At 38.1% G+C, this 61750-nt stretch overlaps 2 protein-coding genes and 1 long non-coding RNA gene across 3 annotated transcripts; 1 reads left to right on the forward strand and 2 right to left on the reverse strand.

Annotated features, from left to right (window-relative positions):
- Positions 1–17990: 17990 nt before the first annotated feature.
- Positions 17991–22447, forward strand: LOC139117831 (uncharacterized). The gene is made up of 3 exons (XM_070681071.1): positions 17991–18190; positions 18339–18464; positions 21884–22447. The coding sequence occupies exons 1-3, from the start codon at positions 18169–18171 to the stop codon at positions 22129–22131; spliced, it is 396 nt and encodes a 131-aa protein (XP_070537172.1). The 5' UTR covers positions 17991–18168; the 3' UTR covers positions 22132–22447.
- Positions 22448–27706: 5259 nt separating this feature from the next.
- LOC139117183 (uncharacterized) lies at positions 27707–36935 on the reverse strand. The gene is made up of 3 exons (XR_011548470.1): positions 36589–36935; positions 30268–30693; positions 27707–29674 (listed from the first exon to the last, which is right to left on the reverse strand). It is a non-coding gene; the product is annotated as an uncharacterized lncRNA (long non-coding RNA).
- Positions 36936–53821: 16886 nt separating this feature from the next.
- Positions 53822–59490, reverse strand: LOC139117832 (uncharacterized). Its single transcript, XM_070681072.1, has 4 exons — positions 59369–59490; positions 58488–58769; positions 54721–54883; positions 53822–54114 (listed from the first exon to the last, which is right to left on the reverse strand). The coding sequence occupies exons 2-4, from the start codon at positions 58694–58696 to the stop codon at positions 54088–54090; spliced, it is 399 nt and encodes a 132-aa protein (XP_070537173.1). The 5' UTR covers positions 58697–58769; positions 59369–59490; the 3' UTR covers positions 53822–54087.
- Between the last annotated feature and the right edge of the window lie 2260 nt (positions 59491–61750).

A 61750-nucleotide genomic window follows, 5' to 3' on the forward strand; every position in this document is an offset into this window, starting at 1 on the left:
TTTTTGAATTATTTACACTTTTTGAGATCGAATTAATAAAAGTAAGACCGGAATGATGAAGTCGGGATAAATTGAGCTTTTTAAGGGACTGGACGTAAATTAGCAGGGGGGAGGGCCGGGGGATTTGGGGGAGGGTCGCAAAATTTTTGAACCTCTGTTTGAGGGAGGGTCACAATTTTTTGAGCTCCTCTGAGGGGGAGTACGGCGCGCCAAATGTTTCAAAAATATTTATCGTCCTAGAGTAAAAATGTCAAATTTTCTTTCTAAAAAAAGTCTTAAACGTGTATGAATAATAAAGGAAAAAGTTCTTTCGTCCATATCATTGCATTTTATTAATGTACCTTTTCATAAAAATAGCATTCATTTGAAAATATGTGTCATTAAATATTTGAATGTGCCTGTAAAGATAAAGATGACGTGCAACCGTCTTTCTTGATTGAAATAAAAATTCGATGGAATTACGGAAGAAAATAAACGAGAAAAGTATTATTGCAAAAAAGGGCAGAATGTTATGTAATGCTTAATTGTAAAATATTCTTTAAACCGTAATGAGAAGATAAACTTTTCAAAAATTTGGAAATACCACACTCCCATACTTATTGACGTACACATACACGTGTATTTGATACAAAGGTGCAATGAATGCTGATTATAAGGGGGAAAAAAAATAAATCAAGCGCACACACAAAAAATATTGAAATGATTAAAAACAAAACCACAAATAGTACTCGCACTACTACCAAAAAACAAAACGAACCACCATTAGGTCTGACTAAAAAAAGAAAGAGAATCACAATTGAAAAGTCGACCGAGATCGCGCCGGCGTTGAGGCTGTAAAGAAACCAAAACGAGGTCAGCTTGGAAAAAAAACCAAAGCGAGGTTACAAAATAAAAAAAAAAGAGGTTACCAAAAAAAAAAAAAAAAAAAAAAAAAAAAAAAAAAAAAAAAAAAAACAGTAGGAAAAAAAGGACGCCCGTTCGAGAAAAGAAAACAGAGAGGGACACCCCGCAGAAAAAGCCCAACATGAAAATTGGATAATTCTCAAAGTCATGATTGTTACAGTTTAATGCCAGAGGGTTTTGGATCATCACACTCGTATGTTGGACAAGATGTTTAGGGTATTTCAGCGATAACTCTCAGCTTCTAGTCATCAATATCATCTCATGGACGTCCAAGTTACCGACACGTCCCATTCTATATTAAACAGTTACCAGTTTTGGTTAAAAGTGGACAAAACACTCGTGGTGGTTCGTCGGCTGCCAGCGGTCCCCTCGCTCCAATGTACACTCGAAGTGGTAAGCCAGCGGCCGGCGGTCCCGTCGGTAGTACAGTAGGCCTACACGCCGGCAACCAGCGATCCCCTCGCTGTAAAGTGTAGGGCCGCATCTCCCAAATCATAGACAGTCTGTGCCCAAACCCCAACAAAACGATAGCTTGCCGCTAGCCCACGGTTACGTGTGGTTCGATACACAGCGGCCGCCGTGTGGGTATGCATAGTAAAATTGCATACCACGCAGCACGCTGCGGCCTAGTTCTGCATGGCAGGGCTGTGTGTTTCCGGCGTGACACGGCCTCCCGTATAACGCCGGTAGGCCTAACATGTACACAGCCCTGCCATGCAAAGCTAGCAGCGGCCGCTATGTATCGAACCACACACGTATCCCGTGGGTTTAGCCTCTAAACGGAGTATGGTAAAGGCAAAAATACTCGGGCTGAAACACTCCGTTTAAATTCGAGGCAACGTTCTCACTAGTACCTGTAGAACGCGAACGCGCCCGACATGACAAACACTGATCAAGCAGCCGCTATTTCTCTGTACACTGTAGCTCAACACAACCAGCAAAGGGAGTGGTAGGGCTACGGAACCGCAGCAAGGCCGGGCTGTGAGTTACCGGATATGGCCAGGTCTTATAACACCGGCGTTATACGGCCAGGCCGGTAACTCACAGCCCTGCCCTGCCACCCAGAGCTATATGTATAGACTACTGCACAAATATCGTAGCTCTATATATTGGACTGTGTGGATATAAAGATTTCTGCAATGGGGATCGACATGTCGTGTATGTGCCGGTCTAGCCCTGCGAGTATAGTGAGAGTGTCTGGCGTTGCGAAGGCCGGACACTCTCGCCATACTCCTACTCGTAGTCGTAAGGCTTGTACAGTTGCGTCGCTCGTCTTGTCGAACACAGAAAACGATGGACGTTCTCTCAACACGCGGCAGATTTCTTCAAGACTATTCATTTTATCATGATTTGGGTGATCTTTGAGGATAGACGAGGAATTAGCAAACAACGAGGTGGTTTATTATCATGGTATTTGAACCCGATGTATCGAACCATACGTATAAAACTGTGTAGAAATCATGTAGGCCAAACAGCGATGACAGTGCGGCTCGGTGGAAGGCCTGCAGTGGGCTCCCTGCCATACCGCGCCTAAGGCATCGATATGTTCGCAGTGTTGCTATGAAGGGTCATGGGTTGTACGTCTCGCTCGTGATCTGACCTGTGGACTGCCTGAAATTGGCTCAGTTAACTTGACTCTCTGGAACTATTCACTGTTAACTTTGACGTTCTTTAGGTGATATTGCCCACTTCATTTCATCAAGTATGGTTTCAAGTAGAGCAGGGCCCAGCCAAACAGAGCTAGGTTTCAAGATGTCACGTTATCACTAAAATGCTCAATTAATATTTCGTCAAACATTTGAGTATGTGGTTATCGGATTCCCCGCTGTTGGGGATTCATCGATCGAAGGAAACGTGAACCATAAGTTTTTTGAATAAAATAATTGTAATTTCGGGCTTGTTGTTTTTTTTCTGTGGCGAGTGCTCGTTTTTTTCTTTTTTTTTTCTTTTTTTCTTTTTTCTTGCTGTGGCGAGTCCTCATTTATTTTTTCTTTCCACAGGCCCACGCGTTTTTTTCGTATCTCTGTTCATGGCATTTTTTATTTTTTTCGTTTTTATTTTATTTTATTTATTTTTTTCGTAGATGAGATCCACTTTTGTCTAGAGCCATCACTGCCGAATTTTTTCACCGATTTTCTCTCTTTACTGTCAAAGCGGCTGGTGATTCATATTATATTTTTGATAATCTATAATACGTTTATTATGAGACGTAGTGCTTTTTAATTTTCTTAAGTACATAAATAATTTTATGTATGCATGGCTTTTTTGTCTGATTCTTTTACAATTATTTTCTGTATGTTGTTCACGTTTTTATTTTTTGTACTATTTTTTCCGAGTGGTAGTAGTGATTTTTAGTGATTTTCTTGTGAATTTTGTGAACGTATCACTGTATAACATATTTTTCTTTTTTCTTTTTGTAAAATCAGCACTCATTGCACCTTTTTCGCGAACTATTATACGTGTATGTATGTCGATAAGTATGGATGTATGACTTTTTCAAATCGTTGAAAATTGTTTATTTTCTAATTACGCTTAAAAGATTTTTTCTCAAGTTAAAATGAAGTATTAAATGACATTTCTGTCTTTTGTTTTTTAATTATACTTTTCTTACTTATTTCTTTCCTAATGACACCGAATTTTTATGTCAATTGAGAAAGACAGTTTATTTTTGCACTGAATCGATAAATATTTTTGAAACATTTGGCGCGCCGTAGGGGGAGGTCACAAATTTTGGGGCATGTTGTCGGTGCACTAAAAGTAGAAAACAAATTGTTTGTAAAGACAATTACTCACATGACATCACTCGCACACTGCCTCTTACTTTCTATTAAATGCTCATTCCCAACTCTCTGTGTATCTCTTCCCCACCATTATCTTAAACAGGATTGTCTCTCTTGTTGCTATTCTTATCGTCATTAAGTTTATAGCCAATCCAATCTATTGTTCCTCAGCTAACCCAACGTATTAAAGGGAATGACTCGTGGCACATTGTACATGTAGTGTGTTTTGTTAGTAAACACTTGAGTGTTGGGAAACATTGGGAACCCTGGTAAAATTTCTGTTGTCCGCTAGTATGTACCAAGGGTAACCCTGGTAAAATGACTGGGGAACCCCGGTAACATTTACATAGGTACCGCCCTTAACAAAAACACTGCTGGATATTACCACAATATCTGATATTGTTCTACTGATGTAGTCAATCATGAACCTAACTATTTGACAATATTTTTCTCATTCCACTTTTTGTTGATCAACAAAATTCCCTCTCTTGCATATATAAGCCACTTCCCTTTCAAGTTTAAGGCCAAGCTCCACCTCGCATCAGTCACTTTTTAAGTACATGAATTATAGTTTTTAGAGATACATGTACTATTGTTTGAAATTAAGAGCAAACTTTGGTGTGATAATTAATAATTTTGATTCCAAAAAGTCATTTTAGTATACTTAAATATTTAGGTACAGTCATTTGATTGGCACGGCTACTTGTGGCATTTAAAGTTAAAATTGGCTCTACCACGTGGGTACTATATTTGGAATGGGTAATGTTCATTTGTGTTGTGATGGCAGGATATATGACAATTATTGAAATTTAATGTGGGTAATTTGTACAGTGAATAAACAAAGATATTGAAAAAAAAATTAAAGTCTTACAAATTATTGTCTTTTTTGGTGTAATCTGTGCATAAACTAGACAAATAAAACCTTTAGGTCAATATATGCATCTGATATCATAATTTCACAACATAAACTTAAAAAAATATGCCACATCCATTCCAAAGATAGTATCCACTCTGAAAAACAAAGTAAAATTGAAAATTCTTGAATTAGCAATGTTGATCTACGGCGCGCCAAATGTTTCAAAAATATTTATCATCATAGAGTAAAAATAAACTGTCAAATTTTCTTTCTAAAAAAAAGTCTTAAACGTGTGTGAATAATAAAAAATAAAGTTCTTTCGTCCATATCATTGCATTTTATTAATGTACATTTTCATAAAAATAGCACTCATTTGAAAATATGTGTCATTAAATATTTGAATGTGTCTGTACAGATGAAGATGACGTGCAACCGTCTTACTCGATTGGAATAAAAATTCGATGGAATTACGGAAGAAAATAAACGAGAAAAGTATTATTGCAAAAAAGGGCAGAATGTTATGTAATGCTTAATTGTAAAATATTCTTTAAACCGTAATGAGAAGATAAACTTTTCAAAAATTTGGAAATACCACACTCCCATACTTATTGACGTACACATACACGTGTATTTGATATAAAGGTGCAATGAATGCTGATTATAAGGGAAAAACGAAAAAAAATTAAGCTCACACACAAAAAATATTGAAATGATTAAAAACAAAACCACAAATAGTACTTGCACTACTACCAAAAAACAAAACGAATCACCATCAGGTCTCACCTAAAAAAAGAAAGAGAATCACATGTGTAATTGAAAAGTCGACCGAGATCGCGCCGGCGTTGAGGCTGTAAAGAAACCAAAACGAGGTCAGCTTAGAAAAAAAACCAAAGCGAGGTTACAAAAAAAAAAAAAAAAAAGAGGTTACCAAAAAAAAAAAAAAAAAAAAAAAAAAAAAAAAAAAAACCTCAGTAGAAAAAGAAGAGGCCCGTTCGAGAAAAGAAAACAGAGTGGGACACCCCGCAGAAAAAGCCCAACATGAAAATTGAAGAATTGTCAACGTCATGATTGTTACAGTTTAATGCCAGAGGGTTTTGGATTATCACACTCGGATGTTGTGGACAAGATATTTGGGGTATTTCAGCAATAACTCTCATCTCCTAGTCTTCAATATCATCTCATGGACGTCCAAGTTACCGACACGTCCCAATGCATTCTATATTAAACAGTTACCAGTTTTGGTTAAAAGTTGACAAAACACTCGTGGTGGTTCGTGGGCTGCCAGCGGTCCCCTCGCTCCAATGTACACTCGAGATGGTAAGCCAGCGGCCGGCGGTCCCGTCACTAGTACAGTAGGCCTACACGCCCGCAACCAGCGATCCCCTCGCTGTAAAGTGTAGGGCCGCCTCTCCCAAACCATAGACAGTCTGTGCCCAAACCCCAACAAAACAATGGTTAGCCGCTAGCCCACAGTTACGTGTGGTTCAACAGTGGCCGCCGTGTGGGTATGCATTGTAAAATTGCATACCAGGCAGGGCGCAGCGGCCTCGTTCTGCATGGCAGGGCTGTGTGTTACCGGCGTGACACGGCCTCCCGTATAAGGGGAGAACCATTTGATTTCTGGGGGGGGGTATGGAGGATTTTGAGAAAAAAAAATTGTCGCCAGGTGAGATAGAAGAAAAAAAAATTGATCCTGTCATGGCCTGAGAAAAAAAAATTGTCATAACAGACAGAAGTGAAAAAAAAAATTGTCACAATGCACCAGAAATTAGCAAAATTTGGAAACCCTATTCTCATGTATTCTTTGCCGGCGCGCCGCCATAGGCGGCGCAAATGTTTTTACCACAAGTAATTCTTATGTTTTTTTCCCAGCACTTATGATATAAGCATGCACTACATAGGTCTACTTTACACCTCAGTACACTCAATGTTTTCCTTCCCTTTTCTGACCCAGAAAATCATATTTCAGGATTTCTGTTGCAATATCTCAATGGCATAGGCACTATCTAAAGGGGACTTTTTGACTTCTGTAAATTGTGAAAATTTTAAAACACAAGACAGGAGTCAATAAACTAGTGTTAAAATCAATATATTATTCTCTCAATATAAATATATTAGGAAGATGTACAAGTTGACAATGAAAAATTGAGGAACAACAAATATAATGAAATACAAGGGAGGGGGTCACTAAAAAAATTGAAAACTTCAGGGGGCGTTACTCAAAATGTGGAGAGGAAGAAGGGGGCGGGGTTACTCAATTTTTTTTTTGGCGAAATAAATTGAAACACATCTCAGATTACACCATTGCACACATCCATTTCTCAAAATTTTCAATGCGAGAGGAGGGCACCCCCTCTCGTGCTCTCCTCCCCCCCCCTTGGGTCTTCTGACAGTTTTACTGGTAAAAGACAAATTTAAAATACCTGTCGGATTGCACTACACACTGCACCGTGGCGCACATCAATTTCTCAAAATTTTCACAGGATCTAGGACAAAACTGAACTGTTGTGAATTCATCCTTTATTATCACAGAAACATGTTCTCATTTACCTCAGTTCAATGACCATTTTGACAGTTAAACATACCATATTCATGTTTTTCATTAGAAGCTGGCAGCTGGAGAAATGACACAAGAAGGTCACAGATTTTCCGTTCCTGTATATTTATTTATCTTCAGTCTCTGGCAAACAGAACTGTTTTTCACAAATTGTATTGTCATTGTTTGGTTGTTGAATATTGTGACACAAACACTGATCATGCAAAAAACGTAAAAAAAATATTGCAGTGTTCAATGTCATTTTCAAACAGTTTTACAGAGTGCAAAATAACCTGAAAGTCCTCTCAGATTGCACCATTAAATTTCCCAAAATTTCCAATACCAGAGGGGGAAACCCCCTCTCGTGCTCTCCCCCTTGGGGTGTTCTAACAGTTTCACTTAGTAAAAAAAATTAAAAAACACCTCTCAGATTGCATCAGACTGCATCATTGCACACATCAATATCTGAAAAATTTCCATGCAAGATAGGGAAAAGCCCCTGCGAGACTTTCCCCCTAAGCCTCTCGCGTGTTCTCCCCCTGTACTTTCAAATTCTGCCCGGTCAGATATCCTAGTGAAAACTCTGTCATTCAAAATTTCTGAGTTTCAGGCCGTAAATAATGACGGCTCCCTTATATACAACGCATCACAAACTTGATGACAAAGAAAAAAAAATTTGCATTGCTACTCCATTTGAAAAAAAAAATTGATCCAGCTCTGACAGTAGAAAAAAAAAATTGCTGTCACTGTGACAGGAAAAAAAAATTTGCTCCCATACCCATTTCCTCCATACCCCCCCCCCAAAAAAAAAATCAAATGGTTCTCCCCTAACGCCGGTAACACACAGCCCTGCCGGCTGCCATGCAGAGCTAGCAGCGGCCGCTATGTATCGAACCACACACGTATCCCGTGGGTTTAGCCTCTAAACGGAGTGTGGCAAAGGCAAAAATACTCGGGCTGAAACACTCCGTTTAAATTTAGCTCTGGGTGGCAGGGCTAGGCTGTGAGTTACCGGCGTTATACGGCCAGGCCGTATAACGCCGGTAACTCACAGCCCTGCCACCCAGAGCTATGTATAGGCTACTGCACAAATATTGTAGCTCCATATATTGGACTGTGTGGATATAAAGATTTCTGCCATTGGGATCGACATGTCGTGTACATGTGCCAGTCTAGCCCTGCGAGTATAGTGAGAGTGTCTGGCGTTGCGAAGGCCGGACACTCGCGCCATACTCGTAGTCGTAAGGCTTGTACAGTTGCGTTGCTCGTCTTGTCGAACACGGAAAACGATGGACGTTCTCTCAACACGCGGCAGATTTCTTCAAAACTATTCATTTTATCATGATTTGGGTGATCTTTGAGGATAGACGAGGAATTACCAAACAACGAGGTGGTTTATTATCATGGTATTTGAACCCGATGTATCGAACCACACGTATAAAACTGTGTAGAAATCATGTGGGCCAAACGGCGATGACAGTGCGGCTCGGTGGAAGGCCTGCAGTGGGCTCCCTGCCATACCGCACCTAAGGCATCGATATGTTCGCAGTGTTGCTATGAAGGGTCATGGATTGTACGTCTCGCTCGTGATCCGACCTGTGGACTGTCTGAAATTGGCTCAGTTAACTTGACTCTCTGGAACTATCACTGTTAACTTGGACGTTCTTTAGGTGATATTGCCCACTTCATTTCATCAAGTATGGTTTCAAGTAGAGCAGGGCCCAGCCAAACAGAGCTAGGTTTCAAGATGTCACGTTATCACTGAAATGCTCAATTAATATTTCGTCAAACATTGGAGTGTGTGGTGATCGGATTCCCCGCTGTTGGGGATTCATCGATGGAAGGAAACGTGAACCATGAGTTTTTTGAATAAAATAATTGTAATTTCGGGCTTGTTTTTTTTTTCTGTGGTGAGTGCTCGTTTTTTTCTTTTTTTTTTTTTTTTTCTTTTTTTTTTTTGCTGTAGCGAGTCCTCATTTGTTTTTAAACTTTCCACAGGCCCACGCATTTTTTTTTGAATCTCTGTTCATGGCGTTTTTATTTTTTTCGATTTTATTTTATTTATTTTTTTGTAGATGAGATCCACTTTTGTCTAGAGCCATCACTGCCGAATTTTTTCTCCGATTTTCTCTCTTTACTGTCAAAGCGGCTGGTGATTCATATTATATTTTGATTATCTATAATACGTTTATTATGAGACGTAGTGCTTTTTAATTTTCTTAAGTACATAAATAATTTTATGTATGCACGACTTTTTTTGTCTGATTCTTTTATAATGATTTTCTGTATGTGGTTCACATTTTTATTTTTTGTACTATTTTTTCCGAGTGGTAGTAGTGATTTTTAGTGATTTTCTTGTGAATTTTGTGGACGTACCACTGTATAACATATTTTTCTTTTTTTTTTGTAAAATCAGCACTCATTGCACCTTTTACGCGAACTATAATACGTGTATATACGTCGATAAGTATGGATGTATAACTTTTTCAAATCGTTAAAAATTGTTTATTTCCTAATTACGCTTTAAAGATTTTTTCTCAAGTTAAAATGAAGTATTAAATGACATTTCTGTCTTTTGTTTTTTAATTATACTTTTCTTACTTATTTCCTTCCTAATGAGACCGAATTTTTATATAAATTGAGAAAGACAGTTTATTTTTGCACTGAATCGATAAATATTTTTGAAACATTTGGCGCGCCGTAGTTGATCACATATCCAGATTGAACTTGATTAAATATGGTGAAATCCCTTTTCTGAGAATCTTGATGTAACAATGTTTACTAAAAAGCAATATATCCTACCCAATGTCATTTCAGAATATGAAGACTTGATTGAAATAGTGTTTGCCACTTCTGCGTCAAATCAGGATCAGTCTATCCCCTATTCAGGGGTGTCCTTTTTATTAAAAGTGCTGAAAAATCTGTGGCATACAATTATCCTGATATTTGTCCACAAGATTAGTTTTACCCATGCTGGTCAAATGTGACTGACACCGAGTCATTGAAAGTATTCTTGGGTAAGGTTGACATCCCTATCGCGACTTGTTCTTGTCACAAGCAGAAGCAAATAAAAAAATTTGCAGGCATCCCTTGCTGGTGTCCATCTATATTACCCTGTGTTGTAAATCCCCACCTCAATTTTTGAACGTTGAAAATTCAATCAATTTGTGATATTTTATTTTTTTGAAACTGGGGGAGGGTCACAAATTTTTCAGCCTTGCTTTGGGGGAGGGTCATAAATTTTTGGACTAAATTTTGGGGGAGGGTCATGATTTTTTGGCCACTCTCTTGCGAAATCCCCCCGGCCCTCCCTCCGCTAATTTACGTCCAGTCCCTAAAGCAGGGATTTATTGAGACAGTCATTCAGCGCTCCCAAAGTGTGCTGGATTTTTGAACTGCATTAGACTCATTTGCACGACGAGCAGGTCACGTGGTCTATGTCGTTTGCGCCCTGAATTATTGTATTGCGTACGACGGTAGTTGCTGAACTAGATATTATTGTTGATAATACACATTGCTTGATCAAAAGCCTAAAATCCAAAGTTGAAAAAAGTGTAGAAGTTTTAGAATCTGAGTCCGAATATTTGTCCCAAAGGCGTATTCTAACTCAAACAGATACACACAGTGATACATCAGTAAAATTTACTATTTTCAACCAAATTTCATACTCATCGTCTGGTTTGCATTCTCTCTTGTTTCAATGGGCCTTAACAGTCCATATTGCAACGTCAACGGAAACATTTAACAGCGTTAAAAATCGACGGAAATTTTGGAATTTATTATTAACCTGTCCACAAACTACATATGCACACTCACTGTTTGGATGTGGTGAAAACCAACTGCCCGGAATAGACCGTTCTACACCGTTCATTGAGATATCTCGCGAGAGTTAGATATCATGTGGAAAAGTTAATCTACCGTCTTGTGAAATAAGACGAGCATATTTAGTCACATATTATGTGGAAAAGTTAATCTACCGTCTTGTGAAATAAGACGAGCATATTTCTAATTTTAAATAGACTACGGCGGTTAGTATTGAAAATCCCTTCATATTATTGTAAAAAAACTAATATCTTCGTGATTCAAGCCACCGTATAGTATGTTGAAATACAAAATGTTAGCATCGTAAACACAATACATTGTTATGGTTGACATCTGAATTCTAGTCGGAACTGAACTTCAGTAAAAGCATCTGAATGAAATTGGAGATTGTACACATCAGACATGGTTTACAAATTTCGACATGCTTTGGAGAAGAACAAGAAACATTCAAATGTGTCTTAAAACACACCAGCAACACTTGACGACGATAATTGGCCGCTTTTGTGTAGTAAGCGACAACAAACACCAGAAATTTGTGTTATGATATGGCATATTTCTCCTTTAAATGCCTGAATGCAATTATCTATATCATGTACGGACGAACCCCTAATGTTTACCGTTCAGGGTGCTTTCATAAAAGCTGGGAGGAGGGGCTTGAGCATTTGCGATGATTTTTTTTCCAGATGCCTCTCAATAACCTTGAGAAAATATTAAACCACCTACCTATATGACCATTTTTTCACTCTCCCAAACTATCATATAGCCAAATATTTAATAGGGATGTACGCGAAAGAAAAACGTAAAATGTATTGTGCTGTTCTGCGCGTAGATGTTCGACACTGCCTTTTTATGACACACGCATAAATATTCTGTTGTGGCTATAGAAATGTTGCCAGCAGTTTGCAAAGCCATATTCCTAAGCACGTTCTTAAATTGATTCCTTTTTAAATGCATCAATGGGTTTTTTCGATTTATTATATTTGACTCGCTTAATCCGAATCTAGTCGAGTCAATGGTACCTGCTGGAGAGCGCCCAAGATGACGATCATGAGAGAGTATGTAAATTGTGAATTCAGGGCTACACTTTGCCAAAATCGTGAAAAACTGAACACGGTGACCTACAGGGCATGATCTGGATACTACTTATGAAAGTTTTTACAAAATTGACAATACTGAGAGATTGAAATGTTCCTTCAAATAACATTTTCAATATCTGAAATTGTGGGTGTATTTACAGCAAATTTGGTAAAAAATAGATAATTCCCTTATTAACGTATATTTCCATTTTAATTAAGAATCTTTACTGTTCATATTTTTACATTTGTGTTATCGTGTGATGAAAATGTGAACACTTCATTCACTGCATGGACTTGAAATTAATTGTTTTATACACTGATTTTAAGTGATTTTAATAAAAAAATCAGTGACTTTTCATTGTCGATTTGTAGAAAATCAAGCGTAAAAATCCCATCGTTTATTTAATTTGCGATTACCGGAATGCAAACATCCCTAATCCAATCTGCATAATTTTATGTACACGTACATAGCTGTCAGTTGCTTTTCAGTCTAGCCATAAATTGAAAGATCAATATACGATAACACTGCTTTTTATCTATACTTAAGCTATGTAAACAAACTAAAAGCACTTCAGCATGGTTTTTCTCTTAATTAACTAAAAAAATGATGTTGACACACAATACAACGTTGGGAAAATAAATTAAGGAAATGCACTTTTTTCTGTACAGTAGTCAGCACTATTTTGTAGACATTGATACATCTACTTTCCATTTTGATCATTGTTTATTGATAACGTTCAAGTCTCCTGGTCTTCCATGTGTTGCTCTCCGGCCTGATCTTGTGTATAAGTATGCTTCAAGTTCATGAGCGTCATATGACCCAAACTCTTTTTCAACTACATCAGAGTCAGAGCTATCTCTGTCACTGTCTCACTGTCACTGTCACTGCCCGTAAGCGGTGATAGTGACACTACCCGCGGACATTAGTAGCAGTAGCTTTATTAACTTTGATAATTTTTACATTGTTTTGTTCTGTTTATCAACTGCATTCTTGTACGACTCCGTACAGCATGTTGAAATATCCAGCATTCAGTTTGCAAACACAGCCTGTGTATGTGTGCTGTGCTTTTGTATTAATTGCTCTAATTCAATCATCAATAATATTTTATGAACACATATGTAGGTTTTTTGACAAACTGAATATCGTGTGTTTTAAGCATGCTGTAGGGAGACAGCAAGAAACTGTACTTGACAGATGGCATAGAAATATTGAAAACAATATATCAACAAATGCAGCTTCACTGTCTCGTTAGAATGTCCACTTATCGTTTTGCTTATGAAAATACAAGGCAATTCATACTATTTTCGATGTTTTCGAAACATAAATCATGAAAGTGACTGTGCTTGACTCTGCAACGTTTTATAACATTCCATACCCACATCTTCATACTGGGGATATTTTAACTGCGTATTTCTTTCGTAGATGTCTTTTGTAACATTTTAATTGTTCAGAATAATGTCTGTTTCTTTTGTCTCATTTAACGTTCCTCGTTTGAGTGCCAGAAGAAGAGACCTAATTCATATACTTCATAAGAGAGGCGATGTTACAACGAGAGGGTTCGAATTCATTGGTCGCACTTCCCACTTATTTAACTCCCTTAATAACAATGATACTGAATCTTTTGTGATTCACTGCAACTTTACAAAACAAACAATTAAACATCTTTGTAATCTTGTCTATGTGATTTTAATATGTTGCGTGTCTCTTGTATGCGGTTTCTCCTTTTTCAATTTTGTCTGTCAATTAGATTTATATCTGATATTTGATATTTTAACTTGTCTGTAGTTGGCTGCCAACTGACGCTGTTGATGAGGATAAATTAAAAAAATGAAATGCGATAAAGTGGTTCCAGATTTTCTTTAATTACTACTGACATCATAATCTTTGATTATATTAAATGTTATCAATCAAACGATGAAATCTGAAAATGTAAAAAAATACAGGGAATGAAAATATTTTAGACACCCTTTATGCCCAGAGCAAAACCTTCAAGTCTCCCCTGAATTCCTCCAACCCCCCCCCCCTATCAGTATTTGTGAATGCATCCTTTTTTTAAATACCATGCTTTCATGTTTCCTGTATACCACTTGTGACGTATTGAACGCACAGATACATATAGCTTCAGTATTAGATTAAAATTATGAAATCATTGTAGAGACCACAGATCCTTTTCACATTGGATTCGCATGGTCATGATCTCTTTTTCGTTCGTCAATCGGCCAAATTATCCGTCCATCCGTCGGCTGGACGTTCATCCATGAATATACCCAGCTTCATATCTTCCTACCAGGCTGTCCGCCTGTCTATCTGCCTTTCTGTCTGTCTGTCTTTCTGTCTGTCTGTCAATCTAACCATCTATCTACAATTGTTTGGATCTCACATAATGATGTGCGTTAATTGTGCCGTAACCTGTGATCGGAAACAGAATGTGCAAAACAAATAGTTTGACACATCATCTAGCACCGGAATTGACGTCTGGACTCTTATGTTTGTCTTGATATGCAGTTAATTTTCATTACATCAAATCAATTCAGTGGTTTCTATGGAAACAAGGCTTACTTTGATATAACCTTCAACATTTTCGGAGATGAGAGCCGTGAAGTGGATTTTGTGCGTTTTAACGACTATTATCATCGAGTGAAGTGATCATGTCCTGTTTAAGGTCAATCGTGTTACGATAATAGACACAAATGGAAAACATTATCTCCAGATATTACCAGGGCACTGTATGTCGATACAAACACTAAACCCCTTATAAAACCGTTAAACATTGGAAGCTTATTCACTTTTTGTTGTATAGCAGTTTCCCCGTCTGTACGACCCTTGTAAGGATGTTAGTGAAGCGCAGTTTTCAGGTGTACGATGGTTGATGTACTACCGTGCAATAGTCTGTTTACCCTTTATCAACGAGAAATTCCTACCGTTTAACAGCGATTGGCAGCCCGAGCGATCAAAATAAACTATTAATTATCAATTTTGGCGGGAAGTATCCGTCTATGACCAATCTAAGACAACAAACTAGGCTGATTATCCTATCCTAAAATTCCTACATTTAGTTTTTGTTTGACGGAGCAGCTGATGAATTGAAATACTCCTGTTTTCTACTGAAGTCGGCAGTGGAATTTTTAGCAACTGGTCGCCTTTTCACTGTTTTTAATTTTCACTTGCAACAAAAACGATTAACTAAAATACCCGGGTGTAACATCAGAATTATACATATTTTTCAAACATTTTAAACAAATTATTTTAATTTAATTATTATTAAAGCAATGCATGATTAATATTGCAAGACTGAATATCAAAATGAAATGCATTTTTACATGCAAGTGACTTTCAATCTTTGCCATGTGACTGTAAGTAGAAATACGGTGGTCCTACAAACATGAGCAGAACATATCCATATTTTTTTTTGGTTTAATTTCCATAGCGACTGAAAGAAAATTTCACGTGACGTCAACACGAGGGCAAACATGTTATTATGGGTTCCTGATCACGCTGTTCGTTGTCAAGGAGGCCAATGATTTAACTTTCAAAAATCCGAGGAATTCCTACCCTTTTGCCTTAAGTTCACAATATCCCGAAACACTCTGACTATCACATTTTTTTCTGTAAGGCGCGAGTTATGTTGTGTACTCTTAGACAATAAAATGCCCATAATTTTACGGCTGACTCGCAGCGTGTTTGCAAGGTTATATCTGATTGGTCGATTGTCACTATTCACAGCAACTTAGGGAGTTTATTTGTATTATTTAATTGTAACGGTAAGATTCTGCCAACCAATTGGATAACAGCTTCGAAATCGCTGCAAGTCGGCCCTAATTTTATGGTGACCTGACATTGAATTCGTTGCTAAATATTTGAAGGGTCCATGTTCGGAATTTTGACACTATCCGGGCCGACTCGCAGCGATTTCGAAGCTGTTATCCAATTGGTTGGCAGAATCGTACCGTTATAATGAAATAATACAAATAAACTCCCTAAGTTGCTGTGAATAGTGACAATCGACCAATCAGATATAACCTTGCAAACACGCTGCGAGTCAGCCGCACTATCCTGATCAATTCGACAAGTTAGGTAGTTTGCGCCTCAAAAATGAAAGACTCAAACTTTTGCTCTAAGTTTGCTTAGGCAGACTTTCAACCATTCTCTTTCAAAGTCAAGTATAAAAATCAGGGGTAAACGTGCAATTTTGACACTAGAGGAGCACATTAACCAACGTTTAACGATATTTAAAAATGGCCTCATCCTTGTGTTAGGGGTAAAATAAAATTCCAGATTTTTACAAAATTAAGTTTATTTACTCCATAAGATTCAAAATGAGCCCCCCCCCCTTAAGTGTCAGGCAAAATGTCTGTCCCTGACTCGCATTCTACCTCAAAAGTGTACGCTAAGTATTGAACATGTCGCAATGAAGAGCCTCTGTTAGAGTCCGGAGCGGTCTTCAACTTCCCCCCTGGAGTAGAGAAAACTAATTAAAACTTTCCAACTTCGGACAGAAGGTAGTCATACATTGGCAGCCATCACGCAGTCGTTGCTTTGCAATGACATATAAAAGGTCACTTCAGCCGCGAGTCTTTCTTCTCTCGCCCCTCCTCCATTTTCGATGGCGATGATGGTCAAGGTCTAGGTCAGTGGTTGAAACTTCAACGACGTCGACGCTGCTGTCTCAAAATTTGCAGGTAATCCACTCACGGTGTCATCGGGCATCTACAAGGACACCTTGTTTATCGTAGCGTGTAGAAGCCAGGCCCGCGAAAGGAACGCATTGCTTTGCAGCTTCACTTAATAATGGCAACGGCCTTTCTTTTGTTCATCTTGCTTGGTTTTCCTTGTTTTCCTTGTTTTTTTTTCTTGCTTTCATACAAATATATATAGAAAATGCAGTGAGGCCTGTCTTAAATCTAGAAAAAATGCAACTGACATGCTTAAGTTTGCAATTAAGGTAGTATACGCCTCGAAAGTGAAAAACTTGAACTTTTGCTCAAACTTTGCTAAAAGAATAGTTCAATCATTCTCTTTCAAAATCAAGAATAAAAATTGGGGGTCACAGTGCAAATATTGGAACTAGAGAAACAAATTACTCAAGATTTACCGATATTTAAAATTCAAAATGGCCGCCGTCCCGGCGCTAACTCTATGGAGAAAAATGAAATTTTCGATTTTCGAAAAACTAAGCCAATGAAAAGTTTTCTTACACCAAGAGCTTTAAAATAACCCCCACAAGTGATAGATCAGAAAAGAATTGAAAAAGTTGGAGTGTCCAAATATCTGTCCGCGTTCTACCTTAAGTAGTTTTCCGTGACGGTACCCAAGAAATTGAGAGATATCTAGAAATACATAATGTGAGAAGATGATCGTCATGTGTTTAGTTGCATATATTGCCACCATCAGTGATTAACAAATTTTCAGAAAACACGATTGGAACTAATTTGGGATAATGGATCTTTACATTTTTCAAATTTCTCAAAAGTGTTAGGCGCCCTATAGCTGAATGCTGTGACATTACAAATTACTCATAAAAACAAGTGTGTAACTTAAAAACAAAAGTAGAGGAGCTTACATGTGCAGATTAAATCGACATTACTTCACCATCAAATTATCCCAAATTAGTTCCAATCGTGTTAGCAATGATCTTTCTGGCGGAAGCTCAATTTCCTCCACAGAGTTTGATATAAAATCGTCCCACGTGACAGGTCAGAAAGAGTTCATTGCAAGTTTGAACGAAATATCTCCGTTACTGGGCCATTAGGGATGCCTTCTTGTTTCGCCAGAGTCGTGACTGAACTAATCGTAAACCCCTCCTGGTAATTGATTGGGCCCAAGGAATGACCCCCCTTTGTTTCGTGGCAACTTGGGCATTTGAAATATTTCATTTCCAAAGGAAGTCGCAGGGACAACCTCAATGCAAAGAATTTACGTCGGTGGCTATCTCACCACAGACTTGGCATCACGACCTGTTGAGGATGACGCATGACGCTAAGCACGATGGGAAGGATGTGTTTGTTCTTCACGCCCAGGGAACCTTAATATGAGCAGCAGTTCGGATTTCGCGACAATCGATATCCAGACCTCCCGTGGATATCTTTCTCCTGCCTGTAGAACTTTGAAACGACTTCGACCGTCTCGCTCCAGATAATTGTCATCCGGCATTTATTTGCTTCAAGAGGCCTACGGGTTTAACATTTACAATTATAATGTTGAACCAAATTTTAACGGGTAAGACATTTCCAGCTTCTTTGCAGCAGACAACACTTTCAGACTGTTAATGATGAGTATTTTTTTTTTTACTTTGAAATGAGGAAGTAGGCGGCATCGTTCCTAACTTTCATGATGTATATACTTTTTCTTCCGTTTCAAATTACAGGTAGCTCGTGTGGGTCATCGATTCGAAAAATGGACCTCAAACTGGTTGTACTAATGATAATTGTAGTTGCGATATTACCGCATGCCATGGCCGATAAGAAAAGGCAAAGCTCACTCAGTCCTCAAGGTAAACACACAAACTTACGTCATTATAACATTTCTTCCCGCCGATCCACAAAACGTCCCTAAAACTGCTCTCAGCAGAACTGTTTCATGCCATATGCAAGACATTGTCTTAGTTGTTGTGCTAGGTATGTAATGAAACTGGTCTTTAGTAAATATCCTATGAATTGAGACGTATAATCTGCAATGGTGTTGTATCTGCGTACATTCGCTATTGCCATCCCCAGGCGATTCAGAACCATAAAAGCCGCCCGGTGCAATTTTCCCGCACATAGTAGTAACTGAAAATGATCCTATAAGTTTCACCAAAACGACTTCTCTATTTGAGTAGTATTGGATATAATAGAGATTTCAAACAATTTTGCTTTGAAAAAATTTTCTATAGAACAACTTACAGGTATTTCAAGGCAACTGACGAGTATTTGTTGGCGGGAAATGTCTCCTTATGGGAACAGCTCGAGTGCACAATGCATTTTAAATAGATCGTTGACAAAGTGCTTTTCAATGACTAATTACTGTAGAAGCTATTAGCAGCGTGCGTTTAATTTTGTAATCTCGGTTCGCCGAACTTACGAAACATATCGCCATTTCGAATAGCATTGTCGACCACTTGCGCGGTAAAAAGTCTGCGTGGTACAACCTGTTGCGTAGCCGACATTCTCGCCACGGATTTTTGTTACAATATATCGCAAATTGACCATATGAAATTAACTCGCGACTAGTGCTCTTTTTCAAATCACGGAAACGCTCCTTGAATTTTGATGAGGCCGAGCAAAATTTAGGTCGTTCAAAGAATGACAATCAGACAGAAAGCGAAATATGTAAGACGACAACTTTTTCCAGAAATTTTGCGCCATTAATGAGATCATGTTTGAAAAGCAACATTGAAGTGAATTCACCGTGCCTATCTCATATGACTGGAATCTCTCAATGGTCTTATATTTGTCGGTGATATAAAAATATTTTCCGAGCCTTTCGATTAGAAGGACGACTAGAAAGTGTACTGTTCTTATTGGCGGGAAATTGATCAACTCTAAGGTAGCACGCCTCCTCACAACAACCTGAGAGAGTTTAACTCTCAATCATCTGCACGTTCCTCAGGGATAATTTTACATTTTCTTTCATGATTGGAATAATAATTAGAGGTCACTGTGAAAAATTGTGGATCAGAGAAAAAAAATCCTGAAGTTCACCAACATTGAAACTCCAAGTGCCTGTTACATGTTCACTCCGAGGGAAAAAGCAAATGTTCGGCCTTCACAAAGACAAGGCGTGACAAAGCGAGCTTAATTTCAGTCCAAGAAAACTGCTCACCAGAAAAGTATTGTAAACAATGCAAGCGATTTGAGTATGCCCGCAACTTTCTGATAATTCAGGGAGGTAGATTTGATATTGTACCACATACAGTTCATTGGTACATACATGTACATGCGTATTTGAGACTCAAAAGTTTTCACCATTGGTGGTTCAAACCAAACTATGGCTTTGAAGACGTTCAATGTAAGGACATCGCAGCAGCAAATGTCAGATGACGAACATTTTTAATAATAATTCACACTTGACATTAAGAGAAACAAGAAATAAAGTGTGTGTAGTAATTCGGAAATTATCTAGGAAGGGTTCATGAGGTAGCAACCTCGCTTACGGGCTCGGCTGGACAATGTATCTTTGTCCATAAGTTCTGCCGTAATGTCTGTCATGTGACGCCATACTCACTGTCACGTGACCCACATGATATTTATGAACATTGGCTTTGGTGATCTCACTCTGATTGATCGTTTACAGTTACAATAAATTCGGATGCGCCCAAGAGATGATGAGATTAAAAGTTGGCGTGGATGAAGTTAAGTCGATGAAAACCTTTGAATACAAAGTTAGGTGTTCTCTATGTACTCCACCCCTCATACAACCCTCGGAGACTCCCTAGATTACTATTGATTAAACCGACATGTTGTCTGTGTCCATTATTCTCCACTATTGCCGTTTTTTTAGATGTGCTAGTCATGATCGCGGTATGCCGAAAATCGAAGACGTTTGCTATGCGAGTCTAAGTTGTTGTTGTCGTTTTGTTTGTTGTTGTTTTTTGACTCGGTGTTATGTCATTGAACCGCGTGTTCCCTACACATGTAATACACCACTGGCAGATGCCATTTCGAAATACTCGAATACTCGGATGACAGGTGTTGGAACTCGGGTAATGGAGAACCGGAGACAACATCTTAATCTTGAAATTCACCATAAATACTCGGTCAAAGACAAACCGTCCGGCTTGCTCGATGGCATTGATGCGGCCGATCATAGCAATCCCCTGTCCACTTGCCCGGCATTGTGTGTTGGCTGCAATCTTGCAGCAGACATACGCAATGAGATGAGATTTGCCATCGAATCGAGATCTAAACCAAACCTTACAATTTCAACATTGTCCCGAGAGACTCCCCCTCATCATCCATATAGTACGCCACTTAGAGATTGCCGCGTTCATTATTTACAGAATATCAATAAAATATGGAGAATAAATCATACTTAGTCTAAACACGGAGAATTTAGGCTTCTATATATATATTTCTGTCGTTTTGAGTGTTGTTATGTTCATTTCCCGAGCGTCTTCCGCTCATGAGTCTTCAGGCCGCACTTATGCTTTCTCATCGTCTTTCGCGACATGTGTTCAGCGGGTACTTTGTAATGTACCTCCATATACACAGACTCATTCATGTGTACGGCTGGAAACTAGCTTACATAACATCTGTACAAGCAATACTCATAATTTGTTCGGCAGCGGATGTGTAGGTGTGTGTTTCTACCGAGCGAGGAAACTTAACAGTAAAACACACAGCAATTCGTTTTTATTACTACATGAGTATTATGCATTTTCGAATCAACTTTTTATTATCATATTTTTATTTCATTTTGAACCCAGGGAAATGTTTCAGTTAATTGTGTGTGCGAATGCAATCAAAATAAACACCTTAGCGAGTCCGATCTTTCCCCAGTCGCTAATGTCTCAACGGAGAATATGACAAGCGATGGGGAACAACAAGAACGCGTTTATACAGTAAGATGCTGCACACTATATGACAATGATATTGCTATTCCTAGCAGCTACCGGGGCGTTAATCGACACTATTTTGACTGCTTTTCAGATCAATGAGTATTTTTAACACGTAGCTCTGCCAACGTTTGGATTTCTGGACTTTTGGTTCGATGAATTTCGAACGCATTCCGTATTACGTTGCAGGCGCGACTTGCACTGAATGCGTATAGGATATAACTGTTGTCCTTTATAAGCCCTAGTGAGCAACCCTATGGAAGCGTAAAGCGGGCTGAAAATACCAAACTGAGGCATGGCACTATGCACTTTAATAAGGCCATTATGCAAGTGAAGATTACACAAAATCATGATATTTCTCTTATTCTACTCCACAGCTAAGGCAGCGGCACAACAAATTCTACGAACGGACATCAACCCATCGTGGCGCTACGGTAAACGGAGTCGTGTTTCCCATGGCACTTACGGAGCATCTGCTTCACGCCAGTCTAGGCCGTTTCAACAGGTCACGTCGAAACTGATCTCGATGCTGCGCAGGCATGCTGGGATGTTTGCAGAACGGCACGCTCATCCTGACGTCATCAAGGGTTCTAGATACTTCTACAATTACAAATTTGATTCGTAAACAAGAGGAGACGTTTGATTTCATTTGTAATAAGCTTAAACGCTTTCGATCAATTTTTTTTCAGTTTTCGCGCAATGTGAATCTTGCATAGGGCGTCCCTTTTCTGTAATAGTTCTTTAGACTGAGTCGTCGGTTTTCAAAAGAAGACAAAAGTCCATGACGGAAAACTTCGTGTTTTGACGCCGAAGAAAATAGTCCAACGTTGACGTTGACACTTGAAACTATTTTTATGTATTCGCTAACAAAATGCAGTCAATTGGTTAAAAAAAGGTATGCATAATTGTAGTAATGGAAATACGCATCATTTGTTTTGAATTTTAATAAAGAAGATAAATAAAAAAGTCATTTCTCCGAGTTGATTTGTTTGACATCCGATCCAATTACCGTTCTATTATAATTATTTCGAAGGATGCAAGTGGCTGATAACAAATTTGTTCAGTTCTTTCATTCATATAATAACAAAATAATTATTCTAGTCGTATTATATGGTTTCATACAAACTGTTGACAGTCACAATTACCGTTTATTTCAGATATCGTCCTCCCCTCAACTAGTGTCCTGTTCATCGCCCTCGTGATCAAATGTAACACTCTGTAGTTTCATCCGGGTCATTTTGTCCGAATAATTACGAGCAGTCTGTAGCTACTTTTGTGAGTGCTCTTCCTAAATCCGGACTTTAAATGAATTTATTTCCGAAACTATCTCTGCAATCAATATAACGAAAATTTGGATTGCGTGGAAAATGCCACGCGCTAGATGAACTTCAAATTCTAATAACTCCTACGTTGAGACGTCGAAATCACAGAAACAACTACTGAACTCTAGGACACTGGCCCGTTATGTAGGACCATTGTCTTTGAAATCCAGCTATACTTAGGTTCAGTTACAGCATAAGTGGTGAATTAACTTGAAAGTTTTGATGTTTTAATGCTCAAATGACGCAAAATTTCCAAACAAGATGAAAGATTAAATTATTCTTTTTCCCGAATCTCGCAAAGTTGGACAGATGTGTACCTTAAGAAGGGATTGCCGAACACTTTAATACCTCAGAAACTGTGCGTGTTTTAATTTACTTTTCGTAGCATTGCCACTTTGTCAACTACTGCTTCAGACTATGTTTAATATTCAAAATATGTCAAAATACTCAGGTATTCAACCTTCACAAACGCGGTATTTTATGTCCTCATGTTATGATTTAAGAGTCACTAGTCAATAATAACAATGACGGCTAAAAATACGCCGAGACACAGATACAGAGATCATCAATGGATATTGGATGTTGTCACGTCATGCTTTTTAGGGTCGACCAAGGAACGAGGGCGATAAAATAGAACGAAAATGCTGATAAACCGGTTACCGGGACATTAATTGTGATCCTTTGAAATTTGTCTGCTACACAAAATGTGCGCATGCGTTAAATAGTGCGCTGGCAGATATTCTGAAGCATCTTTACCAACGTAAAGTCATCGATGAATTATTTAAAAAATAGAACTCCATTAATTTTCTCGCTTGAAAATTGCAACATTTATGTCTTGGTCACATACACTTACAAACAACACACAAATTTAATCATCATGTGATTTGCCTCTGTGAGATCCCTTTCTGATGTACAAGTATCTTGGTCAACAATTGAGTATTTTCAGCAGCAGTACTAGTGGAACGGAATCAGCCTTTTTCATGAAAGCACAAATTATACGCGGGCCTGAGCACCAGCTATACTGTACGAAGCGCCCTCCAACACAATCGAATAGCTTGGGAATCTAGTCACTGATCGCCCATCAACTTTTATGGAAAGCGGCCCACGATGAGCAGAGTAGTATTCGACATATTCCCCTAGTACAGCTGAGGCAAGAATCCCCTTTCTCCGTAATCCATCCAATTCTAACATATATTTACCACTTAAAATGAATGACTGTTTATTTTGTCGCCATACGATGGGAATCTAAGTGTATCACATACGCAAACTTTTGCCTCATCGACAGCTTACCGAGTTTACTTCCTGATAATTCGATGGCAGAACGACATGCTTTGAAGTATGTATCTCTATGCCATGATTTTATGATGCCCAGATAATCTTTGACGAAAAAAAACCGTTATATTCATAACTACTTTGTAAGACCCAGAAACATTCTAAATGGAATCACCAAGTGACATCTTGTGTCATCGTCAAAAAGGGACCGCATTGACTAGTACTTTGTCAAAAGACTTTAGCACTTCGGTGTATATTCATATGTCCAAACACGGCAAAGATGACATAGTTACGGTCATCCTGTACCGCAAATAAGATCAGTCAATTTTGTTCCTTAAATGGAAATATTAATTTAGCGTACATCGAGTCGGCGTATGGATTGATTGCTGCAGTCAATGGCCGTTAGAATTAACACACTTTCCAAGCGAAGCAGAAAATTTCCTGAGCACCTCTTGACGGAACAATGTCTTTGGAGGGTCCCCTCTTGGCTAGAATAAGCGATTAGGTAGATAACTCGTCACGAACCCTAACATCCTGGAAGTAATATCCACGCGGAAGGTTCGACATTTGAAATTCCATTAGCCAGAGGAAGTCAGCGATATCCAATTCAAGTATCTAACCAGGTCAACACGAGACCCCAACTTAAAGGCCCTTTCAAGATTGCCTATTCTGTATTGTACCGTAACACTTAATTTAAGATTGCCACTTGTGTAGCACCAGCATTGTATATTTATCAGAGCTTCTAAAAGTCGCTCGCAGAAATCAGTTTAGTTGCCTAACGCTGTAGTATCCATCTATCTATACCAGCACAAGTTTCGTACGATGATTTCGAAATCATTTCCCTCCCATTTCTGGTTTATCAAATTGAACTACGAGGGATGGTCGAATGACGTTATGCATTCGCTCTTCGCGGAACTTCGACGGTGTAAACAACAATAAAATGCGGTAGTTCTGATATGATAATCATAAATATTTCAGTTATTTACGTCGGAGTTTTGAAACAGGCGTTCCTGGTTATTTTATTTTGCAAAGTGGAATCGTGTAATAACTTTTTTACAATGCCTCCAATCGTACATTATTCACATCTATCAATCAAGAGGCGTACTTTATTAATGAAATGGAATATTATTTTTTTCTCAGGGGCTTTGTTGTCCTACAATCGACAGGCTAATGACAGTGACACGCGTGTAAATAATCCTAGATGAACAAAGGCATGGAATCAAGTTTAGTTACCCAGGATGCACATGTACCTGTCGGGGTAACAAACTACTGGAAAGATGTCTAGTCGCGCGCACTGCTTCTGACACGCGCGTATTTTTTTCGTTACAGTCCCCTGAATCTAACACACAACTCTCTCTCTCTCTCTCTCTCTCTCTCTCCTCTCTCTCTCTCTCTCTCTCTCTCTCTCTCTTATATGTATATACATACAGACTCTCCATACCAACAAAATACTAAAAAGAGACAAGTTAAAAGTATTTTTCTCTGAGAGAAAAAATAACTTAATATGTAATATAATGCCATACCAACCTTGTTAGTAGAAAGGGGAAATAATCAAGTGCACACCACTTTTGCCAAGTGTCAAGGGCAAGAAATTTTCGAAGGACATGAACTTGTGACGTGTAAGTGTGAAATAGTATGACTGTGCTAGTTTGTAAATTGTATTATCTGATTGTCTTCTCATTCCATATATTTTTTCCGTGCCGTCCCTCTCCCACTTTATCGCCTCAGAGTCATTTACTGACATATAACCGCTCACTGTCTCCCTTGGCGGAATGGCTACAGTGAAAGGACGTCATGATATAGAAACAGAGTAGCGGCTCAGCGTCTTCAAAGATAACACTCTTAATTGGATGTTACATATTGCCCAGTGTTGTTCCTTCTGTGCTTGTGTCCGTAAATACATCTCCTATATACAATCTTTACAGTGGTTATTTACATACAACTGAAATGTAAACTCGTCATATCGTCCTCTGTACACGTGGATATCATGCGTCATCAGACCCTCTCACACTGCTGCGTCAATATCATTATCATTTATGATTTTGTTTATGATTCACTTATTTATCACCAGCCGACAAAAGTAGATATTACCTAATACTAGCAAAGTTGACGTCAAAGTGAATGGCCACTGTAATAAATTACGGTTTTTCGTATAATGTTCGACACGTTCCAGTGAGATGAACCGGTACGTATCGATACGCAATCGAAGCGAAGCTGTCAATATTCTACCAGCAGCTAGCATAACTTGCATGACTCGACACAAGGTCCTTATATTTTGAGAAACTTTGTAGCCCTTGATGATAGTAGACAGTTGCCGAATACAAAGCTAATGCATTCAGTCGAAGAGACATTCCGATTAACTGTCACCGGTGCTTTGCCAATGGCAACGAACAGAGATCGCCGACGAGGCAAAGTAAGAAAATTCGGATACGTGTCACTGACTGTCAACAGACGTTTTGAAACGCACCCATTGAGTATACGAGTTCTAAGAATTCTATAGGACGTCCGAGGCCTGGAGGGAACAGCTGCCAAAGTTCTGATAAGCAAATCCACCGGGAACACAGCTCGATGTGGTGATTTCTAGTTCTCGTAGGAAAAGCTGTCAGACATTAGATGGGTAGTCTGCCGGCGGCCGTTGTCCGGTCCTCCATTAAACCCACGTTAACTGTACCTGTGTGCATTTTGATTAACCCCAATACCATGCAGTCTTCAGAGATGTTCTCGGCTCCCTTTATATTACATATTCACATTGCCTTTGAAATTATCACTATTTCAATCCTTTGCGATGTATTCAGTCGATTGTTCAGTTTTTGTGGACTTGAGGCGGTCAGAAAGTCGAAAATTTATTATTAAAATCTAAGTTGTACATTCGTCAACTACGTTTGGAAAACGTTCTGTTGTCACACTTCGGTAAGCATGTTTGCGTAAAATTGGATTTGATTTCAATCCACCTCATCGAGAAAAAATGCAAAAGATACAGCTAATCGGGCTTTGACGTAAGATTCAACACTTTTTGTTCGATTGGTGTTTTGGTTTAAATTTATGGGATTTATTGCGTAGTCATTGCCTGTGAAGAAACAGTGATTACGGTGATCTGTAGAATACAGAGAATATATTGTTTCAATATTTGGTAAAATTCTCCAGATCTTTCAGTGGGATGTTATGCTTTCTATAGGGTCATTCTACCAATGAAGCACTGAAGCCGTGTTGAGGTACTTCGCGCCTCCAAATCAAAGGCTCAAACTTTTGTCCGAATTTTCCTGAAGTAAACTTTCAACCATTCTCTTTCCAGATCAAGAATAAAAACCGGGTGTCACTGTGCAAATTTTAGTCCTAGAGAAACAAATTACCCAATATTTAACGATATTTGAAATTCGAAATGGCCGCCATTCTTGTGTTATCCCTAGTAGGGGAAAACGAATTTCCCGCTTTTCACTGAAACTAAGCCGGAGAAAATTTAATTACCCCATAATCTTCAAAATGAGTACCCACAAGTGGTAGGCCGAAAGAAGATAATCGTAAAATTTTGAGAGTCCGACTATCTGTCCCTGAGGCGCATTCTACCTTAATTCGGGAATGAATAAAAAATACAGACGACACTGATAATACAGTATGTAGATCAGCTTATTTTATTGTCGTTTTGTTTCTTTTCATCATCATAATTATCATCAGTATCATCATCGTCATCATCATCATCATGATCATCGTTGTCGTCATCATCACGTTCAGTGCAACATTACGTAATAAAATTACAAAATAAAACTCGAATGTAAGTAAATCTGTGCATGAGCACAAATAAATGCACAAATACACATACATATTTTTACAAAAACACTGTCATGTCTGTGTGTCTGATAAGAATGGCGACTATACTTGTGCTCCGTCTAGAGTCGAGAACGAGGCTTTGCTTTTGTTGGTAAATGACTTTCATAATCATCGTTTATTTTTACTTAAAACTTTTGAAAATACGTGTACTTAGTGACCCGGGGCTTGGCTTTGGCTTTGCCATTGTAACTGGATGCACAGAAGTTCACTAATACCGCGTAATTTTTTAAATCTCAAATGTGTTTTTTTAGACTATAATATGTAAGTGTATACGGACTTAGCCGTGTTTTTATTGTAAGCCAGTACAATGGTTTTTAATAGAAATTAAAGAGTCATAAGATCTAACTATCTGACTTATTCGGTCTACACCTGAACCAGGTCATAGCTTTCCTTTTTAAGATCTACCTCTGAACAAGAAGATGTAGCTATATTAAATGATGTCCGGGTACATGATTCGTACTTGATGACTGTGTGTAGTAGGCAAAAAAATGGACGCCAATCACCCACGCAATACTTGTCGAAAAAAATCTAACGAAAGACGCAGCTGATGTCTCACTAATAACCACTAAATAGAGTAAAGTGGTCAAGATCAATGTGTTGTTTTCAGGCATTACATCGGTCGCCCCAAGAGGGCGCGCATTTACCTCTCGCATACAACGAATACTCAGATGTTGTTCACATTGGTTCTGTGCAGTACAGAAATCGGTTGCGTGGTGCAATTTCTGGAGAGTCTATGTGCAAGCGAACGCACATTAAGATTGTTATCTTACTTTACGATATTTTGCTGCTTATTTTTCCTGTACATTTTTATTTTCCGTTGACAGTTTGTCAATTATTTTATCTATCATTTATCATACATATCACATTAGGTTTTAATTTTTTAAGCTTTGCCTTGATCCAGCGGGGCGCTTGTTATTTGAAAGGTGGGAGAGTGTGACACTGTTGATTTAGGCTATTTGACCTTCAACCGACAAATTGAGGTTTGAGTCAAAATTTATGGCACGTGGATCGAGCAGTAAAATTTAACTGACTAATGTTTACATAGGAAACTCAAAGCGTCCTTCACGTGGAAAGTACATGAGATACCTCGCGTGGGCTGAACGTACCTCACGTGGAATGAACGCATCCCAGGGATCCGATCCGATCAGCGATTTCTAAAAATATACGAGTCGGTGTAATGAAAAGGTGTCCTTAGAGAAATCCAAGTTATCCGAATTTGCTTTTGTTGCATATGTTGTCAAGTCAGCTATGAAAACTCATGATCATGTTAATTGTGTGTAGGGCGCTCTCACTCCTGCGCGGTCACTTGTTTGCATCAAAAATGAAACTAATCGTGGTAATTGGCCTGATCAAACATTGGTTCGCTTTGGAATGGTAGGTACAAGAAATCAACTTGCGAAACGTTTTCATTCTAATTTATAAAATGAAATATTGCTACGAATTAATTGTATTTAATTAGTAAGTAGTACTAAATAAATTGCAAGGCAGAAGCATCCATTTGCCTGAATTTCAAAATCAGCAATTTCAAACTGGCTAAAGTAGAAGATGCGATTCCGAAGAGTTTAACCATTGTTCCTAGCCTTAGACGAGGTTATCAATAAATGGTTGAGACAGTTCTCGAGGAAAATATAAGGATTTATAAGAATACAAAACATCGCTACTTAAGACGAAAAATAAACAAATTGACTTCTCTCCAGTGGTCGTTTTCATTGATTCCGACTGTCACGTGATCCAAGTTCGTGGTTAAGTCTGAAATTTACAAGAAGAAGGCGCTTATGTCAACTTTAAAAAACAAACATGCTGAATCGTTAGAAAAATTTGATTTTTGTCCTTCAAAAATCACCTCTTAGTCGCAGCAATGATGGAAAATATATTTTTTGTTTGAGTGGATATAATACGTTGGCATATACGGCCAAAGGCAAACAGGCGTCATCCTATACATAAGTCAGCGTAGAAATTACCTACAATGAGCCACTGAGGGCGCTGGCAAGACCAAATTTGCAGAACACATTATGCTCTGTCTAATGTACCGTCGGGTAAATACCAAAACTTTCTCTTGATATAGCAGAAGTTCGGCTTTTGTGGGCTTTCGTTAAGTTTTTCCAAAAACGTTAATACGAAAGCCGAAGACAAATCTTGAACACCGAGTGTGATATTGTATTATTTTCTACGTTTCTCGCTGGAAAACTCAAAAATGTTTGTCGTGTATACCTATAGCCTGTGTTATTAAAAAATTGATGTCGTTGTTCAGTCGTTGCTTAGATGTGCTGAATTTTGAGCGACTTATTTGCAGTTTCTGCAAAGAACAGTCATCATTCCTGGAGAAAATTAACTGAGTGTACCTTAAAATATGCTATATTTATCCATCAGGTCAATCCAATTCTTCTTTCTCTTTCCTGATCCTGCAGCGGCGGCATTGCACGAATCGATGTAGGACTGTGATCTGGCGTTGAAGTCGTCATAACACTCACGCAGTATCTGCTCCACGTTCGGATCATCCCTCATGTTGCCGACGATATACCTCACCATACCCTCCACCTCGGCGTCGGTCCACTCGTCGGCGGGCGGGTAGGGTATCCAACGACCGAGCCGCTCTCTGATGTACGGTTTGAGGTCGGGTATGCGTTCTCGGAAGCTGTCGATTAGCACCGGCCTGCCGTCGGAACAGTTGACCGCCTCAGTTAGTCTTTTCATAGATGATAATAGCAAAGCGAAGAACGCAAAGCAGATGAGGTTTCTTCGAACCATTTTTATAAACTTTGTTTAAGCTGAAAGAGAAAAGAAAAAATAAACGAATACAAACAAACACAAGAAAATAATGATTAAGCCAAGTAATAAAAATATTTGTGTTATTACGGGTAATCCGACCTACCTTAGGAAAACCAGCCGACCGTGGACATTTTCATGCATTTTCAAACAAATTTCGAGTAAAATTCTCAAAATTCTACGTATTTATGGGTGTCAGTCAATAGGAAGAAAAATAATAAAATTTTCTACGGCCTACCTACTCTAATTTTCGGAGACCGTTATGTTACCAAAAACCGTTTTTTCTATTTGGCCTTCAAAAATGTCATACTGTCAAAATTCCTTCTGTGTTTTTTTTGTGAATGTACTTTCATTGTTGTAAGTGTTTGTTAGTGCGATTGGGTATGTTATGTTGAAAAGTGGAAAGATACTTTTATTCTCTGAAGGACTTGCTACAGACTTGCTGTAACTTATCAAGTTGAAGGCTGAGTATAGGGACTGGGTTTTTTCGACGTTCTCTTTCGCATGCAGCGCGTGGCTCTTGTGAGTACGTTTCGCCAAACGCGAATATTAAGAAACATGTTCAACTTGGCCGTCAACTCGTTTTGATCACCAGCTCGGAGTCGGACCGATCGACTGTGTAAAATGTGCAGACCCTCTATGGGCGCCTAGGTTGCATCGCATTCTACGGTAATGATACACTGTGGGTTACTTTAAAATAGATCGCACCTGACTTGAAATCTTCTCTGAATATTTGACATCGAATGCACCGAAACGATACAATTTCAAGGAGTTTGGAGAATCGAATAACATTGCTTAAATTACTCCCTTGAGCTCGACCTATTGATGACATTAAATTCCTTGTCGTCCAAGTTAAGTCGATAGCCACATCGAAAAACGCGTTTTTGTTTGCATACAAGTAAGTGTTTCGCACGAGATTTTGTTTTTCTATATTGCAAACACATATTCAACAAGTCGATTGTTATAATGCCCGGTCCCTTCATATAGAAAGTAAAGAAGGATTTCCAATTTCAAGAGTGTAACCCCTTCATATCTCATAGTTTATACTGCAGTTTGATCATTACGTATTTTTGCTGACTAAGGTCGTCTGCTTCTATTCCTAACCGTATATCCTTGGGAGAAAACCCTCATACACTAGCCTTTTTCTGTTATTATTCTTCGAGTTATAAATATTTTCAATCTGAGAGAGAATAATAATGGGTATTTTCGTATATATGTACGATTCTCGCAACAGGTGGCATTGCAAATAACACGTTTTCGTCGATACAAAAAAAATCGCCCGCGGTGGTTGGCAACTCGACTTGCTATTCAAATGTAAACCATGTAGCGATTATCCTTAACGGAACTGCTCATTCCGGAATTCTCAGCTCTTTTGCAGTTTCCGCTGCCCGGCAAACGACGTGTACAACCCCAATAGTGCTAAAAATGAGCGTAATTAATGTCATGTCTTATTTTCAAATGTTTTCTTGTGCGTAAAATTGCATAGATTACGAGCCACAAATTTGACAGTGTGTGATCACGATGGGTGTAGTCGAACCCATTTGATCAAGTTAAACGTGCTTTTAGTCATATGTAATATTGAAGTTAGTGAAATTTGAAAGACAAAATTAAAAAGCTTGGTACCTATAACATCTAGAACAGTACGTTATCAATCCTTATGAGCTCCACTTTCTGAATACCGAGGGGGGGAGAGAGAGAGAGAGAGAGATCGAGAGAGAGAGAGATCTAGAGAGAGAGAGATCTAGAGATCGAGATCGAGATCGAGATCAGAGAGAGAGAGAGAGAGAGAGAGAGAGAGAGAGAGAGAGAGAGAGAGAGAGAGAGAGAGAGAGAGAGAGAGAGAGAGAGAGAGAATGTTTAATCCAACTTCGCAAAACATAATTACACATATTTTGGCAGAAACCAGGCCCTAGATAAGTTACTGGGAAAGCTACAAATCGAAACGATGAAAGCCTAGACAGTTTACTACAGCGCTGACATTCGTCGTCTGCAGGCAACTCTCAGTGCCGACTTAACATATCGGATAGTATAAAAATCGAAAGTGTCCATTGAAATCATACTGAATCAACGTAAAACGATATCCAGGATAATTTTAGTATTATTTTTCCCTTGACCAAGAGATGATAATAATATACACCTTGGTTACACCGGGGTGAAAATAAACTGTTACTGTTGTTGTCAGAAAATATGAGATTCCAATTTGGTTCCACAGGGGCTTCGATCAAGATTTCCGTTTGGACAGTATTCGCGTTAATGAACAGTGTGGTGTCATGTAAACCTATATCTTACAAATCACATGCCGTGTACTGTACAAACTTTTAACAGCTTGTTTCGACTTAGTTTCAGGGACTGGACCCAAACACCTCTTAGAACTTTTGCAAATTTAATGTATACTCCCTCAAGGCACCGACGTTTTCATCTGATACACGTCTTTTTAGAATATCACGTGTTTAAACAAAATCCTTTGGTGAAAGGTCTTTTTCTCCTTCAGGACCGTTGAAAACGGGCAACAATCAGTCTGGTAAGCTACACTATCTGAATTCACATACTCCATTCCACCAAGCCCTCAGAACACATTAATGAGTAGTCTACAGTTTTGTCCTGCGCCTAGAGCTCCATTTTGAGATTAGGCGCATCATAAATATTCCCTATTAAACATATGATACTGGCAATAGCATTCAGCCATACCCGTACAATTCCACCTGTCTCATTTTTGTTGCTCACTGTATCTACATTTATCTTTCTGACAACATTTACTTTTCTGTCTGTCTGTCTGTCTGTCTGTCTGTCTGTCTGTCTGTCTGTCTGTCTGTCTGTCTGTCTGTCTGTCTGTCTGTCTGTCTATCTATTTATCCACATAAAATTTTTTGTATCTATCTCTATCCACCCACCCATCAATCCATCTACCTATATCTATATACTATTCCATAGCACAGACTGGCAGCCTTGCGCACAGAATAAGACAAAGATTCTGAGTGTAGATTTTGCGGATTTTGACCACATCCTCTATGAATATATTTACCCGCTCAATCTCTGCAAATAACGATGAATATGCCACATCCTTTTTTAACTTAAGTTACTCTTCAGTCGATCTTCGACATGGAAAGCTCCTCAAATGTGTTGTGAAAGAAATAACGGTAAAAACAAAACTTTGGCATACGACGTACCGAAATCGCTTGTTTGTTTGCTTGTTTATTTTTTCACAAATAAACAGTCTCGAAGGAAGCCGCTCTCGCCACTGACGTGCAATGGCTGAAAAAGGCGCGCAAAATTGTACAGGCGGCCTAAATGGAGCCCTTAAAATTCGCCAGGGTGTAAAAGTTGCCCACTTGATCTCGCGCGCATGTAGATTTTAAGGAAAAAACAATGTGGACAATTCGACGTCACAACTCCAGTCTATAGACGGTACGATTTGTGTGGAAAAATTATTGAAAGGTGGACTTGGGTTAAAGAATTAGTACTACAGTACTACTTTGGAGATCAATGATCTTTACTCTGTGGGTTTGATGTTCAAGAATCATGGTGATCTCAGGCTGTTTCCAAAACTTTTAAAATTGTATGAAATTGTACTCATTATCCCTGTTCAGACTTTCAGACATTAAGATATCACTTGTAAACACCTATTACCTGGTCATGAGGGCTAAAGCGCCCGTTTATTAACCCAAGGGGCCGTGTGTTACCAAATACAAATTGCTATTCCCCGAGGCCGAACTGTTGATTCAAGTTGCCAGGCTGTTGGAACGGAAAATCTTGCTGTTTTAGAGAAAGGCTCGTCGCTCATGCCGGGCGCTCATCACCCACCAATGTTTCAAATTCAAAGCTGCAGACGACACCACGGTCACGTGACCGGACACTTTTCCAAATTGGGTTAAAAACTATTTCCCTAGGGAAATAGTTTTTCAAAAATACCCTCTAACGTCACTATTGTCGATTCTGTGGGGATAGACAGCTATTTTCGCGTCACGTGACGTATTCTGGCGAATCGCAACACGGAATGAGCATGTGGCATGTTATAATGAGAAATAGACTCGCAGTAGATACACGTAACAAACTCAAATTCATAATTACCTGAAGTAGATTCATTTGACTGTTCTGATAAAGTGGTCTGTGTTTGATCTTCCTATAAAAAGCCGAAAAATTTTAAATAAATGCAGAAAGCTATAAAAATCATCGAGAGTAAACAAGTGTAGACTAATAAACGATGATTAGGTATCTCTATTTTTCTTTGTATTTTCAGAGTGCCTAAAAATCTGCCATGGCCCAATCATGATAATTTTAGGGAGGAGGCCAAAATTTACCCTAGTTCTACACTTCTGGATTAAACACTGAAGGAGTACATGTACCCTTTTTATGAATGCAAACATTTTAGGCACTGTAAAAAATAAGCATAAAAGCAACTGTGCAGTGTACTTCTGAAGAGGTGGGGACTGTTATTTTCGAAAGTAAATTTCAAGTTAATCTCAGTGTGCTATCTGTGATACACCAAATGTAAGCAAAAGCGGAAGAATTAGCCAGGGGTATCGCTAACAGAGCTATTCCAAACATTTGCCCCAAGTACAAAAATCAGGGAACGACAATTTCCAAACAGGCTTTGCAATCATCATGTCGTCAAACGACAGAGAAGGATGTGATATTATATTGTATAATCTTCGTAGATTAACTGTTAATGATAATTTGACGAGCAAAATTGAGTCTTTACTATTTAGACAGTGGTCCCCATGCGAGAGAATTAACAGCTCCTTTACCCAATTGCAGGGTTAAACAAAAAGCAAATTGCATATGTTTTGTTTTCAACCAAAGAAAAGATATTTTGAATGATATTTTACCTGTGCTAACATTTTTTCACTTTTTAGCTGTTTTCCCTGCTTTTATGCTAGTACAATATGAAGGATTTATCATCCTTTTTTCCAAAATGTAATCTTACTGAAAGTAAAATAGCATTTCGGCATCACGAAATGAATGTATGGACTTTACCATCACTTAACTTGTAAATTTCCACCTATTTAAGAGAAGTAAATTGCCACTGAGACAATTCATCAAAAATAGTATTTGACCATAGCAGAGTCGTATCTATTTTGACGTTTTACTTCCCCTAATTTCATTCCCTTTACACAAAACACCTTACTGCGTGTCCGTATTGTTTCTTTTCATAAATAAATAAATAAATACAAATAAATAAATAAACAAAAGATGAATCACAGCTCTTTGTCTCAACGTAAATAAACACACTCAAGAACTTGAGAAAGTAAAAATACATAATTTACTATTAAATTTGTATAAAAAATTGTTAATGTCGGAGAGTTTAATTCGCGTGCAGTTTGTTCACCTTTTGGTAACGTAAGTCATTTGCACAATCAAATTTTACTGAACTAAAATCGCACGTCGCGCAAACACATGATAATAATACACATGTCATGAACGAGGTTGAAAACAAATTAGAATGGTCAAACAGCCACAAAACACAAACAAAGAACGGCAAGCACTACATTAGCTACATCGTTCACTATTTGACCTTATAATAAATATTTTTGCAATAGATAAATAAATAAATAAACACAAGATGAATCAAACATTGTCACCGTTTCCAAACTTTGTTGTTGGAGTTCTTTTGGCCGTAGCCTAGTGTTTTGAACTATCAAAGAGACAACCATGGTGATTTATGAAGAACGTTATCTGCATGCCATACCTTAATGCAAATATTTCGTTGGATATGTCGACTTGCATGTTCACAACGTTCGAAATTAAAAAGTGAAATTGAGAACTCATAAAGCCATTGGTATTACAATAAGGCTGACAGTTGAATCCTAAGGGATGGTGAAATTCATCGGTAGTGTCTGAATAGCATGCCTAAAAAAGGAAAAGAAAACCACATAGCGGATTTTTGGATCAAAACCTACCTCTATCTACTGCCAATGCTTAACCAGATTAGGGTCTTGGCTTTCAAAAGATAGCTGGATACAGTTTCTGGGCGATCTTGCGCGCATCTGTCTATTTATTCACACCACACCGACATATAATGGCGGGGTAGATCTGTCCTACGGAGGTAGTAATGGAGGCAGCACTTGTATGAGATACCTGGTGGCAAATTAAGATCTAAGGTGTAGGCCCGAGGGTAACGGACAGTAAATGCTTGTATCGTGTATTGTTATCGATAACCACACACGCCTGTAACAATAGAACTTAGCAAAGGGGAACGATTTCGGATCCGTCGCGCGAGAACTGGCTTCCTGGTTCTTGAGAAAATTAACACTGATTGACGTATATACACAGCAGGTCACTTGTCATGTGGTCCTGTTTGTGTTAATTGGTCTTACAACAGACAAAGGGCGAAAATATCTTTGGCAGATAATGACATGGTGGTTTATCGCCCACTAATTTCTTTCGGTATCTGAGCAATGACTGGTCTGTGCGTAATAGGGGTGACAGGTGTAAAGTGGGCATTTAACAGAACAGTGCCCTGCTGAGAAAATGAATTATGGGAACACTGACTCATTTGATGAAAACCACCCTCAACCCACACCATGGTCCACTGTGGTATCCAATATTCGCTGATCATGATTGCCAATGTACAGACTTCTGTTGACTCGATAGTCAAACACCTTTCGCCTATGAATACACTAGCCTATTACACACGGTAAACTTATGTTCAGAAAATTGAAATGTAATGCATGTTCCAAGGAGATGGAGTTCCTTTAAATCTTGAAAACGTAACATTCTGTCGTCAAAGTACGGCACAACTGCCACGAGGCAGTACTAGAACAACACACCCCGCTAATAATCCAACTATAGGCTGAGGCCACTACCACGATTGTGTTGTGGCCAGAGTCCTCTGCACACAAACAAACAAACAGACAAGGTATTGTATTTTTTATGAATTATGCGCCCTGCATGGATGAGAAATATTGGTCTTTGAATAATGTACCTGGACACGATAATGTCCATTGTAACAAAAATAACATAAAATTCAAAGGACTGCTTACTTCTTGTGTACCAAAAGTCACGCAATGTGCGTAGTAAAATAAATTGCTCCAAAGCAGCCAGCGGTGGAACATGTGAATATAGTATCTTGGTGATCAATGGTAACCGATCAGCATTACAAAGTAGTCGTCAGTGATGAGAGGAAGTGTGTCATGCGTAAACTGACCTAAGCACTGAAGAGGGTAACATCCGGGTAACTAACATTTAAAAGTTACACTTACCAGCAGGAGCAAGATAGTGCCTGAAAAGTATGTCTTGAATGCTGAGTATATCTTACCTCTAGTCTCAATAAAGCCATCCTCCCAAACGTTATTTTTCTGCAAAACCGAACTTTTTACTTGGCAAGCGTTTGTGATCAGGCAGTTATATCCTACTCTGATTAAAGTCTTTGTTAAAGGTACCTTTTCTGTCCTCGACGTGATGAAATATCGAAATCATAACTTTTGCTTGCAGTGTTATAATCAAATGGGTACAAAATACAGAAATTAATTTCCCTAATCTAATGGGGAAAGTAACCTAAGCTGTCGACTCAAGGTTAATATGACGTAGTGACAGCGATCTCATATCTGAAAGTTTTGTAGGTACCGGTATTCTGTCGAAATGTCTACGGATACTGTTAGCATCATGACATCAAGAGCAATACCCAAGTATAACTCTGCATATCAGTTTTCTGACACAATAGTGGGAGAAACATCCATAGAAGAACCAAGCGCAAGGTGTTTGGACATTCCTGTAAACTGATTCGAGAGGCTTGTACATTACTTGTCAAAATGTTGAAGGCGTCTCAAGACACAATATGAATCCTCATTCTTGTAGTTCCATCGTTAAATGACTGTTTATATCTCAGTCAATAGTAACTGACTTCCAAAAGACAATCTGTGACTCCTATGTATTTATTTTATTTTATTTCGCATGATCTAACTCCATGGTATGGTGGCCAATCAACAAGGCGCTGTAATTTCACGGAGAGAATACCTCTGATTGGATAGGCGTCTTCCCTGTAATTTAAGGAAGTATGCACCTCGAAAGTGAAAGACTAAACTTTTGCTCTAACTTTCCTCAAGGAATCTTTCAATCATTCTCTTTCAAAATCAAGAATAAAAATAGGGGGTCACCGTGCAAAGTTTGGTACTAGAGAAACAAATTACCCAAGATTTACCGATATTAGAAATTCAAAATGGCCGCCATCCCTGTGTTAACTCTATGGAGAAAAATAAAAATTTTCGAATTTCGAAAAACTAAGCCGGTGAAAAGTTTTCTTTCACCAAGAGCTTTAAAATGAACCCCAACATGTGGTATATCAGAAAGGAATTGTAAAAATTTGAGAGTCCGAATGTGTGTCCCCGAGGTACATTCTACCTTAAATGCCAGGCGCGTCTACTTCTAAGAAAGGGAGTCTTAAGGAAGTAACCCGTGGGCTTTTGTATATTAAGGTATAAGGTTGATATACACGTTGCTTGTGTTTCCGGAAAGCTGCGAGTTGCCTATAACAAGGTGCCACGAATATATTGCTAGTGCGTGATACACACAGTTATGCCAGTCTCCCCTGAGAAAATGTAAGCGAATGTATGATTTGCTGACAAGATTATTTAGAAGTGAAATTTTGATAGTTATATAACAATTCGGCTGTCTATATTTTACCTAAAATTTCATGCATATGAGGATTAACTACGAGTTTCTATCAATTCTTTCGTCTTTGGCGATTAGAATATGCAATTCTATCATCACCGCGAACGAGATGTCATTTGCATTCTGCAATTTGAGTGCTGTGGACAACTCGAATCCGTAAAAGAATATGGCGACATATGGAAACTGAAATATGGTAACTCCCAGCAAGGTGGGGACTCAGTAATCGAAATGTTCGACACGACAGTTTACATAGAAATCCATTCATTCAAATTAGAGACCTGAACAACTAACTTAGTCTGTGATCTTTATTGAGGCTTAATCCCACCAACGACTTGTGGCGATCTCCGTTTGACGACAGCTCAATGAAGTCCTTCGTTGCGATGTTCATATCACGCAAAGTGAGATTGGCATCCACTTGCAATTAATGATGCTTGAGTCACAACATTCATTTCGTTTGAAAATGTTCATATTTGATTCAGGGGTTATTTAGATTTTAAAAAGCATGTGTTAGAGCCCTGTGGTCCTGTTATTCTGTTCATAGTGATATGTCATTTTCTATTTAGTGATTAATATGGATACAATAGAAATAATATTAACTGGATTGAGAAAATGGAGTACATAGCTACTACATGCTACGTACGCTACAGTTTCATGCAAGAACAACGTGGCACAAATGACAGACGTGAGCATTAGTACAGGCAAAAAATTGCCAACAATACCCGGTCAAGTCTTAGTAAAAGAACGATTACCGAAATTGCTTAAATCCAGCCAACCAGTGTCAAGGACATTTTTACATACCGTACATCTCTTCATCACATATTTTTCATTTCGAAAGCAAAAAAAGCATAGAAACTGAATTTAGAATTTAAAGATATCTCTGTCTCAATTCGCTGACAACAACTCTAAATCTCTCTCTAGAATAGATGGCGCATGAGTCACACTTAAAGCTTGGAGTGTCGGCATGATTTCCATTCCGCTTTTCTTCTTTAAAAGCTGTCTCTTCTATCGAAGGTCAGTGAATAACACTGTCAAGATTTTAAATGACGTCATATAACCAGCTGGCCACTATCTTACATACATACATACATACATACATACATACCCACATACATACATACATACATACATACATACATACATACATACATACATACATACATACATACATACATACATACATACATACATACATACATACATACATACATACATACATACATACATACATACATACACATTTCAATAATATCCAGTGATAAGGGCAGTGATAAGGGCATCTTTGATAAATACAAAAGTCACTACAATACGGTGCTAAAGATAAGCGGATACACCGAACAAATACGTCGAGACCAACCAATCAGCGAGGAGAAACAATGACAGGAAACGTCACATCACGTGGTTCAACCCCCTTTCAGCAAGAACGTGGAAACTAATATCGGCAAGAACTTTCTTCAACTTGTTGACAAACACTTTCCAAAGAGGTCTAAACTTCACAAGATCTTCAATAGGAACACAATTAAAGCATAGACCCTCGAGAAAAACGAGGGTCTATGATTAAAGTGAGTTATAGCTGTATGAAGAATATATAAAGTACAATCAAATCGCATAATAAGAGGGTAATCACCGGAGATCAGCGTAAGGATCGACCAGCTGATTGATTGTAATTGCTGGGTCAAGTCTGCATGCCCCTTGAAGGGTAACTGTCAAGTCAAAGGCGTGATTTACAAGGCTAAAGCATCAACGGAGGACAACACGGAGAATGTTTACATCGGCTTCACAGATAACACCTTCAAGACGAGCTTACCACATGCAATCGTTCCGTAACGAGAAATAAAACACTGTTACAATACAGAGTTGTCAAAGTTTGCATGGAACTTAAAAAGCAAGGATCAAGCACAGGGGAAAGATGAAAGTCCCCTGGGGTGGGGAGGAGGGTTTTTTGTGCAACGGTTTACCTTATTTGATTTTATTAGTTTTGACTGTGATATTTCAAATAAAGAGTTCAACTCCACACCGTCTGAATACCGCAGCCGTCCCACACGAATTTTATTTTAATGCGTGTGGGACGGCTGTGGTGTTGACTCAATCACTTAATCCGCTGATACGGACAGCGGATTAGCAAGTTGGCAATAATGTTTTCGGAGCAATTATACACAAGTTGGAGAGGAGATAAGGACTTGTTGGTAATAATAAAGCAGTCAGACGATGTAGAGTTGAAATATCACAGTCAAAATTAATAAAATCAATAAGGTAAACCGTTGCACAAAAAACCCTCCTCCCTACCCCAGGGACTGTTTTCTTTGCCCTGTGGATCAAGTCTTTGACATTTCGTGGTCAATTGTTGACAAAGCATCGAGTTACTCTAACGTAAGCAAACAATGCAATCTTTGTATATCAGAAAAGCTGCACATTATCAATACTGACAAATCTACACTGTTAAACAAACGCTCTGAATTGGTTTCAAAATGTTGCCACCAAAACAAATACTATTTATCAAATTTTAACACCACCTACAAATAGAATGGTACGTTCTAATGAGAGTGTTGCTAAGAATCCTTTCACTTTTGTCTGACAATTGCAGGATGCATGAAACTTAAGTAACAGATATTAGATATTATTACTTTGTACTTGAAGTAATTTGTGTTATATATATATATATATATATATATATATATATATATATATATATATATATATATATATATATACATGTATATATATATATGTGTGTGTGTGTGTGTGTGTGTGTGTGTGTGTGTGTGTGTGTGTGTGTGTGTGTGTGTGTGTGTGTGTGGTGTGTGTGTATTCCTGTTAGACTAGTTCTTATTTAGAAGGTTCTCGAGTAGGCATAATGCAATTGTATGCAAATGTATAGTACACACTCATAGCAATCACTTTTGAAGATGAGTCTTCGCTGCAATGGTGATAAGCTAAACGAACCTTTCCCCTTGAATAGCGCGGCAGATTTATTATCACCAAATCTGCTGAAAATCTTTACACGAAATGTCAAGGTGACCATGTAATCGCCGTTAAGTGAACGCAGCAGAAACGTTCACAGGAGACTTGGGCAAATTACCTTTATGCGAAAGCGTAAACCATGGCCTTTAAAAATGTTGACATTTGTTTTCAATAGCTTAATGGTTCACCGCTTCCGAGACTTAGCGAACGAATTTCAAACGTTGGTGCTGATTCTCAGTAGCGTAAAAAGGTGTCCCGTGGACGATGTATTTGATCTGTAGATTTAAAAGGAAACCGTATTTAACGATGGCGCCTTCCACATCAGCAGATCGTTACTTCACGCGTTAACTGTTGAATGTTTGCGTAAACATCTGACGTACATTAATCGCCTTCAATCACTTTCTTTGTTTGCCGTTCACGGGCAAGTAGGTTTTTGCGCAAAATGATGAGAAACAAATACAGTGATTAAAATGTTACAAATCGCATTTACATCTTTTTTATTTAAGTGTTTACCTTTTTTATCAGGTGGGAGGTCTGATGAAAGAAATGCTTTTAACTGCTTCTTTGTACATGTAGTAAACTGACGCAGTACGTGTTGATAGAAGTGCATAAATTTTAGCTACATCTACCTTTCCTATTGTGTTCGTGGATGTTACTACTCAAACCCTTTCAAGACCCCATTCAAGTATTTCGAGTACACTGCGAGTGTTACTATACAACAGTATATGTATATAAGTAAACGTGTACGTGTGTACTCCATCGAACACGTTCGCAAGATAATCAATCTTTACGCGAGAGTGAATCATTCTCGCAAAGAAACTTAACGCTCTGTCTATGAAAGATTGAATGTAGCATTAGAAGACTCTGAGGTGTGAGTGAGTAATAAGGTGAGCGATGACTGGTTGATATATGCATCCAGGAGTCGATAAAATCAAATAACAGAAGGCAATTTCTTGGATCTATCAATTTTCAACTGTCAGTCATTTCAATCTCTCGCATATGGCACAAGACCACTAATTAATTTCCCATAGGCCACCACAGTAGCGTTGAGCTCGATTTTCCTATTTTAAAACATTCAGCGGCACGAATCCTCTTAACAGGTGTTAGGTCAATGTCAGCTTGACTACTGATGAATTTTTCGTGTGGGCAAGTCCACGGAAATTTTGAGATAGCGATGAAAATAGCGCCCTCAGTGGTGTTTTTGACAAAATTCAGGCTTATTGTTATGATTTCTATGGCCCCTAGAACTCCTCATATTACCACCGAATGCTTCAGCCATTATTCACAACAGTCTGCATTTTGATTCAGGCAGAAAAATATCTTTACAAAAATTCTTGACATTAAAGTTCAAACTAAACAAGCATCCATGCAGGTATCAAAACTTCAAGGTCTGCACTATTTTTCTTCCGAACTATCTTCATGGTCTTGTGCCATATAAGGTTACAGTAAATATCAGAATATTAGAGGCTGTATGTGGTGTATTCTCATATTAATTTGTATGGCACATATATCTATATAATTAATGCTTTACTAGACTTGCTCCAAGTCTGTGGTCACAAATACTAAAACGTATAATAAAGTAAAGGACTAAACATCGCGTCGCGCCAATGGTAGGCTGTTGAGTAGGTCGTGGGGTGGCTTGGCCAGATAGTAACTCAGCTGCCGAGAAAAGCCAGACGACTTAGGGCGATTTTAATGCTTTACCACTGACCAGTCAAATCGACTTTGCAGTCACGGTTACAGCGTGATATTTTAAACTTCGTTAAACTCCCGAGAGACAGTCAGGCCTCTGTCATTTTTGCGTTAGCGGCCTCATACATTTGGTTAAAGAAGTAAGTTGACAAAATAGGAAAGTTTTACTCAAAATTATAGATTCAAAAACTTAGAAAACCTGTAACTTCGCAAATGTTATTTTATGGAACTTGAGGTAAACTTGTTCTCAGCTTTTCAAGGCAAACTGTTGACCACGTCCCATTCGATCATAATACTAGTTTGTCGTGTTCCGTAACGAATTCTCATACACTTCATATCTAAAAACCACTCTTTGATGCCCCTCTTACACGTCTTACACGTCGAGACAAAGACTTGATGTGGACTATTTCGTTAGAGACCTGTCACACCGACGATGGGAATTTTCTGATCTAAGGAAGAATGGCCGAGGAGGGCGCCAGCAGCCGCCATGAGATTGTTTCACATTAAGGGAATCGTCATTATATCTGACGGGGGTCAGAAGAATCGAACGGATTCAATCAAAAAATCAGAAGCTACAGTAAAGGCTACTCAAATATTTTAGGCTTTGGGAGGAGCTCAAATATTTTCATGGAAAATTTGGGCTAACAAATCTTTCGTGGTGATTCGATCTCTTCAATTGTAATTAATCAACAAACCATGTTATTGATTTAGAAGGATTTACTGTGAATTTTACATTAAATGCATCGACTGCACATTCATATGAGGAGACTGGTAGCATACATTCAATGTCTCGAGATTTGTGTCATCTCTTTTTTTAATTGAACTAAGAACTAACAGTTCAGGGCTGAATCACATTTGTAAATGCGATGGCACTATAATTATCCTTCAGCTACAGCGCATCCAAATGCTAATCGAACTGCATTGCATGGTGAATGCTCAAAATAACAGCGAGCCATGATGTTGAACATGAGATATTTATTGCTTATTTTACGTCTTTAATGATTTTCAAGAAGAACAAAACACGGATTCTTCATTTTCACTTGACACAGTTGTAATTCAGCATGTTATTAATGCTACCGTCGTCCTCCGGGAGACAAAATAATCGTCAAAAACATCTATGGATCATGATAATGATCCATAGAGTGGGAGTCACATGACTAGATTAGGCAAATCCAGTTTCTAACGGCCCTATAGCGGTGGCCTTTTGAGAACGAGTGTGCTCTCATTGCACAGGCACTGTCAAAAACAATGTCAAGGCAAGTGTTGGTCAGTCAATACATACATGTAAGGGTCAGTTTATTACGTAGCTTCTATGTTGTTACACCGAGAAAGCATATTATGAAGTAAAATGTTTGCGACCTCGATAATTTACATGTAATTTTTGCGTTCAAATTCAGCCAAGTATTACTTGTGTAAGAGTAATGCCAAGTAAACGCCCATATCTTAATAAGTACAAGAACACGACACATTTGTTAGAAAATCAGAAACTATGAACATGTTTGGAAAAAGTTGCACATATTGAGGCTGTAACAGATAAGCATCCATGGATACGTATTGACAATAATTGTGGCAGCATGGATAATTTAGTCACGCACTGAATAAGCGAAATAAGAAAGATAATAATCCCTCCTTGTGGGATAGGCTGTAGATAATCTGACATGATCACCAACTTTTAAGGTAAACTTACATATAATGTTACAGAGAGCCAACCAAGCGTTAAACAAATTCTTTCCCTTAACACTTCACATTCAAATTGATAAAGTTTCTACTTTTGTGAAACAAATCACAGAATACCAGAACACAGCTAAAATGTTAGAATTAAAATACTCAGTTTATTAGATCATGATTTCACTTTATATTAAAGTAGTACACACCTCGAAAGTGAAAAACTAAAACTTTTGTCAAAACGTTCCTCAATGAAACTTTCAGTCTTACTCTTTCTAAATCAAGAACAAAAACCAGTAGTCACCTTTTAAAGTTTGCTACAGGAGAGTCAAATTACTTGACATTTACTGATATTTGAAATTCAAAATCATGGCCTCCATCCCTACGTCAATTCTACAGAACAAGTACAATTCCCGGTTCTCAAAAATACTAAGTTAGAATTTTTCTTAGTCCGAGAGCTTTAAAGTAAATTCACGAGAAGTAGATCAGAAAATAATTGTAAAAAATTGAGAGTCCAAATATCTGTCTAAGAGGCGCATTTAATTCAATTCAATTCAATTCAATTCAATTACTTTATTATCCACAATAAATGTAGAAATTTGCCTTCAGGCTCATCATATACAAATTAAAATAGTACAACTAGCAAAAGCATTCTATAAAAAGGGACGCTATTACATTGAAATGCTTAAAAACACACACAAGGTAGTGACATAAATACAACCAGATATGAACTGAATATGCTCACGTGTTTTACAAAAGGTTCATTAATAGTAGTACCCTTCACAGAACAATAAGATATATGTTATCACTATATGTAGCAGGTTTTTTCAACTTCGCACAGTACTCTCGGAGTTTAATCATTAATTACAAAACTTTATTTAATATGCAAATGAGCTGTTAATTAACTTGACACTGCTCAATGCTTCATGGGACAACTAGATATCCATCAGATCAACATTTGTAGCACGTTTTATTTAATTTAGTGCTGTAATTTTAGAGTATTGTCACTAATTACAAAGTTCATTAAATATGCAAATAAACTCTAAATTAACTTGACACTGTTCAATGATTCATAGCACAATTAAATATTTATCAAATCAATTTCTGTAACACGTTTCACAAAATTTGGTGCCGTAATTTCAGAGTTATATACCTCATTACAAAGTTTATTAAATATGCAAATGAACCCTTAATTAACTTTACACTACTAAATACTTTACAACACAGTTAGATATCTGTCTGATCAGTATATGCAGCAGTTTTCATGACGTTTGATGCAGTTATTTCGGAGTTATATGACTAATTATAAAACTTCATGAAATATGCAAATGAGCTAATTATTAACTTGACACTGTTCAATGCTTCTCAGTACAATTGGATATTTATCAGATCAACATCTGTAGCAAGTTTCATCAAATTTAACGCTGTAATTTTAGAGTAATATCACTAATTACAAAGTTCATTAAATATGCAAATAAACCCTTAAATAACTTCACACAAGTAAATGCTCTACACCACAATTAGATATCTGTTGGATCAGTATCTGCAGCAGATTTCATAACATTTGGTGCAGTTATTTTGGAGTTATATCACTAATTACAAAACTTCATAAAATATGCAAATGACCTATTTGTTAACTTGACACTGCCAAATGCTTCTCAGTACAATTAGATATTTATCAAAACAATATCTGTACCCAATTTCAAAGACTTGGGTGCCGTAATTTCAGAGTTATATACCTAATTACAAAGTTCATTAAATATGCAAATGAACCCTTAATTAAGTTCACACTACTGAATGCTTTACACTACAGTTAGATATCAGTCGGATCAGTATCTGCAGCAGATTTCATCTTACTTGGTGAAGTTAAATCGGAGTTATATGACTAATTACAAAACTTCATAAAATATGCAAATGACCTATTTATTAACTTGACACTGTCAAATGCTTCTAAGTATAATTAGATATATAGCAGATCAATATTTGTTGCAAGTATCATCAAGTTTGGTGCTGGAATTTCAGAGTTATCTCACTAATAACAAAAGTTCATTAAATGTAAAAATGAGAAGGTAATTGACATGACACTCACAGTATCATCATAATGTTCTGAGATTGTCATCTGTGAAAAGTTTCATGAAATTTTGTGCAGTATTTCTTGACATATGTCTACACTGTCATTACCGTCTCCATAGGGAAACCATTGTACGGAAAAAAACGATATTGCATAACTTCATTAATATGCAAGCCACACTAAACAAAATCTAATCAGTTCTTGCAAGTAGCATATAGTACCTGTGTACCAAATCTGACTTGAATCCGTTCAGGCGTTTTTGAGTTATCGTGTAAACAGACAGACAGACAGACACACACACACACACTAACACACACACACACACACACGGACAGACAGACAGACATCGCTATGACAATAGCCCACGTGTTTACACACGTGAGCTAAAAATTGAAACATAGACGGAAACAACAAAGGATCAACTGGAGGTTTAAAACAACTACATCGAGTTTGAGTTTGAGTTAACCTTACATTACGAAGGCTACTGATTGTATTTGGTTTAAGCATGGATGTAAAAAATAGACATCCATGGTTTAAGCGTGTGCTCTACATCTTGTAAGGAGCTACCCCTTTAAAGCTGACCTTTGCCAACATCTAGCCTTAGTGAAAAACAAGGAAACATGTAAAATCTGGTGAGGGTTATAAGAATCACAATGATAACTTAAACAGATCAAAGATCAAGCATAATTACACCCGTTCTGAATGAATACATCACATTCATAGGAGTGCAGTCCGATTGTTTCGATAATATCAACTTTATGTAAATTCGCGTTCCTAATTTGTATGTTAATAATTTTCGAGTAATTATTTTACAAATAATTGCTCAGGAAGGACAAACATTTAGACTTCATCTTACGGTAGGGGTTGAATAGCCTTTGTGAGGATTCACTGTCAATGCAATTGGAGAAACCGAGAGGAAGAAGCTTTGTAATTAGAGGAAGTTCTCCTTGTTCCATGCTATCAATAGAAAGTCGTTAACGTAAAAATACGCCTCGGAGACACGTTCTGTGCTGGCCTGGTCTGTATAATATGTGACCTATAGAGTTATAAAACTTAAAGAGTCGAAAGTGTATTTTTCTGTTGGTTCAATCAGTGAACATGACAGCCCTGCGCCCATGGCACACAGAACTTGACGGGTGCAATTCGTTGATGTGGCCTGAAACGACGTTCTGCACCCCGTCTATTAGTTATGCATAGTTTACTTTACTACTTAAATGGAAAATGCGCTTGGCACCTTTTGATCGTATTAGCAAACTATCGGCTGTACCAATCGTCCGTTCGTCTGGAATTTACAAACAGCGCCAAGAGACAAAGAAACAAAACACTTTAGTGAATATACACTTGATTCAAGTCGGTAAATGTTTAAAATATTAAATCATTTGTAATATTTCCTCTTGTATCTCTCCTATTTCATACAAAGCTATTTGGAATTTGGTAGCCAAGGCCAGGTTTTAAAATTTCTAAGCATTCCGCGTTACTTTTGAGTCTGCGCAGTTTTGCCGGGTCCGGGAGAAACGCCCCTGTATAGCGTTCACCCGACTCACTCGTTTCACATGAAAACAGAACACAAATCATGGCGTTCACCCAACTCAAGCATTCACAAATCACGGACTTGAACCAAGTCTAATTTGTGGAGGCAAGACTTGACAACGGCGCTTTAACAGCATCTTCCACACAAGGCTGAACCACAGACAACACCAATGACGCTGTCATAGTCTTCCACACATTTTTAACGTCCGAACAACAACGCTTTTAGAGGAGCACAGCAATCTAACATGAACCTATGACTACATATAGTCAGGCGACTGATGGTCAACATGTCTTGACCAAAAAACACGAATTCTAAGATTACAAAACTCAATCAATGAGAAGAAACAACAACATAAAAGATACATTAGTTAAGCCAAGACTTCACAAAGTAACGAACGAACACCAAGGACGCAATGAAAGCGTCTTCAACACAAGCACAGTCAGTCCCTCTATCCACAAGCAATAACAATTTGAACAAAGAAATTCTAACAACACTAGCTGTTAGAAATGTACATCAATCAAATACGAACCATAAAACACGTACATAAACTCAAGCGACTGATGAAGGAACATCTCAGGGTTCCGAAACGAAAGCGTCAAAGGATCACGTTGTCTCAGATATGACAGGTCCGGCACACTCCTTACATTAACTGCGCACACAATAGAACACAAACAAACAAACAATCAACATGAAAAATGGCACAGAAAACGATACACGCAAACACTCAACAACAAACAAAACACAATATATAAACTAAACACAATCAAGTAGTTGATATGTGTAGCCACTTTCCCTTTATTTTACTACAAATACAACTACACGAACACCAGAGTCAGTGGTATCTATTACCTAAAGTACACAAAACTCCTCTGCAATTAGCATACGGGATTCAACGGACTTTATAGGGAAAACATACACTCTCAGAGTTCCGAATAACGATTCTCGACACGCTGGACGATGTTTCTATGTACACAAACACAATGCACGATGAAGCAATCAAACTAGTCCGCAAAGCCTTACATGAAAGACAAATCGTTTACAAAATCAAAAAGCCACCCATGGAGTCTATGTTAACTATGCTAACACTCATACTCAAAGAGAACACATTCGGATTCGACAACAAATTCTATCAACAAACCTGCGTATGGCTCCCCATCATCTCCAGAAATAGCCGACATTACATTCTACGATCTGAAAATGTAAATAATCCAACGGTACGGAACACAAACAGCAATCTGGTACAGATTCAGAGACGACATTTTCATGATCTTTCATGGAACACAACATGAACTAGTCGAATTCATTGCCGACATCAATAAACAACAGTCGACATTCGAATTTTCATATGAAAGTTCGACACAAGAGCTAACATATCTTGATCTAGTCATTTTCAAGGGCCAGAGATTTAACAGCAAACAAATTATTGACACCAAAACACACACAAAACAACAGATACATTCCAATTCCTCTGCAAAGATTCATGTCTTCCTACTGGGGACCATTAAAGGCGAAACATTAAGATACTGCAGAACGTGTAACAACAAAGAGGACTTCGACAAAAAAGTAAACTTCTTCACAGAAAAACTAAGAGAACAACAAACAGATACAACAAACATGAAATATCGCAAATAACGAACACAATAAATCACGAAAACCGACAAGAACTGCTCACAGACGGACAAAATATTACAGACAAAAACAAAACATTAGCCTTCACAACAAAATACAGCCCATTTATTAGAACAGCTAATATAAATCAGGCACTTCTAAAACACTAGCACATAATTGAGACAGATGAAATACTGAAACAAATCTTTCCAAAACAAATAATAATTGCATACAGAAGAAACAAATACATAAAAGACACATTAGTGAAGGCAAGACTAAACAAACAAACGAACAGCAAAGACACAGTTACAGCGTCCTCAACACAAGCCTCAACAAATCAAAACATATACACTCTGACAACACTGTCAGAAAGACAAACCAATCAAATATATACTACACAAAACACACAAATTCAAAGGACTGGTGAAGGAACATCTCAGCGTTCCGAAACGAAAGCGTCAAAGGATAACGTTGTCTCAGACATAACCGATCCGGCTTCCTCTCGCAAAGGTACACTCCGAACATTTATTGCCAAAACACGGTATACAATAAAACACAAACAATAGCATACATGTGGCACAGTCCCTCCACACACCGGTTGGGAAACGTCCATTGTTTTAACGTGTGAAGTACCGGATTAGGATTGTATGCGCATTGTGGTTTGAATCCGTATTTCATACCCATTTTCGTCGCGTTTTTCTTTCGAACAATTGTTACCCAGAACCACTGATATGTGAAGCCTGCGTCAAACATTTCAAAACATGAACAATCCATTAGGTTTTGGAGAGATCGTCATTTGGTTTGTTGTTTTGATTTTCGTAAAACAAAATGGCGGTTACGGTAGCCATTCCAATGCTGAAAACGGCGTTTACTTACTTTACCAGTCGCCTGACAATAAACTTTTACGACAGGTAAAACATGAAATGTGGTGATTATTTTCGTTTAGGGATGAATTGTATTCCAACCGAAATGAAGCCCTACAATTACAAACACAGACATCTTCTCAAACCATAATAAGGCGCATCGTAACAATGGGGACCAAGGCGTTTCCCAACCTGTGTGACATAGTTCCATTGATAACCACAAACACCTGCCTTATGCACACAAGACACCCCATTTCGAAAGGAAAAATTACCAAAAATTCAGCACGCACTAACTAGCGCTTGTAACTCGTGACGTTTGCGCCGTCAAAATACGCCGCGTAATCGAAGTCTGTAGATGACGCTGTCACTCTAATTATACGAATGCGGATGAAAAGTTCTCACCAACCAGTAATTATAAACTTTCCTTTGGGCTGATTTTGTTCAAAAAGCGTAGTTAATCCCGTTAGACACCAGTATCCGTGACCCGTTTGATAGGTGATTTAAATTTAGTAGTTGCTTGGTAATGGGTTCAAGCATGACTAAGCATGCTGTACTATAGGGGAAATACGGTATTCAAAATGGCTGCAATACGTCAGAGCTGTCAAAACTGCTGTCCAGAAGATTTTGGAGCCGAAATCGGAACTAAATTGGGTTCCCCCATTTCAAACTTGGACATTAATGCGATACAGGTATTCAGCTATGAGCGTAGGCCTTTTATTTGGATGCAAACTCCATACTGTACACGGGTAAAACCGTTTCATGACTGCCATCCTTTCTGCGCGTACCACATTGGCAATTCCAAACATTTGTGCTTGCAGCCACATTTTCGGCCCACTGCTACAGCGATTATCCGGCTGTCGAGGTAGCTGCGAAATAAGCGTCAGGGCAATTTTCGATCCTGGCCTTAATCCATAAAAATCAACTTTGTATGACAGTATTGTGAAAGTATTATTCTTCCATTGGAAACTGGTTTCACAATTTTTACTGATAGGTGAAATCCTCCAAATTATATCCCGTGAAACAAGTTAAATTACAATATTAAATCGTACGTTCCTTTGGCAAATCTGTGTAATTAAGTCTAAGCGAAAATGCTTCAAACATCAAAATGGTGAAATTACTTCCGCATGAATATCATACTGTTCCAGACACATAAGATCGACAAACATGTCAATGCTAATATGGCCATTCTCTGATTGATCTATTAAACCAGCTATGGCATTCACCAGGACAGGGTTAGCGCCGTATTTTTCCCTGAATCCATTCCATGCCTGTGAAAGTATGTTGCATTTATCTCTAAGCAAACTCCAGCCACTTGTTCACGATAATTTCATAGACTTCACAACAAAGTGGCACTGATCATATTTGTTGATATGTTCCAACATCAAGAGGAGGCACTTAATACAGGGAATTCATGGTCACAGTCTGTAGAGAATACGAGAGACAAATTAATGGCAAGTGCTGAAGCATGGCATATATACTCAGCAGCATGCCTAGCAGTGAAAGGATAGACTCTGGCCATAAAGAAGTACAGGTCATAAAACAGTTAACTCTTGCTAGGAGAGTATTTTATCGCCAAATAGAAAAAAAATCCATGAACTCAACCAAGCTATATGAAAATGAACATTGCATTTCCGTGACGACATAGTGCAGTCATTAAGTCACTTTCACAGTTCATTCAGTTTGGGCTATCTTAAAATCTTCGACATAATTTTAAGGAGTTAAGATAAACCTTGTATTCATCAAGTTTAATGGGGGTCTGTCAATTGACATGAACGATTTATCCGTTTAACTGACATAATTATGACACTACTGCATGTATACAAAGGTGAGCATACCATATGTCGATATTCTTCAACAAACATTCTTAAAATCTCTAAAAGAGGATGAGATGGTGTGTATAATACCACTGCTCATAATCTTTGCAATGCCACGCATCTTCCCGATATTCCTTGTCCAATTAACAACGAATAAAACGAAGATCGGTGACCCGGAATGAAGGCCGCCAGGATGAATTATGTCCATAAAATTCATGGCATTACGCCATCACTTCGCAAATGTGCATATTTAAATGAGCAATAAGAGCGTTCTCCGACACAATTCCAAAGATCGAATTTAATAGACGTGTCACGAATGGCTCTATTGAAAATACTTCTTTATTTTCAAAAGGCACTGAACATAAAAATAAGATGCATGGACATGAACGCAAAAATAGGAAAAATGATTATAAGTTTAAATACATTCTACCCAATTGCGTTTTATTTGCCATATGAGAACCTTTCATCGTATTTTCTACAGTTCGGATTCGAGCCTCGTTTCGAAAGTCTAAAACGTCGCCTTCGATGCAAGAAACGTTATCCGCCATTGAAGTCTTCGAGTTGTCCGAATATCTTCACCATCTGTCTCACAGAAGATGGAGTAAACTCTTAATCTGTGAACAAATTGAAAAGTGATACATCATAGCTACACTTTCGGATAAGAACCTGCAATAACAAAACTCGAAGGCGCGGAGTGGTGCCCTTAACGTATGGTACAGCTTATCTCTTAGTGATTTTGTCATTCTAACGAAAGGGGTCTTTCATACTGACCAAAGTGACCGATAAATGTTAGCAGTAACAAGTTACTGCGCACTATTTCGTTCTTATTCACGCCAGTCTATTGCATTAAGTATGGTTTTGTAATAAAGCACAGAAATTCTACTCTCATACTTGTATAATTAGTAGGGTTAAGTGAACGTAAGGTTTCTCATTACTAAGTTAAACCACTCGAACAAGGGACAATCGCCAAAAGCGTATGTGTACGAGCTTCTGAAGATATACAATATGAATTCTCTGTCTGAAAGAAGTCTTCTAACCTCCAAGGTAAAACAGGCATCGACACAGGTTACAAAATGCGTGGTATTGTATAGAACGTTAAGAGCCATTGAACGTTAACTACGATTCCTATACTTGGAGTTTCATGCTTTTTGAAAAGTATCATAGTAATTCGAATATGAAAATAATATGCAGCGTTCCTATGAGTAACTGTATGTACTTACAAGCACTGACATCCATAGCTTTTTGTCATTTTCGGGATGCACTTGGGCAACGGCATTTTCGGAAGCGCCTCCCATCTTATACTCTCTGTCGCCCTTCTCCTCAGAGTCTTGTTCCAAGAATTCATCAATCGGTGTAGGTTGTGCCCTGACACTACGCCCGTACCTAATATTTGAAAAGAATGTCGGGAAATCAAAAGGCAAGCATAATCAAGAGAAAGACAGGGCTCAAGAGAGAAGGTAAAAGCGTGTACAGCATTGTGATTGAACAAAATCATAATCACGTATATATAATCATATCATGTAAATGCTGTTACGCCGACTGATGGTGTCAACTTAATTTAGTAATGTGATTACGCAGCTATAAGCAAAGATACTTCTTGAAGTTACAGGTAAAGAATTGAATGTTTATGTTGTTGTTTTTTTTAACTTGTACAATTGACAACTAGTATGTCAAAAAGTTCCCTTAATACCACATTTTAGGGCTTTAAATGACTCGATTAAATCCTAGTAAATCTCAAAATCGTTCCACATTCAAAATAAGTATTATGAATATTTTAGCTCGCCTCGTTGAAGATATATTTAACATATACTAGACAGTAACCTACCGAAAGTAAGACTATTTAGGAATATCGTTGAAAAGTGTCCATTCACCTCACTGTCACACTTTGATAAGGAAATTAATGCGGATAAAAACAAGGGTAAGGCATATTGAATACGGACGGCTGTATGGATTTTGTACATTTGTCAGTCTCGGCGGCTTCAAGATTGGGCCCCGTCTGTTCCTAAGTGTAAGGCAAACGATGCGCCTGTACCTGTCTGCTCATCGGGAGTCGTTGCCCAGACGTGCCAACACTGATTTCGTTCAAACTTTGCACAAGGAATGCATGTCAATTAGTTTTGTGATACGATCCAATATAGACTACGCCTGGGTACGTATACACATTAATTTCTTTCATGACATATTCAAATGGCCGTCCAGATGTCACGTTGTTATGAAATGTATCAAGACTGGAAATTCTTCATATCCACAGACATTCCTGCGATAGTTCTAATGAAGGATAGTAAAGTAAAATATACTGTGACATAAAAATACGTGTCATTTTGTTTCACTCTGTGGCTACTCGGAGGCTATTATACTATAAACGAGTGGATCAATAGGTTTTTTAATGATACGAGAAAAATACATTAGGTAATGAATGTATATAATGCACGGAGACAGTGTCATCGTTAATGACTTGTTTAGGGCCTTTAAGCGATGAAAAACATGTTTGCATTGTCGCTATCTTTCAAAATGTTCAACATCTCTATCTTAACCTATGTTTCACTACAGTTTTGAGTAGCATATTCGGAAGGCCTGCTGTCGTGCTGTTTGATCATGGAGTCCGGTGAAGCAGCCCGTGCGACTTTGCGCCATGTGCAAGCAATATGATCTCTAATCGCCGCAAGCTACCGCACCCCTAGTCCACTCTACTTGAAGGATGTTCACTCATCGATACTACAGGTTACTAGGCCTTCCAATAAAAAGCTCCGGAATCGCCACCAGGTTTTAATCAATGTCAGTTATCGGCAGTCAGAATTGAAATAACACCTCAAAAATGTTGAAAATGCAGTGTGTAGCTTGATCTCTTTTGTTCATCCTACATTTGGAAATACATTTTGCATGTGTATCCCAAAATGTATGTGCCACTTGTCATGTATAAAATCTCGATGGATGTTTGTAGCAGTATGTGAAAACATCACAGACAAGGGAATGGTCTCTTTATGTCTTAAATCTGAATCTTTTAGGTAGTACGATAATAGTGAGAGTAGATTACGATATGTAAGCTGGATGTATGTAACTTTACATCTACGTTTTTGTCTCTCCGTGCATTTCTGTGTAAGGTCAAATGGATGGGAAGTTAGCAAAACTGATGAAATAAAGACAATCCCTTCATCACGGACAGCGAGACTTATGGCACCTTTGGGAGACTGGAGGCATTCCACTGCTGATAACGAAAGGAAATAGAAAACGTTTTATCATGTCAACACAATCAAAGATAAATCACTTTGGTGACGTAGTGCAATTGGCGACCCCTCGTCATTTTTGTCTAGTTTCAAATGGGGAGGCACATCCTCAGTGGAATGAATATTTAATGAAGCAGGTTATTAAACTCCTAGATCCTACAACTTATAGTGAACTCCATCTGGCGCAATGATAGAGGTGTTGTCGTTAATTGGTTGAAATGTATTGTCGGCATTGTCAGACATAGAAATATGCTCTCATGTCATCGGAATCACACTGTATTAGAATGGACGACAAGATTAGTACAGAAACTTCACTTCTATTACTATTAATGTATTTATGCATCGATCTGATACTGTGTGATAAAGTGATAGAATCGGATCAATTGATTAGTATCTCATCCTGTGATTGTTAGACTTCGAAAAATGTCTTGAAATTCCTCGTCAAGCTTCGTATGCAAATGATCTTTTGTAAATGCTCTGTAACCTCTAACATTTCACATTATTTCTATAACTTTAGTTTAAAAGCAAAGTTTTACTAGGTTAGTCAACTAAGGTACTAGTAATTAGGGTGCCTGCCTATATTTGCACAGCGGAGACATATTCTACTACGCTCTTAGTAAAGTATCCACTTCACAAGCTCTTCTTCAATAAATCTTGCTGTATAACGTCTGTAAAGTGTCACTATCCGCTCGGCACAAACAAAGGGGTTAAAACATCTAATGAAGCGTACAGTCTAGGAATAAGAATCGGCGATTAACATCTTCGCTACTTAACTTGGCAGATTGCTTCACAAACACAATATTCTAAACGGTTATTTCCAGTGCAGTACATAGAACATGTCCACTAGACAAGGTGTTGTGTTCCAACCTACTATATTAGTGAAAGTTGTATGTATGTATGTATGTATGTATGTATGTATGTATGTATGTATGTATGTATGTATGTATGTATGTATGTATGTATGTATGTATGTATGTATGTATGTATGTATGTATGTATGTATGTATGTATGTATGGTGGATGGATGGATTGATGGATGGGTGGATGGATGGATGGATAGATGGATGGATAGATGGATGGATGGATGGATGTATACACATACTGAACAGTCGATATGTCTAACTCAATTTCTCTTAATTTCAGAAATCAAGCGAACAGACAGTAAAGTTTTCTGGAGATGTTACGTTGACTTCAGTGTTCGTTGAATTTATAAGGCATGCTAAATTAACAAGTTTTGGTCATTGCATTTGATCAGCTGAAAAAGGAAAAAAAACGATTGAATACCAAAGTAAGACAAAAGTTCTGGCTCGCGTCCTCAAAAAATCAAAACATAAATTTATTACGCTTGATTGTCTTTTTTTGGGGGGTGATTTAGTAAGTTATATTTTATGCATGCATGGGAATCATACCGAGATCAAATAAGGCAGCGCTAGTGCCCTTCACTCTCTATGTCAGATATTTCGCGTGAAAAACTTTTAGCTCTTTCCTATTAGCTTCACTGAGCTTAATGTCGAACTTGTTAACCAACCATCGTCTGTATTAAAGTTTATGTAAAAGTTGACCAAAGTTAAACATGATTCGTGTTATGTATACGATTTCTCAGAATCATAAAGGAAGAAAAATATCTATCAGTCTAACTCATTTGTTATGACAACTAGGTACGCAACTAAATTTAGTTTGTTTTTTAAGTCTGAACAAATTGACTAGCTGTTGTTGGTGATAATCTGTACAGACAATGGTCAGAGTTACAGTCATGAACTTACCTAAGGGTGTCGATGTACCGTCTGTAGGCTCTCAGAGCAATGAGGTACTGCTGCCACTCTCGAAGGTTCGCACCATCCGATGGCGGGATGGGTTGAACAGGTGAGCCTCGCTTGTCTATCTCGCCGTACAGCACGCTGCCATCTGTAGAACATACCGCAGCACAGACGACCACGGCGAGCAGAAGAAGAACGGAAAACTTCAAGTGCATCGTGTATGTCTGTTGATCGTGGCGAAAGAACGAAGAATGGCAGCGCTGTCTCCTTTTTATACTCTACAAAGGGCTGAAAACGAAATATGCAAAATGGTGACCCTTACAAAAAAGTGAGTTATGGCCGATTTGATTCAGTTTTAGCTTCCTTCCCACGGAAAGTTTGTGACGCTTTTGCGTGGGTATTTTACGAAGAGACGAGCTAGCACCGTTTAATAGACTCAAAGACTATTAATTCAGCTGTCAATAGTTAGAATCTATCGTGCGGATCGTGATTTCGTTATCTGATAAGGTGGCGACTTTCCGTAAACACTTGCCGGATTTTGTGTGATGACCAGAGATGGCTCGCCTGATGTCAGAATGAAAATATCACTTTTGACGACGTTTAATGTTGGCAATGATGCATGCAAGATTTCCTATTACTTTTGTAGGATTAATTTACAGTCAACCAGGATGTGACCGTGGGCAAAAGATAGCTTTGTCATTAATTTTCGGAATTTGCAAAAGTGTCACATTTGGCCGATGGTGTCGTTAGGCGTAGCCTACTTGCAGCAAATTATTTTCATCCCTCACCTCAGCAGTTAGCGATAGTAAGAAGAGCTATAGAATAGCAGGGAACAGTGCTTTAGATACATGGAAACAAAAATGAGATCCCATCACGTGTATACTCACCAACACTTCGGCTCGGCATGCACAATGGTATGCGAGACAAGACTGTTGCTGCTGCAGAGTTCTGGCAAGATCTGTGATCAGCTCTGTCGTCACCTGTAAATATAGATATAATTACTAAAGTTGGAACCATACAAGTTCTTCCATCTTCCAAGTAGGTCTTGACATATCTAGATAACATTGACAAACAAGTTAGGATGTATGTAGGGAAACTTTCTTGTTTTCTCTGTGATGTTTACGGAGGAAATATACACGTGGTTATAGGGATAGAAGGATATTCGATTAGTAAAACCTGATATTTTCATTGCTGTATTAAAAATCTCCATGAAGATGTTATTAAGGTATGCAGCTCGAAAGTGAAAGACTTAAACTTTTGCTCAGAATTTCTCAAACGAAACTTTCAACCATTCTCTTACCAAATCACTAATAAAAATCAGGGGTATTTGAAATTCAAAATGGCCTCCAACCCTGTGTTAACTCTATGGGGTGAAAATAAAATTTTGGATTTTCGGAAAACTGAGACGGTGAGGATTTTTTTCTTTAAAATGAGCCCCATGAGTGGTACATCTGAAAAGAATGGTAGAAATTTGAGAGTCCGAATATCTGTCCCCGAGGCGCGTTCTACCTTAATGGGCGTAATCTAACGAGAAATTGATTGACTGACTAAAATACAGCAAGCTGATCATACAAAACTACGTTAGAAACATGCACATGCCTTGAAAAAACCGCAATGAGCCCGAAATGAAATAGTCGACATTATCGTATAAATTTCCTAATGCCGTCGAGTTTACTTTCTTTTAACCTGTATCTTTTTAATTTAACCGCCAAAACAATACCATCCAATCTTCGAAGAGTTGTTTTGTTTTCCGTTATTTAGCCATACCTATTTAAGCTAACAATTCTCCAGTGGTTAATAAGCTCAGAACCCCCGTAAATTATATATTTTCGGAAAGCCTAGATATAGGGAAACATTTTGGTCACCATAGTGTCACCACTGTTTACATAACTATCACGTGACAGGTAATTTGCATAACCTTTCCAAAATGGGTTTTCCCTATGTTTTGTTTCAATGCTTTGAGATATGTGGCTGAAATTTGTGTGTGTGCAAGCTGTCTTAGGGATCTTCCAAAGTGTGTCTCAGAATATTTTTAAACCTTAAACAATTTTTATGCCAGAAAAACTTCCAGAGCGGTGAATTTAACCCTAGTTGATTTCTTTAAAATTGTGCTCCAAAAAAAATAAGCAAGATATAAAAAAAGCTGAGACACACTTTGGAAGAACGTTTTGACAGCTTGCATTCCAGCAAGTTTGAATCAGATATTTTGAAGTATCGAGACAAAACATAGGGAAAACCGATTTTTGAAAGGTTATGCAATTCACCTGTCAAGTGATAGTTATGTAAACAATGGTGACACTGCGGTTACCAAAATGTTGTCCTATATCCATGCTTTCAGAAAATGTATAATTTACGGGTGTTCTGAGCTTATTAAGCACCAGAGAATTGTTAGATTAAAAAGGTCAATTTCTTGTCTTGGAACCTTAATGCTCGGTGGTGGCTTTGGCCGATTAAATTTAGGCGCTCCTGTGTACACATGCGGCGGCCATATTTGAGTTGCAACTACCTATACGTTGGAATTCTAAGTACTGCCTTCGTCGCAAATGTTTAAAAAAAGTTCTATGGTCAAACTTCCCTTGAGCATTTTTAAATAAGTTGCATTTTATTTTCAGGATGCAATCGAACAAAAAGAAAAGAAGATACAACTAATGGGGCTTGAAGCTAAGAAAATTGATGGGTAAAATGTTGTAATATCGAATATTTAAGTCTCGGTACAATCTTGTGGAATGAAACAAAATGCATTCCTGTAAGCCCATTCACTATTTCACTTAATGACACAAACTGCTGTTAAACTACGGTTGCATGTAAAATAGCGATACTGCATGTTACTTTTATAACCATTGTCGTTCTAAATTTTAAAAAATAGAATATCTAAGCAACAGTACGAAATGGAGAAGGTATAATATCTTCAGGAACGTTGACTGTTATGATTTTATTCGTTGGCAAACACAGGTACATATTGATTTACATAAAAAACAATAAGAGTATTTAAAAGATGGTGTAATTCTGCACGGTCGCATGCGCAGGTCGGGTGACTTTATAAAGATGTAAATCATTACTACAAACGTGCTAGGTAGGTTCTGACCGGTCTGATACAAACAATTCTTGTAGTCAAGGTTCATTAGCATGCGATTATGCAGACCTATTAACGCCTTGATTTGCATATTGTCCGACCAGTCACTATGATGTTTTCTTCTGATATCTCTATCGTTAACTGGTCCGAATTCTACTGCCAGAGTTCCTCATAAGATTAAGGTTCCAAGACAAGA

This window comes from Ptychodera flava, chromosome 18 (assembly GCF_041260155.1).
Source record: "Ptychodera flava strain L36383 chromosome 18, AS_Pfla_20210202, whole genome shotgun sequence".
In the NCBI taxonomy this organism is placed as follows: Eukaryota; Metazoa; Hemichordata; class Enteropneusta; family Ptychoderidae; genus Ptychodera; species Ptychodera flava.

Bases quoted from the DNA above. Each gene is read 5' to 3' on its own strand.
- LOC139117832 (XM_070681072.1), bottom strand. From the start codon at position 58,696: ATGCACTTGAAGTTTTCCGTTCTTCTTCTGCTCGCCGTGGTCGTCTGT. The intron at 54,884-58,487 runs GTAAGTTCATGA...TTCAAATATTAG, and splicing joins CGGTACATCGACACCCTTAG to GTACGGGCGTAGTGTCAGGG. The intron at 54,115-54,720 runs GTAAGTACATAC...ATTTGTTCACAG, and splicing joins AGCTATGGATGTCAGTGCTT to ATTAAGAGTTTACTCCATCT.
- LOC139117831 (XM_070681071.1), top strand. From the start codon at position 18,169: ATGTTGAACCAAATTTTAACGG. The intron at 18,191-18,338 runs GTAAGACATTTC...TTCAAATTACAG, and splicing joins GTTGAACCAAATTTTAACGG to GTAGCTCGTGTGGGTCATCG. The intron at 18,465-21,883 runs GTAAACACACAA...TCTACTCCACAG, and splicing joins AAGCTCACTCAGTCCTCAAG to CTAAGGCAGCGGCACAACAA.